Source organism: Carassius auratus, unplaced genomic scaffold (genome assembly GCF_003368295.1).
Source record: "Carassius auratus strain Wakin unplaced genomic scaffold, ASM336829v1 scaf_tig00017625, whole genome shotgun sequence".
In the NCBI taxonomy this organism is placed as follows: domain Eukaryota; kingdom Metazoa; phylum Chordata; class Actinopteri; order Cypriniformes; family Cyprinidae; genus Carassius; species Carassius auratus.
Window position 1 is genome coordinate 1 of NW_020524803.1, and position 52,486 is coordinate 52,486.

Below are 52,486 nucleotides of genomic sequence, written 5' to 3' on the forward strand. Positions count from 1 at the left end.
TCCTTTTGTAACTTGTACAGTTTGAGATATTTTGGTTTCTCGCTCTTGCTAGACAGCAGTCATTCCTGCTGTTAGGTTTCTGTTCCTCTGCTCTTGACAAAGATATCAACAACGTGCAATTAACATTTTTTCTGACACCCCAAAGTTTGCACTGTCCTTAATGGGTTTGACATTTTATTTGCCATTATTATTTTGATGCATAATAGCACCCCTACCAGTGGAAAAAAACAAACCAAAATCTTTGGATTGTCATAAAATTCAGTCAATGCCATGGAAAGGAGTTAATATAGAAACTGGATCTTTGAAAGAAATGAATGGGATTAAAATTCAGGGGGATTGATGGATTGCTCTAGTGTCTATATACTGTAAAATAAGTGTTACACAGTGCCCTATTCAGTGCATGTTAATCTGGAAACTTTCTGTATTGCACTTAGAGTGTCTGTTTGACTTGGAATTGGCAAATAGTTCTCATTTTTCAATCCCTTGATGAGTGTGATGTCACCTTTTTGAAGTTAATCTCTTTTGTGCCCTACAGGTATCTGTATGTTACTAACGCAGCTCAGTGCGGAGGCAATGGACTCTCTGTTTCATGGGACAGTTTAACATCCCGCTTTGCATACTCCGCACAATGGATGGGTTGAAAAATGGTATGTCATCATGAAACTTTTCATGATTTGATGAGATAACAATAGATTAAAAGTGGTCCACTTGTGTATTTCAGAGGATAACCCAGCTTCTGACCCATTCTGGCCAGCCCTCCACTGTTTTATGGTAATTCTGGACCGACTTGGTTCTAAGATCTGGGGTCAGGTTGACCCTAAATACAGCGTTCCAGACAATCACCGGAGCTGCCAGCTATGTTTGCAGAAATTAGAAACATCCGGCAAAAGACCATGGGGTAATTTTGAATTTATTGAAAAGATTTGATGCCATGCTGAATTGTAGCCATTGCATAGGAAATTGCAGTAATTCAACAATGCAGTACACTCAATGCAATGATTCTCGTTATGGATCTGCCTTAAACGTGAATAGTCAACAAAAGCCAGTCACTACTTGGTTTAAAATGCAGTGAGGTGCTTCGTTATTCTGTTATTATAGTTGTATATTCAACTGTGTGTGCTCATGTGATGAGCTGCCATTAAGAGAAAATGTGGTGATTTTGTGCCGACGTGATAAACTGAGGTCTCTTTTGTGCTGTTATCATGTGAGAACATATAGGTTGGGGCAAAAAGTGGACCAACAGTAGTAGCATATAGGCCTATGCAGTGTATTGCATTAAAACTCCAAGACATTGGGAGGGATTCTTCACAGGGATGGCAGAATCCATGCAAATGTAAACACATAATTAAAATGTATCACTATTTCCAGAGATCCTTAATTAAAAAAAAATAAAAAATGGAATGTAATGATTCCATTTCATATACATTGCTCCTGGATGTTAAAGATTACATCTATAATAGCACTTTAACAGTGAAGATCAGCACATATTATAAAAAACAGTTCTCTTTAATTTCTGATTCCGTGAACCTGGCCATTATTTGACAAGGAAAATGGTTCAAGTGGTGCCAGTTGGACCATTAATGGCTGCTTTGAAATGCCATGCTTGGCGGAACTTTTGTTAGCAGAAAATGTTTGGTAATGTAGGGTTTTCTGAGAAGTTATTTAATCAATTACATTTTTTTTATGCACAGCGGTATGTTTAAAGTGGAACCTGAATATGATGACAATATGGTGACCTGCAGTCAGATGGTGTACAACTGTTATGCCTCAGAAAAACCAAACCATGTAAGGCTTCTGTTTTGACACTGCATTCTCTTCATTCAACAAACATTTCCTGCACTCTTTATTAGAAAAAAGCTGAATACTATTTTTCCTTTTGTTCTTTATGTAGGCATCTGGTTTGTCGTCCAACAGTGGGGTTTCAAGCAACTATATGATCTATGAGGATATGCAGTCCCTGGTCACAGTGCTTGATTCTGAAATGGGCCAGAGCATGCGTGTATACGGAAGCACTTTTCTGTGGTTCATTCCTTTTGTTCGTTCCATAATGGAACTTTCAGAGCTCAATGCTTCCTATATTAGTGAAGTCATCCACTATCTTTGTGATAAGATACGAGAAAATCGGCACATGCTAACCGGACAGACGATTGTGTACGATAAAGTGTCAGAGTTATTCACTCGTATCCTTATTCAAATTGTTGAGCTACACTCTACTGAAGGACGGATGGGTATACTTTCTCGCTGTGCCCACAAGTGGGTTGGGGAGATTGTCTTGTGCATCATCCAATCAGATGAAACACATGGACCACCAGACAGGATGGGTGGGATTCACGGAGTCAGTTCAACCTCATACAACCTTGGGATAGTTCGAAAACTGCCTGCATCTGGAGGAGGCATTGGTGCTATAATTGCTGACTGCGTGACACTGATTCGACGGCTACTGAAAGACGGGAAAAGGAGATCTGTCCCAAGCGCGGCCCGCTTTTTGAGTTTGCTGAACAATCAGTTGCGTGGAGTTACAAACAAACGATGGGATTTAACATGTTCTGAATCTGATGAGCTTCAGAAGTGTTTGTTAAGAGTTGTCCGGTCAATGCCAGAAAGATCTACTTCTTCACCTTCTGTTGTTCCACCACCATGTGGACCATCAGTGGAGGCAACTACAAACACTGTTATTTCCAGAAATTCCGTGGCAACCCTAAATCAGCAACCATATGAGCACCAAGAGGCAGGTCCAAGCAGAGCAGGAGATGAATCTGGTTTTATCAAAAAGGAGTCAATTTGGAATTATAAAAATTGGGATTTGGATGAGGATTTCTGCAGCGGTCTTGAGGTTATCATAAAGGCTAAGAAGGAAACCCTTGACCCAGTGTCAATTTCACAGCTGAGTCCAGTTGTTCAGTTGGAACGCGTTAAACCAGATATAAACAAGTCCTTAAAATCAGCTAAAGAGGCATGTGGTTTTGGAGCTGATGAGGATGAGGAGGATGACGATGAACCCCTTGATATCAAACTGGTTCGTCTGACAAAATCAATCCACAATGTTGAATCTGGCGACTCCGAAGATAACAATAATGCTGTTGAAAAAATTGGTAACAGGTTCATGGGTGCTTCAAAGGAAAATGTGGAGTGTAGTACCATTGTTATCTCTGATGATGATTCTGATAATGATGAAAGGCCAAATGACATCCTGAGGTCTCCAAAAGTTTGTGTCCTGTCTGAGAGCCCCGGTCGTGATTATGATGATCTCAGTGAATCACAGGTCTTTGAGTTTGAGACCCAGCAATATGTGGCATCTGCCTGGGATGATTCTGCTTTTGATGCATCAGACTTGACGAAGAAGCCCAAATCAGACCAACTACTCAAACCACAGGTGGATGAAACTCCTCGTGAAGCATCTCCATCAAGTTCAGAGACCGAACTTATTCCAGATGAAGACATTGAGAGGGCTTGTCAGCAAGCAGAAGATAAGATCAGAGAACAGCAGCAGCCACAAGAGCCAGTGGATTCATTTGCAACTTCACTGTCCAAAGCATCCAGTACTGCAGAGAGCTGGGATAAATTTGCCAAACCAAAACCGGTTAAAAGCACAAAAACAACTCCATCTGAAAAGAAACAGCCTAAAAAGCCATTGATAATTGATGCCCTTGCTCAAAAAAGCAGACGCCACTCCTGGAAACGCAGCTCAACATCTCAGGATATAGAGGAACCATCCTCTTCAACTACTCTATGCTCACCTTCCTCTTCATCCTGCAGCTCTGTTTCCTCTCCTTATTTTTCTGCCCCCAGTTCAAGTAATACCCCTAAGATAGTTCCCCCAAAGAAGGTGCGTAAGGTTGCTGAGCCAGAATCCACAGCAGAGCGTTTGGGATTAAAAAAGAAGGAGAGGAAAGCATTTGATCTTTCTCAACGCTCGCTTGATGGTGTTGCTAAACTGAGGTGCCATGGTCAGAAAGTGCAGGTAGAACCACAACAGAAGAAAAGGCGAGTGAATCGAGCCAATAAGTCTTCTCCACAGAATCATATCGTAAAAAGCAACAAGAAACTTCTGGGATCACAAGATATTCAGTTTTTCAGGCTAAGTCGTGAGAAGCAGGCAAATCAGAGGCCAGCAACAGGAGTCATCACATCAACATTAGCTCCCAAACCAGCAGATATCAATCAGCCAGGTGAAATGCACTTACCGAAACCTACAGTTGCAAGCAGCGAGGCTGGTGATATCTTTCCTTGTCCTCAGCCAGATTCCAGCTTTCAGCGGGATAATGAAAATGCTGCATCAGGAACCAATTCTGCAGGAGATGGGGCTGGAAATAATAAGTGTGTAGAACCGGAGTACTTCCAAGCCAGTGAGACTGCTGATGCCAACATGGAAAACGAAAAACCTGCTCAGGAGGATGATGAAGAATGGATGTTCCTCACTCAGATGGAACCCACCGACATGGAACTGTGCTCTCAAATGGAGCAGTTTGAGGAAGAAAATGGTGAAGAACTCTTTCTTACCCAGAGAGACCCTATAGACATGGACATTGATACAGACAGTGAGTCAGATGCCCCAGGGCCAACCTTGACCCCTAAACCTATTCAGACTCCTATTGGTGGAAATGATGATCATTTGTTTGTGAAGCCTGGCATGTCACCTATATCTCAGAAAAAGGCCAAACCTTCTACCACAAAAATATACACCCCCAGCTCCCGCAGTGCCTCGCTTGTCCTTGAAATGGAAAAAGAAGCCAAGCCTCCTCCTGCTGCGAATGTTGCTAAAGCGAAGATTCCCGACTGCCCCCAGCAGTGCCACCTCCGAAAACATTTCAACCTCTCCATCCTCCACAACCCACAATGCAACTTCCTTCACGACACGCTCCATATGCTCCTGAGTTGGCCACTAGTTCTAGAAGAAGCTCCAACTCAGAGCCACCATCTTACAAGGTATACCAAAGACCCGAGGCTCCAGTTTACAATCCAGGACCCACAGTGGATCAAAGCCAGACGTTTGACCTTTCAATCTTGACCCAAGCAATCCTTAAATGGGAATATAGGATGCTTGACAATTACAAATCATTTGGGAGTCCACATGATCTGTGCCAACTACCGCTGCAGAAAGTGCCAGTTCAGTTTTCTAGCTACTTGGAGTACTTCAACACCTTGTACCCCCTGCTGCTAATTAATGCATTTGAAGAGGTGGGACTACATCTTATATCTGTAATTCCTAAATACTTGGGTGTAATTAGGACTGAATCTTATACAATTAAAGGGTTTGTTTTTCACCCAAAAATATAAATTCTGTCATTAAATTACTCACCTGCACGTTGTTCCAAACTAGTAAGACATTTGTTCATCTTCAGGACACAGATTAAGATATTTTTGATTAGATCCAAGAGCTTGTTCTATTATTAAGGGCTACTGGAAAGGAATACATATTGCCTTACAAGATATATTTGAATGTGTTATACCCTATAACAGTAAAGTATTATTTTTTTGGATACAGACTCCTGGAATGGTTAAAAAGAGATACATTTCTAATAAATATATTATTGGTAGCCATTAAAAAAAAGAGTTTTACCAAAAAAAATTTATCACAGGAGAGTCCTACCCTAAATGCATGGATGGAAATCACATTGGAGTGAATAACAGCATTTGTAAATCATAAAATGGAACAATTAGCTTTGTACTGGGAAAAATGGATCAAATATGCAATGTCTCATATACCTGATTTTATAAAAAAATTTATCACACATTTAGAGATGTACATATGTGCTAATGTGAGTGTAGACATAGGTGTGCTTATGTATGAGTGTATTCGGATGTGTAATGTGCATTTAACATAAGTGTAACGTTGTTTTAAAAAAAAAGGAAGAAAGAAAGAAATCCAAGAGCTTTTCTGACCCTATATAGACCGCAACGAAAACTGACATGTTCAAGGCCCAGAAAAGTAGTAAGGACATTGTTAAAATAGTCCATGTGGCATCAGTGGTTCAACATTTAATTTTTATAAAGAATGTGAAAATACATTTATGTGCCCAAAGAAAACAAAAATAATGGCTTTATTCAACATTTTCTTTCTCTTCTGTGTCTTCGATGTGCGTTCACGAGAGTACCACGACCAATGCTTTTGTGTTCTACATCAGATCGCTGGCTTCTGCATCAGTAGCACCACACGCATGTATTGTGATACTCCCGTGAACGCACATTGAAGACTGACATGAAAGAGATTATTTTCTTTTTTTCTTCATGTACAAACTATTCTGGCAGCTTCATAAAATTCATATTGAACTACTGATATTAAATTTGTTCTTATGACCTTTCTGGGTCTCGGACATGTCTGTTGAAGAGTCAGAAAGCTCTCGAATTTCATCAAAAATGTTAATATGTGTTCTGAAGATAAACGAATGACTTGCAGGTTTGGAATGACATGAGATTGAGAAATTAAAGACAGAATTTAAATTTCTGGGTGAACTATTTTTTAATTTGTTTGTTAACCTTTAATTTGTTTTTGTCCTGCTTCTACTACAAGGATAATAATTGGTCATTTAATACCAGTGTTAAGGTTAACCAATTACTTTTTGTACAGATGGCGAGTGAATGGCTCAAAGAGGGCAGAGTCAAGCTTAACCTAACATTCCAGGGAATAGAATACAGCAATCGCACAGCTAGTGCCAGCTTCACAGGTAAGTCCAGCCATGTTTGCCAGTTTACCTTCTGATGTTCAGTAAAGTTTATTCTGATACAGTTCAAATCTTTAATTGTTACTGTCGGGGAGCATCCATTTTAACCATTTCATTGAAGTTTTACTATTTTTTTTTTTTTTTTGTAGCAAACATTTCTCAGGAAACTGACATGAAACAACTGTACCCAAAAGAAGATGACCTGGTGCTACTTTGGTTGCCTGACAACACTGGGTCATATGCCCATGATGAACCAAATTTCCATGAAACGCATCCTCATTTTGGTTATGTGTCTCGGTCCAATGTGTCCAACAGAAGTTCAGGTGTGTGACTTGTGCGGTCATTTAATAAGGTTCGTGTATGTTTATGTCCACAGTCTCATTACTCTGTCCCTCCTCAGGTTCCAGGCCAATTCTCAACTTGACGATTCAGACACGTAGTAATATATCTTCAGGGAATTCCCAACCTGTGCTCTGTGAAGTTATCGGATCATTGATCAGCATATTCCGGGAGTTCCGTGCACTGTGTTTGCTGCGGAATGGACCAATGTTGCGACCTCTACTTGCTCCACATGCATCTTTTTTCATGCACACTGTGGACAGCCCACCGGACCTGGATTTACCAGTGAGTTTGGGTTTATCTGAAGCAGTGGTTCCTAATCTTGGTCCAAGGGACTTTACAGCATTGCACATTTTGTATGTCTCCTTTTTTAATACACCTGAATTAAATCATTACTACTTGAGCAGAGAGTTCCAGGAAACAAATCTGACAGATAAGGGGTGCGAACCAAATGTGCAGTGCATAGCTATAAGCATTTTTTCCATATTCACCTACAATCCTAGACAACTATTTTTGTGCATGTTTAAGTCCAATAAGTGAAACTGATTTTGATCCCACGTTATAATTTTGCCCCTTTCTTTCCTGCACTCTCTTTACCTTTTTCCTTCACTCTTTGGCTCTTCCTTCCTTCCTTGCTCCCTCCCTTGCTTCCTTGCTTTCTTTCTTCCTTCCTTCCTTCCTTGCTCCCTCCTTTGCTTCCTTCCTTGCTCCCTCCCTTCCTTCCTCCCTTCCTTCCTCCCTCACTTGCTTCCTTTCTTCCTTCCTTGCTCCCTCCCTTTCTTCCTTCCTTCCTTGCTCCCTCCTTTGCTTCCTTGCTTCCATCCTTCCTTTCTCCCTACCTTGCTTCCTTCCTTCCTCCATTGCTCCCTCCTTTGCTTCCTTCCTTCCTTCCTTGCCCCCCTTGCTTCCTTCCTTTCTTCCTTGCTCCTTCCCTTGCTTCCTTCCTTCCTTCCTCCCTTGCTTCCTTCCTTTATTCCTTGCTCCCTCCCTTGCTTCCTTGCTTTCTTCCTTCCTTCCTTGCTCCCTCCTTTGCTTCCTTGCTTCCTTCCTTTCTCCCTATCTTGCTTCATTGCTTCCATCCTTCCTTTCTCCCTACCTTGCTTCCTTCCTTCTTTCCTTCCTTGCTCCCTCCCTTAATTCCTTCCTTCCTTCCTTGCTCCCTCCCTTGCTTCCTTCCTTCCTTCCTTGCCCCCCTTGCTTCCTTCCTTCCTTCCTTCCTTGCTACCTCCCTTAATTCCCTCTCTTGCTTGCTTTCTTCCTTCCTTCCATTTGTCCTTGCTTGCTTGCTTTCTTCATTGCCTTCTTTCTTTTTTCTGTGCTTGCATTCCAGGAGTTCAACAGGGACCAAGCAAGAGCAATAGCTTGTGGTCTTGCCATGGTAAAGAGAACAGAGAAGACCCCAAAATTTCTCCTTATTCATGGTCCTCCAGGAACCGGGAAGAGTAAAACAATTGGTGGCCTGTTGTACAAACTACTATCTTTGGTATTTGTCTTGTTTTAGTTTTTTAGTCCGAATGTAACTTTATTCCTGCCTACTGTGAATGCTCTCAAGGACACCTTTATCTGCAACTGCAGCTGGGTTTATTTTGTGTGTGGTTATTTGGTCAGGGTATTAACAGTGCTGCTCCTTCGGGGAACATTCATGCCAAGTCTCGACGGACACGAGTTCTTCTCTGTGCTCCCTCTAATGCTGCCATTGACAGTCTGATGAAGAAGGTCATTTTGATATTTAAAGAGAAATGCCGAAACATCAACGCACCTCAAGGTTGTGAGCTTGTGCACACATTGACAACTTAAAAAAAAGCATGCATGCATGCCATATACTGTCACATTAAAGCATGTCTGACACCACTTTTTGTACAGGTAACTGCGGGGATATAAACCTGGTACGATTGGGAAGTGAAAGAACCATCTCGAAGTCATTAAAACCTTTCAGCCTCGACCACCAGACTAAAGCTAGAGCACGTGAGAGAGAAATTCATGCATTTACAGTTCACGAGTAAACACATGTGATGTTAATGTATCAGGTGTTTGTGTGTAGAGCGAGCTCAGCAAACTGCAGAAGCTGACATACACAAACGCAAGGAGCAACTGGAACAAATCATTGAAAATCTCTCCCAGCGATGTGCAAAAGCCAATAAGGATTCTTTCGAGGTAATGCATCTACTCACACAAGTTTCTAAAAGACAGAATATAGATATCATTGATTTAGTGCTTTGTCAATGTGTTGGTTGACAGTTCAAGACGTTGATGGAGGAGAAGATGCAGCGCCTGAAAGAGAGAGAAGGACTGGGTCGGCAGATTAAAGAGGTAAACGGTCACATTTGTGTTTCACAATACTTGTAAAACTCCCACAAACAAACATACCTCTCGTCTCTTTCTTAGTGTCGCATGAGGCGACAGGAGAGTCAAGCTGTTGTGCTGCAAAACGCTCATGTGATCTGCTGCACGCTCAGCACCAGTGGAAGTATTGTCCTCGAGAATGCCTTCCGTCGCCTCGGACATGAACCATTCAGCTGCGTCATCATTGATGAGGTCCCAAAATCTAATTCTGTGAAATGTGTTTTTATTTGGTTGAATACAAAAGAACTATAATTACAATTGCACTTCTCATTTTTCAATGAATTGAATTTCTTATTACTGCTAGTGCAAAATATAACACAATGAAAGCAAATTAATTGTTTATATTATCATTATATAAACGCACTAATACTCCTAACAACCATATTTAAAATCCTCTTTGTGTGTCTCTGCACTTTTGTAGGCTAGTCAGTCTAAAGAATCTGAGACTCTGATCCCCATGCTGTACCGAAGTCCTGCTGTAATCCTCGTCGGTGATCCCAACCAGCTTCCACCAACAGTTGTCTCTCAGGTAACCCACCATATTCGTCAATGAGTATTTGTATTACAAGCATGTAAATTTAAACACACAAATGGTTAGGATTTTCTGTGTATTTTTAGATTTGTGTTGTAAATTATCCCATTAACCCTATTAACCATAACCCTGGTCATTCAGTGTTTTAATTTTTCCCCCTTATAATGCTAGTTAATGGACAAAAATACTATTGTTATTCACACAGTTTTTTATACTTTATTTTAAGGTGTCCCTGTTACAGTGTAATTATACATTTTAAGGATTCCTGGTCAAATGACCAGCCTACTATTATTATTATTATTATTCATATTTTTTCAAATAATATATTCAATCTTTTTTTTTTTGGGACAGGTTTTGTATTTCTTTTTGGAACTGATTGGTTGTAGGCCTCATTGATCTGAACTGATATACATTTAAGTGAACATTTAAAACGATAACAATATATGTATGTGTGTGTTCACTCCAACTGATGTGCATAAGCTCAGATAATTGAGACCTTTGATCAGTCTATATATATATATAAATAATATATAAATAGAAATTAGATTTTTTTTTTAGAACAGCATAAGGGTTAAATATAAGTGACAGGAAAAAATGTATCATTCATTTTGTGCATGATTTGAATTACATTTTTTGTGTTTTAACAGAAAGCGAAGGAGTTTGGCTTCGACCAGTCTCTTATGGCAAGGTTATGCAAAAGTCTTTATATGTCAAACCCGCAACTCTCTCCAATCGTCCTGCTCGGCGTGCAGTACCGCATGCACCCGGACATCTGCGAATTCCCCTCCAAGTACATCTACAACAGCGCTCTCAAGGACGACTGGTACGCACCCAGCTGCTTGTTTGTTTGGAACGTTTACACTTGTGGCATGAGTAGAGAGGGAGAGAGAAGACCGTGTGCTGCAGTCAGACTCCTCATGTTTATGATGTGTAGGCAGGGGCAGTGCAGGCAGTATGATCAGGAGCAGACGACTATGACTAAGTCTGAATTGAGACTCCTCCGGTCACTGAGAGGACCGTGCGTGTGGTGAGTGCTCAACATAGCGAGCTGCTTACTGCAAACTAAACCATGGTCTGCAGATCTCAACAAACATGTTCCACTGACACTGATTGACTCCCATTTTGCTGTGAAGGTCTATTACTACCGAGAATTAAATGAAAATGCGACATAAATCACAGATGAAAGGTGTATTCAAGAAGCCATGGATAAAAGACTTCAGTTATTCGTGTGCTTTATGTAATGTAACGTGTGCTACAGGAAAGATTGAAAGGGATCTCTCGCACTTTTGATGCAGTTTCAGTCACAATCCACCTGTGATATTGTTATGCAACCTCTAAAGTCGTTGGCAGAACCCAGCTCTATTCGGTGATGGTGAGCTTTAGATGATTATTTCGTCTACTTTTTTGGTGTTAAAAAAATAAATAAATACTTGTATCTTGAAATAACATAAATTTTCTAGTTTTCACTTTCTGCAAGAACTGTTGTTTTAATTTAAGTTTAATTTTAAGTACCGTACTAAAATAATTAGTACTTTAAAATGTATATAAAAAATAAATCAACGAAAACATTATTTCAAATATAAACATCAAATGTTTTAACAAAATCTAAAATGGCATATAAATGATACTAAACTAACACTGGTCAGTTGAAAAGAGAAACAAATATTGTCTCTTGGTGTGACTAGGCCTTCAAATTTAACACTGTATTTTGTGAAATGGCTTCATGCTAATGCTGCTTGGTTTTTTGTTGTTGTTGTTGTTTTTATGTTTTGTCTGTGACTTCCGTGTTAATACGCTCTTGTTCTAACAGTCACAAAAGCACAATTTAATTGTGCAAAAAATGCCCCCATGCCATTCATCAGCAAGAATGCATATATTTAAGTATGCAATTTTTTTTAGTGTTTTTGTAGTGTCGTCTGCCGGTTCTCTGAAGAAGCACACTCAGTCTGGGGTTTTTCTCTCAGAAGAAAAGACTTTATTTCAAGGAGATCTCCTGAATGTTATTTATGATCTCCTTATATACACTATATGGGGCGGTTCCACATAGTCAATCTTTTCCTTATGATTACACTTTTAATACCTCCCTAGAGAGAAGAGGCGCCCTGCTTGATTTATTCTAAAGAAAGGCCATATATACATGCCTGACCATATGTTTCTCATCAGTTTTGTACATTCCAGCACGTAGGCAAATTCCTTTCTATACTTTACCTATAGGATTATAATGGAATAATAACTAGCAACAAAAATGGCTAGATTCACATTGATTATTTACTTGATTGATTAAAATCTTACTAAGAAAAATCTTCCACATATTTAGCTAGTAATTAATCTGCATTAGGAGGTGTGGCAAAAAAAAAAAGTATAAATATGCACTTCTGATTTGTATCCTGTTGTCCCTCAGTGAGACGGCTCAGAAGCGCTGTTCCCTCAGCTGGCCCTTCAAGCCCTACAAAGTGTTCGACGTGACGGATGGGATAGAGAAGAAGGAGAGAGAGTAAGAAATAGAGGAATGTGGGTGGGATGGTGGGCTTAACTTTTTTTTTTACCAGTGTCTGAACAGTTGATTTATTGTGTTTCTCGACTGGTCAGTTCATTTTCCAATCACAAAGAAGTCAAGCTGGTCTTGCTGCTGTTGAAGCTGCTGGGTGAGAAGCAGTCAGTGCGAGTGGGCGTCATCACACCCTACAACGCCCAGAAACAACGCATACTGGAAGCCATCAGGGGTTCAGGCATCGACAACAAGCATCTTCAGTGAGGGCCCCGTCTGCAACTTTACTTAAGATGTTTTTCATTGCAGATTGCCATAAGAAATAATAGTTAGAATTGAACTTTTGTATCTATGGTTCTATTTTTGAACTGTGAATTATTTTAATTATCTGATAACTACCTGTTTTTTTAAGAAATCCTTATGAAATATTGAGATATATATAAATATTACAATTTTAAAATAACTGTTTTTGTAAATTATTCCTGTCACGCAATTTGTTAGCTAGCTGCCATTAATCTGTTCTTCAGTGTCACAACTGCTTTTTTATAAAAATATGAAATTCAGTACTAACACAAATATTAACATTTTATTATCTTTGCAAAGTTTAAAGTAAGAGCTATTATTGATAAATGTGCAGCAAATCAGCCTATTAGAATGATTTTGAAGGATGAAGTGATGCGGAAAATGCAGCTTTGCATTGCTGGAATAAATTATATATAAATTAAATTGTAGCATGATTTCACAATATTATTGTTTTACTGTATTTTTCATCAAATAAATGCAACCTTGGTAAACATTAAGAGTTCTTAAGAAAACAAAAATCATTATACAATCATAATATTCCAAACTGTTTCGACCGGTAGAGTGTGTATGAATAATGTGTAATTGTGTTTTAGGGTTGAAGTCAATACAGTGGATGGCTTTCAGGGCAGAGAAATGGACTGCATCATTGTGTCTTGTGTGAGAGCCAGCAGTGAAACAGGCTCCATTGGGTAAGTGTACACAGCATATATATCAATCATCTACAATGTTCAAGTTTCTGGTTCATATATTACATTGCTTCTTACTTTTTAAGGTTTGTTGGAAATCGGCAAAGAATGAATGTAACCATCACCAGAGCCAAATTTAGTCTCTTTATTCTGGGACATTTACGCACACTCAGGGTAACATACACATTTATACATTTGTTTGTCTCGACCCAACATTAGAGGTGCTGTTGTTTATTTCTAAGTGCTTTTAATGATGCATTTCTGCAGGAACAAAGTGATTGGGGAGCATTGATTGAGGACGCTAGTATACGTAAAACGATCATCAAAACTATGCAAAAACAATTTGAAAGAGATGTCAGGCAGATTCTTAAACCAGAACGAGAGCCGCCGACCCGCAGTCTCTCTTATCCCCCAATTGGGATACCGAGCGCTGTGACCTCACCTGTGACATATGCACCTGTGGAAACAGACCCCGCCCCTGCGCCCCACCTTCAACATGATACGAGCAGTGCGCCAATGCCACGGCTAATACCCTTGGAATGCCCTAATAACCCACGGATGAGCGACAGGCCCACAGACCCACGTTTTGCAGAGCGCCGGCCAATCAGAGAACAGGGACCAGACAGAGATGGGCGGGGCTTACCAGAGTCCCGCCGTTCTACAAACAGGGCTAATTCGTATGAAGCCGATTCTAGAAGTACAGGCCAGTCTTCCAGATACTCTTCAAGACACAGCAGCTCTTCACCATCAAGACGACACAGGAGATAAATGAATTATCCCTGTTTTTATGTCATTAAAGCTTCACAGCAGTGCATTAAGGGAGAAATTTTTCCTTCGTGTCCTCTTCTCCATGTTTTGAGAACCCACTATGTACATGGGTCTTCGTTAAACGTCTTTTTCTCAGGCATTGGCTTTACAATTAGCTTGACAAATGAGTTTGATGGCAGTGCTTACTGCTTACCTTATCTCTTTCTAAGTGCGTTCTGCTGCTAAATGAACATTTAAAGAACAATTTTATGCATGAAGAGGGATGTTTTGTTCCGCACAACAGGTTTTGAGTTTTTGGACCTTGTGCTCATCTCCAAAAAACAATATATTGACTCAAAAACTGCACTTTCTAAAGCAGTTGGACGTGCTCAGAAATAACCATTTTTTTGGTGTATAGTTTGCTGTACAGTTTGTCACTTATTTGAATGTAACACTGATTGAAAGAGTTTTGCAGGGATGGATTTGGTGTGCATGAATGCATTGCCGTTTGTGTTTCACTGGTTGTTTTATGCTGTCTTTTAACATTCTGGATTTCTGGAAACATACTGGATTATTTTTGACTGAGCCGACTGTTAGAATAGTTTTTTCAGGTAACTTTGATTATAGTCACTATTAGTCTGGAGGAGGAGTTAAAGAAGGCCAAAAACAGAACCAAAGTTATTGCTTAACATTTTCATTTCAGGTATAAATTGTCATGTTGTGTTTGATTTGTGAATGAGAGTTAAGTTTGTACAGTTAAAGTATACAAGCTGTGAGACTGAGAGATCGACCCACTATTGTGGCTTTTGCCCTTGAGTTTTATCTTTTGGTGCCACCAGTTTTACAAAAGTGTATGAAGAGGACTTTATTTTGTACAGATGCACTTTTTGTAGACCGGAAATTAAAAGAAGTTCCTTTTTTTCTTTTTTTACATTTTGGATTGTTTTTTTTTTTGTTTTTTTTTTTTTTTCTGTAATGAGAATCAGTGCACAAATTGATTTTGCAGGTGAGCCACTATTATTCTTGTGATGTGAGTAGATCCACTGAATCATATCATGGTAGTCTGTTTTTACCCTCATTTAAAATGTATACAAATACTTGAAATTGGTGAATACTATGGCACATGGATGTTAATCAATCAGTGCCATTGCATATTTTGACCTACAACAGCGTCACCATCTGTACCATGGTACCACCACCCTTAAGGTTTGTTGTCTTTTTAATCAGTCAATTCTGATAGTCTTTCCTTAAAATACATAGGGGTCAACACCTCATCCCAATCTTTTAATATTTATTTGTAATGGGTGCAATAAGCCCCTCAAGACCATGGTTTTATTTTATTGGTGTAAAGTGACTTCTAAAATCTGTCATGGTCTCAAGTGGCTTATTGCTTTTTGTAAAATGACAACAACCATGTGATTAAGAGACACAAATGCATTATTAGTATTATTAATCTGAACGAACGGTTGTTTGGCCATGTGATATAGACAGGTAGTGGTCATTGCGTAAAATCTGAAGTCAAGGAGCTTCAATTTGCTTTTAGATTCTCAATACAGAGTATGTGTCTCAAAGTAAGAACTAACGTAACCTTAACTAAAATATTAAGTGTTCAATGGATTGTGCTGTTTTTCCAACATAAAGATTGCTGGGGAAAAAAAACTGTTGTGAACACTGTATTTTGTCTAATATGACATGATTTAAGACTTTTATAATGTGCGTGCCACATAAAAAAAAAACTATCCCTAAAACAACCTATAGTTTTCATCCATGTAAAATTCAATATGGCATCCTGATTAAGTCCCGCGTGAGCCTCTCCCGCACTTTCTCAGTGCCGCAGTTAACCCGCGCAAATCTCGCGCCATGAGGAGCTCCATCAACAACAGCTCGCCTCATTGGTGACAGCCAGGTAAGGATCAAGTTTCCTGTAAACTTTGGCACTTTTTTTTTAACTGCTGTAAAATTAAACCACTATTAAAAAATGTCGATACAGAAGCTCAACTTAGCCCTCACAGGCTAGATTTGAGTTGGCATAAAAAAAGAAAGGACCCTAAAAATCAAGATATTAATTGTCCATGGAGGAGTTTTTCTTTTTGTGTTATTGTGGGTGCTATTTTAACTAATATTAGCATAGAAGTTTGATATAAATTTTACCCAACAGTAAAAAATAAAATAAAAGTTAAATTCATTAAACTGTCAATACACACAGCTGTGTGCATTTTAACTCTTTTTGCTGGTTCACAAATGAAAATTTTAACATAGTCATGAACGATTTGCCAGTTTTCAGTGATTCAATAAATTATTAATTTCTTGATTTATTTATGAGTGAATCAAATTTCACTGATGAACCAATCACCAGTCACTCTGAGTCTATAATGATGACTCTCAAGATTTACTACTTTGGTGATTTGTTGGAATGGAGTGCTGATGTCCTCCATGCTCTCAACACTATTAATTTCGACTCCATCCAAACTCCAGATACACCTAACTATAGTGTTGATGATGAAGTCCCCCAAGCTACAGTGTCTGCCATGTCCAGCTGTAGGGATTTTGGACGACCTGTAGCTTGTTTATTGAAGAAACGGGACAACCACCTAGAAGTGCATTACAATAGTCCAGTCTAGAGGTCATGAATGCATGAACTAGCTTTTCTGCATCAGAAACAGATAACATGTTTTGTAGCTTGGCAATGTTTCTAAGATGGAAGAATGCAGTTTTTGTAACATGGGAAATATTATTTTCAAAAGAAATGTTGCTGTCTAATAAAACAACCCAGATTTAGACAGTATAGGAAGTAACAGTACATCCGTCTAATTGCAAACTAGTCTACGAGATTCTGTGTACTTTTTTTTGGTCCAATAATTAATATCTCTATCTTATGTGAATTAAATAAGAGAAAATTATTGGTCATCCAATCTTGTACATTTTTAACACACTCTGTTAGCTTAGATAATTTAGAAGTTTCATCTGGTCTCGTTGAGATACAGTTGAGTATCATCAGCATAACTGTGGAAACTAATCCTGTATTATGTAATCCGTATTTTGTAATAATGTTTATGATGTTTATGAGGGTCGTTCACACAGGATCCTGAGTGATTCAAGCTCTCACGATGCATCCAGAAATGGTATCCACTGTTGTGAATCAAATACTTTTATTTTACTTTGATGAATATCTAGTTAAAATTCCGTTAATGGGAACAAAATCTCTTTTCCAGGCTCGAGAGTACTGGCCTCCTAAATATATCTTATGACCGGCCAGCACCCCAGGGAACCAGCGACAGTGTGGTCACTCGGGCTCCTCTTGTTTGTATTGCTGTGTGGCGATTTCCCAAAAATACAAGACCTGGAAAAGATTAACAGTAACACCTCGGCCAAAGATGGCTTGTCAAAAGGTGAGATCTTCACTTCAGCCAAAGACAATTATAAATCTAAAGAATAGAGTAGAATTTAAAGAGACTTCTCTCTCTTCTTTCTGCATAGAATGCAAATTATTTGTCTCTGTCTTCAGTTTTACCTAAAGCAGCGGATTGAACTAGAGAAGCTCAGTCTCCATGATGTTTTACAGTATGATGACACCGATCCTTCTTCAAGCTCCCAGAAATTCACAGAAGTGGAGAAATGTTTCCTGATGGAAATATTCATAGTTGTTCCAGTCTTCAAACCAGAGCTGTTTAATAGAAACAATAAATAGACCTGCACAGATCTGAACCCTGTGTGTAACAATAAAGATAACTCTAGGAGAGGGAAGAAACACGTTTTTAAATTGAGGGTAATGGTGGTAAAATGTGCAGTGTCTGTTGCACCACTAGGGGTCGCAATGTTTCTAGGTTTACACCAGTCTGCCATGCCCCAGTTTCAGGGCCAAGCAACTGTATATTATATTCCCTAAACCAGAACTGTGCAGTCCACTCAATGTGTGGCCAAAAACCTCAGTAGAAACCTTTAGAGATGCACACAGAAAATTTTTTAAGACTCAAATCTCAGCAGTTCAATTCATTTCAATCTTATATCATCCTGTAAAATGCAGTTTTTATTTGTGTTGTTAAAGGAGTTTTTATGGTGGAACCATGATAGAGAGATGGTATTTTTTTGTAAGTTTATTTTAAATGTAGTATGCCATTATTTAAATGCTATTGTTTAAAATCATTATGTGTTAAGGTAATTTAGCCACTCTCTTCCCACGTTCACCTATTGTTTCCTGTTTGTATGATTCTAATCATGTTTCTATCTAAAGGTGGTGAGAATGAAGCTGTGCACTCATAAAGACCCATCTTGACGTGCACTATTGATATTCTGAGGAAGGTAATCAATGCCCGCTGATCCTCAGGTGCAGGACACTCTACTGTGACGTGACGCAGCATTTTTCTCTCATCAGGAAGATGCCAGGTCAGCAAGGGCCTGGAAACTGGCTTTTGTTGTAATTTTACGTTATTGGAGCAGCGTCCTGTTTGTTGTCTCACTGGCTCGGGTGTCATTTTCAGATATTTCATAAAGCCGGTGACCGTAAAGTAAATATAAAACTCTCTCTGGGTTCCTCTACGACTGTAAAATAAGAGCCAGTAGAAGATTTGATTGGGTCACTCATACCATGCTGTCTTAATATAGTGGATGAAATAACTTTTTAGAGATAGAAATCATTTTAGATAGCTCTGTAGACACAATACAATAATGAAATTAATTTGAAATCGTTTTGTCTGCTGGTTAAGTTCATGCAGCAATTTTCGTCATTGCTTGTTCTTTACTAACTTGTAAAATGATAAACAAAACAATTAATTAAGAAATAGCTATTTCATGTCTTTTTTTTTCTCCTTTTAAAATCAAGTTATTACAAACAAAATGCAATTTCTTGGAATCATTTCTTAGTTTTGTTTGTTATCAATTATACAGTATATTTGAATGATGAAAATCATATTAGTTGACATATTAGCTTTTGTAGTTGCAAAAATAAATTAAGTGAATTGTAAATAATTTGAGCTGTTGGTTTAAGTGCATGTTGCAATTTTTTTAATGTCCTTTGTGCTGCACTAGTTTGTAAAGTCCTTAACTAACAAATACTCCCCCCCCCCCAATTAATTGTTTAATTAGTAATTCATAATAGTTTTTACCTTTCTCCAATATCACTTTCTATACTCTTAATCTTTTGTAAAATGCTTTTAACTAACAAAAGCCATTTCCTTAATGACATCATCAGATAGGAAGTGACATCATCTTGGAGGGAAAACAACTGCGTAAACACCAATTAGTTTTTTGTGGTATTATTAGCCATTTGATGAAATATTTCATGTACAGTATTACATATTGTTATTGATGAAATTACTCTAATCTGTAGGACGATATCAAAACATAGCAAAATTAAAAAAGAACTCAGTTACACCCTCATGTACATAAACGCTCTTTATTCTCTTTCATGCCATGACTGTTAATAATTTTAAGTTTTTACTTTACTTTTATAGTGAAGAAAACCCTTTTTATTCCCTTTTACAGTAATATTTTTTATATTACAACACAAGCATATTTATTTCTTACAGTGCATGAATTATGTGTTTTTAAATGTATTATTACGAATTGTAATTTTATGTGGTGCTAAAGAAATGATCCACACAGAAACAACTCAAACGTGGCCAAGTAACAGTCACATTTACTGTAATGTTTACAGTGTCATCAAATTTCATTCAGTTCTTTTAGTTTTGTAAATCTGTTCACCATAAAGTGTAATAAACCCCATCCCATACATTTCAGTAGAGTTTGCCATCTAATAAATAAATTCTGTTTGGTACATTTAGTGCGTAAATCCATCCTCTGTAATACCTGACAGTGTAAACTCTACTTTATAGATTCTCGTACTATAGTGTGATGTAAACTTTACAGTGTAATAAAACCTTTTGCCTCTTATATAGATCCAAAACAAAAAAATATTCTCTACCAAAAATAGTCAAATAATGTGGGTTTATAATAATTCCATTTGATTAGATAGATATCTTCTCTTGCGAGTTGAATAGTGTGTTCATGTCCCAAATACTTCATAAATACCAATGACCTCTAACTGTGCCGACAGACATTCCTATAACCACCAGGAGTACAGTGCCTAAAATCTTAAATAGTCATGATATAACAAATATCGCGATAATATCATACTCTTTGCTTTTTAGCGAATAACAGTGAGCGCTCGTTACATGTTCGTCGAATGTTAAAAACTGCAGCGAGGGAGTGTTAAAAAAAAAACAAAAAAACGTGAAGCTGGACCTTTCCTGAAAATGGCGTATAATCTCTGATCACTGTGAGGACACGCCTCCTACATAGACCAATCAGAGTGAAGGAAGTGCAGTTTCTATTACATTTCGCAGCTATTGCACAAGAAGCTGAGTTCTTGTTGATATTGTGTGTTTGTAGTGTATGTGTTTTTGGTATTATTTGTCCTCAGTGTATATGTAAGGCGCACATTTTGAGTTCCATTGATTTCCAGCTCCTCCAGAGTCTTTGTTTCTGGTTCTTGTTGTCCTGCAGGGTGTTCTGCACCCTGTAGAGGGCGATGCTGAGCATCTGGCCCTCTCGGTGCCCGCGGGGGAAGCAGGAGTCTCTCAGGAGGCGGTGGAGCCCAGCAGGGTGGCGAGGAGCGGGCAGAGCAGAAGTGCCAGGCTCAGTGTGAGTGCACTGGCACCGTTGCACTTTTTGCCTCCGTCGCAGCGCGACTGTTGGCACAAAACACCCTTAAAGTCCGGCGTACAGCTACAGCGCTGATTCTGAACACACGTCCCCCCGTTCTGGCACAAGAGTAACTCATCGTCACACACGTTCACTGTGGAGAACATGAGGAAACATTTATATACATGTTATGTTATGTTCAAGCAAATACACCGTTTTTCTCTAAGACTAGTTTGGAAAATTATGATTTTTTTTTAATTCTCTGCATTTATTTGATAAAATACAGTAATATTGTAAGATACTATTACAATTTAAAAGATTTATAGAATTTATTTTTAGTCTTCAGCATTGATTGACCCTTCAGAAATCATTTGAATGAGCTAATTTGCAGATTTTTTTTTTTTTCAGGTTGTGAATTACCGGGATTTATAATTTGTAGATTATACTTTTTCACATCTCTTTTACATAGAGGGACAGTTTAAATTTCACTTAAGTTAAATGTCTGATATCAGTTCATATATCAATGCTCTGCTCTAGAATACTTGGAATGTAGTGCAGAATGTGGACTGTTTTTATTGTGCATTTCAATTGCTTGATAAGAGTTTTTATATACATACAGTACAGACCAAAAGTTTGGACACACCTTCTCATTCAAAGAGTTTTCTTTATTTTCATGACTATGAAAATTGTAGAGTCACACTGAAGGCATCGAGGGCTATTTGAGCAAGAAGGAGAGTGATGTGGTGCTGCGCCAGATGACCTGGCCTCCACAGTCACCGGACCTGAACCCAATCCAGATGGTTTAGGGGTGAGCTGGACCGCAGACAGAAGGCAAAAGAGACAACAAGTGCTAAGCATCTCTCGGGGAACTCCTTCAAGACTGTTGAAGACCATTTCAGGTGACTACCTCTTGAAGCTCATCAAGAGAAAGACAAGAGTGTGCAAAGCAGTAATCAAAGCAAAAGAAGAACCTACAATATGACATATTTCAGTTGTTTCACACTTTTTTGTTATGTATATAATTCCACATGTGCTAATTCGTAGTTTTGATGCCTTCAGTGTGAATCTACAATTCTCATAGTCATGAAAATAAAGAAAACTCTTTGAATGAGAAGGTGTGTCCAAACTTTTGGTCTGTACTGTATGTACAATTTGATATTTTTATTTTTATGACCAAAAGAGACTTCTTACAAAAATGTTTCAAAATCTAAATTATTCCAAACTTTTGGTCGGTAGTGTAGTGCAGCGCCTCTCTCTCTCACACACAGAGTCACGATCATTCACTTAGTGGCTTGTATCTGTGTCATATTTAACATGGGCGTATGGTGTCATTAAAAGCCACAATGGGTCGCAGAAGTCTGGGTACTAATGGACCAGGTGCTGCACACCTGACCCCAAACTGTCTCAGCAGTGAACAATGAGTGTGTGTGTGTGTGTGCGTGTGTGAGAGAGAGAAAGGCCAGAAAATGAGAAAGAGGAGGATGACTATGGCTATGTCCAGAATAGCATACTACACTATGCACTATGCATATAATATTATAATAGCAGTGCATTGTGTATAATATAGATAATTAAGCTTGAAGTGTGCCGTTCTGAACATAACCCAGAAAAAGAGTGTTTGTGAAGACTTAATGGTCTTTTTTTTTTTTTTTTTTTTTTTGCAAAATTGAAAAGGTTATGAGATTGTAATAAAAAAAAAAGCTCTGAAAGACTTGCCTAAACTATGTAAAAACTTACTTTATTAACCAAACGGTCTGTATTTACTAGAGCCAGTGAAAACTCACTGCATGCAGATCCACTTAACCCAAGAACAAAACAAATCTTTTTTAAGAAAGTGACTAATCCAGCTCCCGACGTCTGTCCCTAATGGATTCTCCTCTGTTTTCTCTTCTCACTGTGCTAGCGGTTCTGGCCATGGGCCTGTTTCATCTTAAAGATGGATCACGGGGAAAACGCTGTGCGCAGGGTTTCTAAAACACCATGGGAATCCAGGTACAAATGTGATCATTACCCCACAAACCAGTTTCCAATGAACAAGGGCTGCTTAGAATCTGCATGGCAGCTCATCATTTAAATGCACGGACAGCCAGACCATTAGACACTAGTAATATGCTGTTTTGATGTGCAGTATATATCTAATGCGCCGTGATAAGGAGTCAGACTCTTGTCAAATCAATTGAATCCCGCCCCTTTTCATTATGAGACCACACCCCTTTTTTGTGCTACACGACCTGGAACAAATTCCAATATTTGAATCAGAAACACGCAAATTATTTTAAACAGAAAGTGAACTGGTCACTAGTAGTCTGGTGTCAAAATGTGACATTGCTGGTAAATGGTAACCAGAGCTTGATCTGTGCATATTTCTCTTCTGATTCAGACAAGATGACTGTTTCACTGGAGAAAGCAATATTATGGATTATAGGCTTGTTTGCAGTGAAAAACATCTTGATGGATTTGTTTCTTACAAACATGCAGCTCTTGGCTTCACAAGACATGAATTGATGGACTGGAGTGATGTGGATCCTTGTGATGTTTTTATCAGCTGTTTTGACTCTCATTCTCACGGCACCCATTCACTGCAGTGGATCCATTTCTGAGCAAGTGGTGCAATGCTCAAGTTCTCTAAATTCCCATGAAGAAACAAACTCATCTCTATCTTGTATGGCGTAAAGGTGAGCAAATGTTAATTTTGGTTGAACTATTCCTTTAAGCATCTTTCTCCTTTCTCTGTCATTCAAAAGTGACTGCAAGCTAAATATATTATTTACAAGGCAACTTTTATTTCAAACTGCTTTTGGAAACAAAAGCCTTGTAAATGACTGAGCCAATTAATATCTGATTTAAACTTGAAATGGAGAATGGAGAGGCAATTGCACACTTTGACATTGATTGGAGAGTTGAATGAAGTCTGATTAGGAAGTGGTTAATGAATCTGGGAGGTACTTACCGAAACAGCCCTGTTTCCAATAATAACCGGGGAGACAGTCATCACATTTGACTCCGGTAGTGCCTTCTTTACACTGACAGAAGCCGGTACCGTTACAGCGGTCGTGCAACGAGCCCATCGTATTACAGTTACACTCTGAAAAGAAAGAGCGAGAAATAGTTGGGGGGAAAAAGGTTGAACTTTTAAAACATTACATGTGCCAAAAAGGCTCAGTGGTTTCCTTTTTATTCAATTGTTTTTTGTTTTTCTGTTGTCAGTTCTGCATGCATTAATGTTGCTATACACATATGACTCCGTTTTCTTGCATGCACCTTTTTTATTTATTATATTTATTCATAAAAATGTCACTTTAGTGCATATTATGTAGTTGCTTTTTTGTGGTTCAAAAGAATAAGGTATGCTATTTATTTTCTTCTGTGTTTAAAAAGGTCTTAATATGCCCTTCCACGACTTAAGGCCTTAAAAAGTCTTAATAGGTTTTAAGTTTTGAATACGCTGCACAGAAAAAAAAAAATAAGAATACAATTCTAAACATCCTTAAATCAAGATTTGTGTTTTCTTCAATGCATTCTTTAAATATTCTTTACTTGGTCTTATAAAGATTTTGATATATGTACTTTGTCTTCATAAACCTGCAGAAACCCTGAAGATTATCATGATGAACACATACAAATTTTCTGCAATAAATAAAAGGCGATGGACAAATCCTATTGGTTTGTGTCGAGGGAACCAGGATGATGCTAACCTTTGTAATCTCACAAGTATTTTATATTGCTTGAAGATCTAACGTATTGCATCACTTTTATAGTGTAAGGTAGTGGCAAATGAATCATTTTGATGTTTTCTTATTTTTAGAAACTATCTACTGATATTTTTATACACATCCGTTTTTTGCATTGGGCTGCAGCCAACTGCATTAGAATGAATTACTGCACTTCGGTGAGAACTCCTGAAAATAGACAGTGTAGACTCAGTGCTGTTGTGAGCTCAGGATGAGGTAAATGTTCTCCTCGTGGAGATCTTGGTGTTGACCCTGTGCCATGTTGGCACCTGGCACACACCCGATGAGGGCGAGTTCATTTGTGCTGACTTCACAGCACGCTTTCGTTTACCCCGCGCCCTGCCTCCTCGTGCAGCAGATGGACTTCCTTCTCCATCCTGGTACTCTCAGCATCGTGCTGATATAAGAGCTGTCACATCCGGGTTTATTTCTGGAAGTTTATTTGAGGACCGCTGGGAATCTCTAATGTGATGCTCTCAGTTTAACTTTGCTGACCGTGGCGTCCAGCGCAGTTTTGTTTCATCTAGCATTTTTTCTTTCTTTCTTCCTTTATTCAGTTGTCTGTGTATTTCTATTTACTGATTACACCCTTAGTATTTTTTCCAAGTGTCTCTCTTTTTGTTTCAATTAGAGGGATTTCCTGTCTGGGACAGGCGCTCTTTAAAGGTTAATGCTCAAAATCTGAGGCATTTTTTTGCTGAATTGCTTTTAGTGTCTAAAACTGACAAAATGAATCAGCAACCAAAGTCATTTTTTGTGTTGTAATTGTAATTATTTCAATTTCATCAAGTATGGTTAACTCTGCAGTTATTTTCAATAAATAACTGTGACACTGCAATTATAAGGTCATGTATGAAAATATGCAATAAAAGTTTTATTTTTCTGTTTTATATTTTCACAAATTCTATTTTATTTGCTAATTATTATTATTATTATTATTATTATTATTATTATTATTATTATTTTACATTTTCAGGATTAATTTTATCCCTGTTAAAAAATTTCTGGATTTAATTTAAGGGTTACATTAAATTTTAAAAGGTTTCAAAATGTATGTCTATTTAATTAAAATTATGAAACTTATACAATACAAAAACAACTTATTAAAAGTAAAAAAAAAAAAACTTCAATAAAATTAATTAAATAAAATTAATAATTTAATTTTTGGGCCATATAAAATATATATATTTTTTAAAGTATCCGCAATTCAGTGTTTTTTATGTTTTAATGGTTTAATCAAATTGTATTAATTAAAAAGCATGTCTAATTAATTAATTAAAAAAATAATTAATTAGTTTTAATTTTACCTGATTTTGTACACATTTGTTATCAGAAATGGTGGTAATCATATCAAATCTTAAAAAAAACTATTTAATTAATCTTTTAAAATGTGATCAAATAAATGTTTTTGTTCTTTTACATTGTTTTTAAAAACAAACCTACACAAAAGAGGTTTAAAAAGATGACTTTGAGAAGTACATTGTAATGTAAAATGGTTCTGTATTTCTGTCATAATTTCTTAAAGTGAAATTCAACTTTTATTTTGACGGGTTGTATTGAAGACCTTTCTTATTAGTTCTAGCATCTGGGAATTGAACCTGTGCCATTCTTATTATTTAAGATATTGCTCGAGCCAGTGATTTAATTTATTTTGCACAACATTTGTGCACATTTCAGATATAAAACGTACACCTTTACTCACCGATGCACACATTCTCATCATCAGGCTCTGCAGAGGTGTTTTTGTAGAAGCCCATGCGACAGTGTTCACAGTTCTGACCACGCGTGTTGTGTTTGCAGCTCACACACGTGACTATGTTCAGGAAGTCGATGTAACTGCAGCGATTCGAGTGTCCATTACATTCACAGTCTGACAATGAGAGAGAGAGACGTTAACTCTTTACACTTTAAAGTAAAGAAGGGTTAAAAGAGAGAAAAGATTTCCTGGGTTTTGAGATAATGAGATGAAATGGGATGTAAAATGTCAGTCAAGCTGCTGAATACAGTAATTAGTTAATGTGGGCGGGGTATGTTAATGAGCTTATGACGTCATAATCATGATGATTTGAAAAATTCCATTCCATTTTTTGCGGTTTAGTTTAAATGCTCCGGGTGGACTAGGAAGTGTTGTGATGTGAATGTTAAGAGTATGACATTCAGACTAAATCAATCTCAATGCTGAATCAATTCAATGCTATTTTGCTTCACTTTGTGTCTTTCCTGCTGCGCCCAAAGTATCGACGGCTGGAGTGAAGATGTGTGTGTGGGTGTTTGTGTGTGTTGCTGACAGGGCGATATTTCACACACTCTTACGGGAGTCTTTCCCACACCTCGTGCACGTGTGTATGTGTGCTCCAGGGATGTTGGGAAATCTGATGACAGATGTGTTTCTAAAACAGCTGTTTCTCCGTCTTCTGAAGCAGATCAAACTGCTGGGGTTCTCCCAGTTCCCATTCACACCTGTCCTGTTTCTTACTGTCACTCACAGCCAATCAGTGTCTAGTGCATCAATGAACCACATTCAGTGTCGCTCCTTTTTGAGAATCTGACCCAGTCCTTGCCAAGCGTTACACAGCATCTTTGACCTCAACGCGACAGATACGAGGTTCTAGAATGTGGAGGTGTAGGCTACATACTAAGATGTATTTTTTTAAAGAAATTATTACTTTTGTTGAACAAGGATGCATGTAATTGATCAAAATGGACAGTAAAGCCATTTAGAAAATTACAAAATATTTCTATTTCAAATAAATACAGTTCTTTAAAAAAAAAAAAAATGAACCATTTAAACATAGTTAAGATTGTATAGCTACATCTAATGTTCCTGATGTGGCAATTGCTGTATGTGTCAGTTTGAGTACAATTAAAGGCACAACATAATCTAATGGTATTTAATATACAGGTAAACTTTTACAAATGCATATTAAGCAGACCATTTAATCAGCTTAAGGAATTCTTAGCTATTTCAGATTTTTTTTTTTTTTTTTTTTTATCAGTTTAGACGTGTCTTTCAAATATTTATGTACACTTTAAAAGCTAGAGAACAAGAACTCAGTACAGAGCCTGTCTCAGCACATAGGAACATGCAAATCAATGAAATATAAATGAGAGTTACACACAATAAAGAGAAGCAGGGATGAAGGGATTAATGAAAGTTTGAACACTAGAATGCTGAGAAACATCAAACTCAGCGAGTCTAGTTTCTGAACTCTAAACATCACTTGTTCTAGATCTTTCTAAAGTACTAACCATTCATTCACATCTCCACTGAAACATGTTCTAGGACTCTTCACAGTTACCTGTTCCTCTATTGAGCTTTTGTAGACCTTAAAACTACCAAGGCTGTGAGAGCATGTGCTGTATGAAGATCTAGATCACAAATAATTTTTTGTCTACTGAAAGTCTTTTCGAAAGATGTTTGGTCAGTTGACAATTGTTTGGTCACTTCTATTCCTCACAGACTTCTTTTTGAATTTATTCCTGTCAAAATGTAAATATGACTGCGCTGATAGCCTGTTACACCATGGGCGTCCCGTGTGCGAATCACAACTCAAGGAAATTTTCCAATCCCGCCCCCTCTCTCTCCCATTTCAGTAAGGCAAAAATACCACAAAAAAAACAACAACAACAAAAATTCTACAATGTCATGGTACCCTGACAAAGGTCTATTGGAAAATTCTATAGTATGCTGTGTTCTATAACTCTCCTTGATTCATTAAAAAAAATGTGGCACCATGACATTTCTACGGTGCATCAATAAAAGTGTCTGCTAAACATAAAATTTAAATTAATTCAGAAACACTATAACTTTCGGAGTAGATCTATTTAGTTACTTAGTGCTTCTAAACAACTCATGTTTCCACACAACACATTAACTATAGTTCTAGAGACTAAAAAACCTACGGTGAGCTCTAGAACCCATTTGAGTCAAAGGTTCTAGAATATTAAAGTCTTTTATCTAGTATGTTCCCTCATTCTTTTAAATACTGTGACATTGTACTTTGAAATCTCTTTCTACCTTTTCTCAGCTCATATTAATTTCCTTCTCACCTTTGAAGTCGTCATATATGATGCCTTTTAGCTGTACGGTCTGTTGCCCTCCAGACAGTAAGAACTTCAGAAGAGCTTCGGAGAATGAAAAGACTTATTTTTTACAATATGTTCTAAATCTAGGTCTAGGTTCCTACTATGACAAGCAAAGCAAATCGAGTCTATGACAAGCAAATCTCCAGCTATCTAACCATAAATTGCTACCAACCATATTATACACTATATGTGTGTATATATACACACACACACACACACAGTCTAAGGTAGGCTACAGAAGCTAATGAAGCTCCATGCTAATATGGATTCTAATGACTGCTATGCATACACAGATTTAACTAGCCACACAATGTGCTCTAAATTGACCTCACACAATGGATACCTTTTTTATTCTCTTCATCTTCTCTCTCCCACTTATGAATGTGTTTTACTTCACCATCTCCTTTATCATTCTCTTCTGAGTGTTTGTGTGGGTCTAGACGAGCAAAGAAAAGAACTGAGCAATCCACAGGTTTATACTATATTCTGTACTACAGGCCGTTTGAAACCATCAGCTGAGCCATACCTCCAACAGCTGTGTGTGTATGAGATCCTTCATCCTCTCCATTTGTCTTTCCTTCCGACTCCTTTGGTTTCTGTAGTACTGACTTTATATCCTCATGTTTTGGTCCTGATTCATGTGGCATGTGTACTGATGAAACGGTCTCTACTTTTGGCAGCACAGATCCATGCATTGTCTCTGACTGTGGTACTGGTTTATGAGATTCACTTTTTGGCTTTGTTGGTATGTGTCCATGAGATTCTAATATCGATTCAAAAGGTTTCACTATTGGCTGATGAGGTTTATGCATTGCCTCATGATGATGTACTATTAGTTCATGAGGTTTGTGCATTGGCTCATGAAGTTCCACCATTGGCTCATGAGGTTTCTGCATTGGCTCATGGTGATGTACTATTGGCTCATGAGGTTTATGCATTGGTTCATAGGGTTCCAACATTGGCTCATGAGGTTTATGCATTGGCTCATGATGATGTAATATTGACTCATGAGGTTTATGCATTGGCTCATGGGGTTCCACCATTGGCTCATGAGGTTTCTGTATTGGCTCATGGTGATGTACTATTGACTCATGAGGTTTATGCATTGGTTCATGGGGTTCCACCATTGGCTCATGAGGTTTATGCATTGGCTCATGATGATGTACTATTGGCTCATGAGGTTTATGCATAGGCTCATGATGATGTACGATTGACTCATGAGGCTTATGCATTGGCTCATGAGGTTTATGCATAGGCTCATGATGATGTACAGTTGACTCATGAGGTTTATGCATTGGCTCATGATGATGTACTATTGGCTCATGAGGTTTATGCATTGGCTCATGATGATGTACTATTGGCTCATGAGGTTTATGCATTGGCTCATGATGATGTACTATTGGCTCATGAGGTTTATGCATTGGCTCATGATGATGTACCATTGACTCATGAGGTATATGCATTGGCTCATGGGGTTCCACCATTGGCTGATGAGGTTTATGCATTGACTCATGATGATGTACTATTGGCTCATGAGGCATTGGCTCCAGAGGTTTTTGCATTGGTGCATGATGATGTACTATTGGCTCATGAGGCACTAGCTCATGAGGTTTATGCATTGGCTCATGATGATGTACTATTGGCTCATGAGGTTTATGCATTGGCTCATGATGATGTACTATTGACTCATGAAGTTTATGCATTGGCTCATGGGGTTCCACCATTGGCTCATGAGGTTTATGCATTGGCTCATGATAATGTACTATTGGCTCATGAGGTTTCTCTGGCTCATGAGGTTTATGCATTGGCTCATGATGATGCACTATTGTTTCATGAGGTTTCTCTGGCTCATGAGGTTTATGCATTGGCTCATGATGATGGACTATTGGCTCATGAGGTTTATGCATTGGCTCATGGGGTTCCACAAATGGCTCATGAGGTTTATGCATTGGCTCGTGATGATGTACTATTGACTCATGAGGTTTATGCATTGGCTCATGGAGTTCCACCATTGGCTCATGAGATTTATGCATTGGCTCATGATGATGTACTATTGACTCATGAGGTTTATGCATTGGCTCATGGGGTTCCACCATTGGCTCATGATGATGTACTATTGGCTCATGAGGTTTCTCTGGCTCATGAGCTTTATGCATTGGCTCATGATTATGTACTATTGGCTCATGAGGTTTATGCATAGGCTCATGATTATGTACTATTGACTCATGAGGTTTATGCATTGGCTCATGGGGTTTCACCATTGGCTCATGAGGTTTATGCATTGGCTCATGATTATGTACTATTGGCTCATGAGGTTTATGCATAGGCTCATGATTATGTACTATTGACTCATGAGGTTTATGCATTGGCTCATGGGGTTTCACCATTGGCTCATGAGGTTTATGCATTGGCTCATGATGATGTACTATTGGCTCATGAGGTTTCTCTGGCTCATGAGCTTTATGCATTGGCTCATGATGATGTACTATTGGCTCATGATGTTTATGCATAGGCTCATGATGATGTACTATTGGCTCATGATGTTTATGCATAGGCTCATGATGATGTACTACTGGCTCATGAGGTTTCTCTGGCTCATGAGCTTTATGCATAGGCTCATGATGATGTACTGTTGGCCCATGAGGTTTCTCTGGCTCGTGGGCTGTATGCATTGGCTCATGAGTTTTCACTATTGGATCATGAGGTTTATACATTGTCTCATGAGGATTCACTGTTGGTGAGTGAGTATTTACTATTGCGTCATGAGAATTCACTATCGCATCATGAGGTTTATGCGTTAACCCATGATGATGTACTATTGGTTCCAGAGGTTTATGCATTGGCTCATGAGTTTTCTCTATTGGATCATTAGGTTTATGCATTGCCTCATGATGATGTACTATTGGCCCATGAGGTTTCTCTGGCTCATGAGCTTTATGCATTGGCTCATGATGATGTACTATTGGCCCATGAGGTTTCTCTGGCTTGTGGGCTGTATGCATTGGCTCATGAGTTTTCACTATTGGATCATGAGGTTTATACATTGTCTCATGAGGATTCACTCTTGGTGAGTGAGTATTTACTATTGCGTCATGAGAATTCACTATCGGATCATGAGGTTTATGCGTTAACCCATGATGAGGTACTATTGGTTCCTGAGGTTTATGCATTGGCTCATGAGTTTTCTCTATTGGATCATTAGGTTTATGCATTGCCTCATGATGATGTACTACTGGTCCATGAGAATTTATTATTGGCTCATGATGATTAACAATTGGATCATGAGTTTTCACTACTGGAACATGAGGTTTATGCACTGGCTCATATGAATTCACTAATAGCTCATGAGGTTTAAACATTGGCTCATGAGGATTCGCCAGAGGCTTGTGGGGATTCTTTATTAGATCATGAGGTTTATGCACTGCCTCATGAGGAGTTACTATTGGCTCATGAGTTTTATGCACTGGCTCATGAAGTTTCAGTATTGGTTCTTGTAGATTCATTGTTGACTGATGAGGTTTCATTATTGGGTCGTGATGTTTTACTATTGCTTCATGAGATTCTGGTCCTGGCTTGTGAAGTTTTACTATTGGATCGTGAGATTTCTGTACTGGTTCATGATATTCTGTTATTGAGGTATGAACATAATATTTATGCACATCTACAACAATAATAGAATTCTACCAAACTCTTGATGGCCTAACAATACCTTTGATGGGCTGTTTGTTAATTTCTCCGTGGTGTGTCCTCTCTTTTTCAACAGGAAACAAGTTTTGTCCTGAGTGCTTGGGTTGGTGATTATGTCTGTGAGGAACTGTAGTTTATCAAAAAGAAGGAAATGTCACTTAGGCATTACAGGGCCTTAAATTAATATAAATTACATATTAACTTATTTTGTGTGTTCATTTTAATTGTCTACTTTCTTTTAGTTATCTCTACTACTTTTTTGTAGAAAATTCTGCCCTGTGCAGCACTTACACTCATTTGTTTTCTTTGCATTTAATGTAAACAGCTGTGTAAAGGATACATCTAAAGAGAAATTATTGATTGCATTTATGTCTGCACTCTATTGATGTGATTCTTAATTTGAATGTAGTTTCAAACTAAAGTGACTGCCCTTCTGAGTGAGCTTCTATTTGGTTGCAAGGGTGTATATAGTACCTTAACACATTAAAAGTATAGACAAACCAAACAGCAATTAATCTCAAATGACAGATTGGTGTTGTTTGAGGTACACAGACACTTCTGCGTGTAAACAACGACCATGCTGTAATTTCATCAACACACGTACGCCGTATCCTGGGAATCTCAAAGATCTCCACCTTTATTAAATCCATCCAAGGAGCTGCTCTGTCTCGCATCTCAGCTGAGTGCTTTATACCCCCCTCCGTTTTTTCATGCCAGCTTGACGTTTTCAGATCTGAGCTCGAGCTGGAGTTCTCGTTCACTTGTTAAACGTCATGCAGTATTCATTCCTCGGGTGTGTATGCGCGCTTCGATCACTGAGCATGTGTGTGTGTGTGGTGGTTCTTTGTTTTATATATATTCGCAGGCTGCCCTAATCCGCTTTGCACTGAAAGATGCAAAGTCACTCTATATTTTGACAGGGGAAAACACTGTCTAATTGAGCATTGATTTCCCACTGCGCACACTGCTTTGGAGCCGTTACCCACAATCCTCTAGGGGTACGTTTGAGTAGATGACTTACTGGCAGCAGAGTCGCTGAGCTCTTGGCTTGGCTATAGTGCTTTGACTGCCAAAACAAGTGTTTGAAGGATGTTTCTATAGAATACTAACAACACTAGCACACACAAACTAGTGCTTGTAACTTACCTTTGCTTTCTATATGTGCATGAACAGACCACTCCTCCATGGGTGTGGCTTTGTGGGGCGTGTCCTCACTGAGAATATGAGAAGGGGGTGTGGCAGGGGGCAGGGCTTCCATGGTTGTATAAAGTGCCTTAGGCTCTATTTCAGCTGGTGGGACGTGATGTTTAGGAGGGGCATCTAATAGGATTTGCGGGGTGAGTGTAATAGAAACGGGTTAGAGAAACCAGAGTCAGCATGGAATACACAAAGTGCTGAGCTTTACAAAACAGCTTGCATTTTAAATATTTTAGTTTGCACATGAGGGGCGCTAGTGTCAACTGGAATCCCATTCTGCACTGCAGAGGCGGTTATGAATTCAATTCATGTTCAATCTGTGTATTAAAATATTCAGAATGGGGTACTACCATACTGCATGACATACAGGGATGTGCAAAATTCAGAATAATTTTGTCCCTATCTATCTATCTATCTATCTATCTATCTATCTATCTATCTATCTATCTATCTATCTATCTATCTATCTATCTATCTATCTATCTATCTATCTATCTATATACTGTAACTGCATGCTTCAAACTTAAAGTCTTTTAGAACCTTTTAAACTAAAAACATTCAGTTTGTTTTGATAAACTTTGAGATTTCAAATCTGAATTGCAGGTCATCCTGTTTGCCACATTAAATACAACAACTGAATTGAAATTAAATTTTAAACTCAATTTTGAATGATGCACACCTGATATTGCCCACTGTTGTTGTTTTTTTTAAATATGACGCAGTATCTAGAACCAACACATTTCTAAATTACTTTTGTTATTGCCTTAAATCACTGCATGCAGTTTTATTATATCTATATTGTTTTATTTCAGATAAAAATGTCTTCACGTTTTCCAGTTCAGTGCAACAAGTCAAGAACGAGAAAAACACGTTTGGCTGAAATAGCCTGAGCATATTGCAGAAAGGATGCCAGTCTTTTCAGTCATCGCCAGTGCGTCATCAGTTTATCTAACCGGAGCACATTTGTAATATCAGAGGTCTCAAGTGAGATGCTGTTAGATTATGAAGCTGCAGTTTAATGCAGATTGTCAGTATGCGTGTGTTCGTGCATGTGTGTGTGCTCATATAGTTGCAGATGGCGCTCTGTTGGATTAAGGCACATTACATCATCATTAAGCTCTGCTAGTGCATTAATGCAGCAAACTTGCATAGTACCTCATATCACCTAGTATATTACTCTACACATTATATTCTAGTTACTACTTATCGCTACAACTACAGGAGCCTTTAAGGGTCACACTGTCCCACCTGTGATCAAAGCTAGCGCTTCTGTTATAGCCGTAGTGAATTCTTCATCTGAAGTGTCAGTCACTGTTGGCATTAAAGACGGACAATAAGCAATAAACAACACCTGGAGCAGAAACTACAGCAACACAAGGGTTAAAGACAGAGTCTAATTTTATACTGCAGTCCATTCATAGTCAAATGTGAATTATTCTTCCTATCATATAATGTCCTGTTATTTGTTGCTCATAAGATAACAATATAAAGACACAAAGTCATTATGCATGTGTAGGATTGTCAAGAGGAAAGATCATGTATGATTGTGTGTGTGTGTGTGTGTGTTTCATATATATCATATTAATCATTCACTTATCTGAATCATGATCATTTTTCTAAATGAAAGCCAATTGAATCATTCACTGACTGTTTTGCTGTGATGTCATTTCCTGTAGTGTTTGTGTGTACTGGTTTGTTCTACATCTTGTGGCTATTTGCCCAACTGACCAACCAGCAGCCAGAGGATCAGACTCGCCGCCCTGACCTCGTAATCCCTGTCTGAACGTATAATCCCTGCGTGTGTGTGTGAAGAACGACATTCATCCAGCACACATTAATAGGAACACACACACTGGCCTACATATCATCTCCCTCTCTTGTACGTTTGAGCGTGTGTGTGTTTGTGTAAGTGTGACGTGTGTATGTTATGTGCTTGTGTGTGTGTGTTGTTCCCCCTGTGTGGGAGACCCTTGAACCCTTAGACTACAGGGGAGAGAAAACATGGACATGATCTATGAGTTTGATTTCTCTGGGCCATATGCCACACACACACACACACACACACACACACACACACATTCACACGGCCCAAAAAGAGCCATGTGTGGTGCCTTAAAGGAATAGTTCACTGAAAAAAGAACATTTGCTGTAAATGTATTCACCCTCAGGCCATCCGAAATCAGTTTGTTTCTACAAGGGAACAGATTTGGAGAAATGTAGCATTGCATCACTTGCTCACCAATAGATCCTCTGCAGTGAATGGGTGCCGTCAGAATGAGATACTAAACAGCTGATAAGAACATAACAATAATCCACTCCAATCCATAAATTAACATCTTGAGAAGCAAAAAGCTGCATGTTTGTAAGAAAGAAATCCATCATTAGGATATTTTTTAAACTTCAAACAACTGTTTCTGGCTAAAATACTGGTCCACAATCCATAAAAAGTCCTCCTCCAGAAAATAAAAAAAAATCTTGCATTAAAATCCTGTTTTGGCTAGTAAACAGTGCTTGATCATTGCAGATTTCTCTCCTGATTCAGAGAAGACATCTTTTCACTGGAGAGAGATTATGGATCGAGTACTCTGTTTAAAGTTAAAAACACCTTAATAGTGGATGTTAACTGATGGACTGGAGTGCTGTGGATTATTGTGATGTTTTTATCAGCTGTTTGGACTCTCATTTTGACGGCACCCATTGGTGAGCAAGTGATGGAATGCTACATTTCTCCAAAGAAATCTTGGATGGCCTGAGAGTGAGTGCATTTTTGGGTGAACTATTCCTTTAACACACACTCTGTCTGTTATGCTTGCCTTTTCATTTAATTCTAATGTGGCTCCTGTTGACTCCCATCCTGAATCATGCTAATTTTCCTGAATGCACCAGATGCATCAGCATCATGTCACTGGAAGGCCGTTTAAAGCTTTACGACGTTACACAAATGCTCTTAAAGTCCTGACATCGCAGCGTCCCGGGCTTCACTTCCACTAAGTGCTTTTCCTCAGGAACACAGACAGTTTTAAAATTAGACGATGACTACGGGGCGACAGGACGGGCAGGGATCTACTCAGCATTTCTGGAAACATGCTCCGCCACAACGCATAAAGTCAAGCGAGTTGGAGAAAACTTTCTGGCAGAGTTAAACCGCATGTGTTTTGTAAACCGTTCTGCAGTTCTAAGTGCTTTGAGATCCTTCAGGTCTGTGTTTGAAATACTTTCACATGCATACAAACACGTCCTCGATCTACCTCCACCTTCACAGAGTTACACCCAGGCTCTGAAATGAACACTCAACAAGCGTCAAATGCAACTGTAGTGAGTCATTGGCCAGTTAATCACTGATTTAAGATTTGAAAAGTGAATTTTGGATCCTCTGCTCGTGTCCTACTGATAATAACATCCATAATGAGCATCTAGTCTTAAAGACAGCTGAAACTACAAGTGGCAAAATGACACTCACCCATCGTCTTGAAGATGTACCCTTTAAAAACATTTACCATGGTAAACATAGTTCCTCTGAGAATGTAGATATTACTACTGTAAAATGACTATAAACATTAGGTAACCAGCTCGCTATAAATTTTTCACTCTCTCTTAGTATATTAATATGAAAAATAATAGAAATAATAAATTTCCATTAATAAATAAAATGCATTTAAATATTTGAATTAAAATTAAAATATCACATTTAAATATTGATTTAAATGTTCATATTGATAATTATTTAAAAAAAATATTAAGAACTATATATACAAACACTGACACACAATAGAAAATCATTCATATTTAGTAAAAACATTTAAAAGTTGATGATGAGATATGAAGGATAGGTCTCGGTATTAATTAATATTTTAAAATAGCTTTTATTTTATATTTTCAGTAGCTTTTTTAAGTGGTAGAAATTTTGTTATATGCTTTTTTATTTTATTTTTTACTTTTATTATTTAGTGTTTGTTCTTTCAAATATTGATTTTTTTTTTACATTACTCTTTAACTTTTATTTCAATTTTAGTGCATTTTAAAGTTATTTGCCAAGGCAACATTTCTAATTTTCATTCAAGTTTTTATATAATATTTCTATTTTTATTTCAGTTAACAAAAATCCTTTTGAATGGTTCTCGTCAACAATAACAACACTACGGTTTTATTGTTTTATTGTAGTAACAATACCGCCCATAACTAGTTTTTTGGGTGTATTTCTGTAGGGCTGTGCCGCCAGCTGTACTGATGTTTTCTGGGAAATCCCTTCTTAGATGTGGGCTGATATTGTGTGTGTTTCGTGCATGTGATGCTGTAGGCGTGTCTTCAGAGTGAATCTCTAATATTTCTTATTCATTTTGAACCCTCAAGGAATCACGTCATCTTTCCTGCTTCTCTCTGTTCCTTCCTCTGCATCTCCCTTTATCTTTCTTCCTCCTGCTCTCTGATGTTAGACTGAATTGCGGCTAGTTTCAGCGGTTAGCCGATGATGAAAGCCACAGGACGGGCGGCCCCATGAAAAATGAAGAAGACATAACGAGGGATGGAGCACAGAGACAATGAAGAAAGAGAGAGCGAGGGATGACTGACATATCAGAGAGAGGATGAAAGACCCATCCTCTCGTTTGTTGAGGGTTTCGTTACTTACTGGAACCAGAAGAAGAACCAGCCAACGCCTGAGAACCTGAAAGAGAGAGAGAGAGAGAGAGTGTGAGTCAGGGCTTGGTTCCAAAACCTAGTGAGTGCTTTCTACATAGACAGCTGCCTTTTAAGGGAGCATCCTAACTGAAATGGAACATCAACAGTGACTGATTTGGAACATTCTATATCAAAAACATTACTGGTGGACGTAAAAAAAACAACAAAAAAAAAACATCCAAGATTAACATATTAATATCAAAGTGCAAACACACAGTGTAGATATTGTTTTTTAAATTGAAATATTTTAAATATTATACACTAAATAGTTAATTATGAAATATTTTAGGTTATAAAAACAAAAATAGAACAATTTTAATCAGATTTTTTTTTTTTCATTGTGCTTGTTCTAATGCATTTTGCCAAAAATTTGGTAGGCAGCATAATAGTGTCATACACATGAGATGCATTAATTGTAATTCAGATTTAATGTAATGCTGACTCTAAGCATATATTATATTACTATATATTAAATACATGCATATATTTAGAGAATAATAAAATAATCAAACAGTTGTTTTTGCAAAATAAAGCCAGCATAATCAAGAAATATCAAAACATTTATTTACAATAAATACAGCAATATTCCATGCGAATAATAAAAACAGCATTTTTAATCAGATTCTTCACTGTGCTCGCTGCAATGCTTTTTTGGTATTCTGGCCAAAATAATCTGGCCAAATGAAGGCAGTAAATTTAAGAATCAGTGAAACACACTGATTTATAATAAACACAGCAATATTCCATGAAAAATAAGGACAGTCCGTTTTAATTTCACGTTGACTTGAATCAGCATATAGTAAATAAATATATGCATATATTAAAAAGAAAATAATCTTGCTGTGCTAGTTGAAATGCATCGAGGCATCCTAGTGTCTCTGACCAAAGGAAGCAGAGGAATGAAGTCTAGGTAGGCAGCTCACTAGGTTTCAGAACAGATCTGGTGTTTCCTGTTCAGACAGTGATTAGTGCAGATTTGGGCCGTTTTCTCCACAGAGGAACCTGTGCGTGTGTGTGTGTGTGTGTTTGGGAACATTTTGTAGGCTGGAACGGCGGTGTGCGTCTGCGCTGCTCTCCTCTCTGTTCTCTGGGAATTGGGCCGCCACACCAGCAGTCTTGATCTTACTGTGAGCTGACAGGTCTGTGAAGTCTAAAAGGCTCTGCAGCGCTCGGGTGTGTAAGTGAAGAGAGTTGAGATCTGCAGTCTGCTGGATTCACCCGTGTGTGTGTGTGTGTGTGTGTGTGTGTGTGCGCTGCCCTAGATTATTATTTTATCATGAGTGCTGCTGGTAAAATGGAGGGATGTTGTGTTCCAAAAAATCTCCCTTTGGATACTGTACAGAAGGGAAGAAAAATTACATTTGTGTTCATTTTCATCTCTGTTTCTCCTTCTGTCTCTCTGCCCTCATCTACCTTTTTTCCCCTCCTGATCGTTTTGTCCAGATTTTCAGGGATAAATCAGATCCAGGCTGCTGGATAACCGCCCTTCTGCTTTCTCTCTGTGTGTGTGTGTGTGTGTGTGTGTGTGTGTGTGTGTCGGAGTGTAAAGATCTCCGAAGCTCAGAGGAATTCCGGTCGAGGAATTCTGAACCCAGAAAATAATGAGGAGATTTCAGTGTGACGGGGCTTAGATGTGAGACTCCTGTAGTGCGGGATGTTTTTAGAGATAATTAATTCTGTTTCATTGTGGAGTAGAATATGATTAAATGGATTGATCTGATTCATGAGGAGCTGATATTTGCTCACTGGAGACCTGGTGCGATTGATTTTAGAATGATGTTCCATTCATAATAGCAACCATTTTATACCTACAATTAGGGTTATTTTCTATTCTTGAAGAGTGTGTGTGTGGTTTATGTGTATTTCTGTTGTGTTTGGCACGTGTATTTGACTCACATGTGTTGGGGGATCCGTTGGGAGTTGGTAAATATGATCCTGATTTCCAGGTCTTGGCTTTGAATCCTTTCTTGCAGCGCTGGCAGTCCTGTCCGGTCGTGTTGTGTTCACATTGACACTGTAAGTTGCCGTCCACATACAAACACTGAGACGCATGGAGATTGCATTTACACCTGAAAGACAGAAAGAGAAGAAACGTTTAGCAGGACTGTAACACAGACCTGATGATCTCATGTGTTTCTGATAGAGAACTGAAATTTTGATCAATTTGAATGTTAATATTAACGTCAGTGTTATTTTAGTATCATTGATATAATATGATAGTGTTTATTAATATTTAGAATTAGCGTTTATTTTTTACATGTTCAGTTTTATTTTAAATTTTAGATGATTTTTTTTGTAATTATGTTTAAGAGCTTTTGTCATCTTTTTCATCTTTTAAAGTTTATTTTTAGCTTTATTATTATAATTTAGCAATTTTAATACTTCAGCTATTTTTATTTAAGTTAGTTGCCCTGGCAACATTTCTAAGTTCCACTGTAATTAAAACTATTTCAAGTTTTGGTAATTTTATGCGATTAAATTTTTTAAATAAATATACTTAAATTTTTATATATATATATATATATAATATATATAAATACATAAAATAATTTAGTTTACAATTTTAGTCATTTTACGTGCTATTATTTATTATTTTTTTATATTTCAATTAATTTTTATCAAATCTTTTTCAAATGTAGTCATTTTTGTACTTCAATTTTTCATTTGATTTAACTTCAATAAGTTGGCAAGGCAACTTCAATTATTTAAATTAACTAAAACCATTTTTTTATATTTCATATTTTATTTTTAATGCACTATAACAACACTGATCAATGTTAAAATGAATGTGATTGTTAATGTGCATGTGAATTTGAATCTTAATTACTTTCCAAAATATTGTTACTTCTGAGGACAAAGGGCAGACCAGAAATATTTTGGACATTAATGACAATTTGCTTTTTTATGATTTAAAGTGGCAAAGTCATCAGGAAATGAATGAACAAGGTATGAAGAGCAGTAAAGCTTGATGTCTTCAGAGATATAAATTACAGGTGTGTGAGAGTGTGTGTTGGCAGGTGGAAATGCATCAAGAGCAATGAACACAGGTGTGCTGCTGTAGATTGGGCCCAGTAAAGCAGAAATGAGCGTTTATGTAAGACCAAATGGCCCTGATCCTAAATGAGACTCTTCCACCTGAGCAGCACAGTGTGTGTGTGTGTGTGTGTGTGTGTGTGTGTGTGTGTGTGTGTGTTACTGTCGAGCTTCAATCCAGTTAGTTCCGCTGGAGTGAACATGGATCCATCAGCATCAAATATTCACACCATCGTCCTGTACTTTGAGCCAACCCACATCTATCTCTCTCACACACTCTTTTTTTTCTCGCTTTATCTTTTCCACAGCCTGTGAACATCCCCCCCCTCTCTTTCTCCTTCCTTCCATCTCCTTTAACCTCGTTCTCTGACACCATCGCTCTTCTAAGATGGGGTTTAGTGTGTACTAAAGTGGTCTAGGTTGAGCTGTCTGGCAGTCTGGAGTGTGAAGCGGTCTATGATTTATCATTTATACCTTGTGTGTCAATGTGCAATATGAATATCTGCAACTTAGTCTACTGCGATACATTTGAACCTTTTAAAAGCTTTACAGGGAACATTTTTATTCTCTAGTTGTTTAGAAAAACATCTAAGATCTATAGAAAAATTTTTGAATTTTTATCTGACAATTGTGACTTTATAAGTTTGTAAGTCTTAGCAATTTAGAGTTGTTTAATGAATTCCCATTACTTTTCCATGTTTTTGGCTCTTTGTGATTACTGGATAAGGATTTGTAAAAATCATTACAGACTGAACTCACAAATTGCACTTTCTAGCTGACTGTATATTTTATAACAGAGTGTAACTGAATTTTTTTTAATTCACTACAGAAATTCCCATGCCTTTTGAATATTTGATTATTTTTCATGATTGTTTTTTTTTTTTTCAGGTCTGGAAATCACAATGTTAAAATTCCATTGCATTTGTTTTCCATGACCATAGGAGTCCTGTTAAATAATTTTGGCCTGATTCCCAGAACAACATTTTGATCCCGTCTCCGACTCGAGACCGCATTCAGATCTGACTCGATTCTGGTATGTGATGTTCACTTTTCACAGTCAATTCCTGATAAATAAATGTAAGCCCATGTCTAATTAACATTTGGTAAACGAGTTGTTGACTTTAAAAATAAAGGTTCTCAGTCCTTAGGTCATAGATACAAAGGGTTATGGTTCTTGAGCTGCTCTATGGTTCATGGAATTATTAATTTGTGATGTTTCACTATAGGTTCTTTTTTTGTTGTTTAGATTTTAGATAAAAGTTCTTTGTAGAATTTAAAAGGCTCTGCGATGACATCACACAGTTTTTGAATCGATTTGGAAGCATCGCTGTCGTTCTGATTGTCTTTCTCTCAGTCTCTCTGAGAGTTATGGATTATGTGAGTGGTTTTATGATGAGCAAATCAAACAAACAAACAAACATGAATCCACAGTGAGACTGGGAATGCTCTCTCATTCTCTGATGTGTCTGGTTCTGTCTCTTCTTTTTCTTTTCTGTTCATTAGATGATAGAGAGACGTTTCACACTCACACACAACTCATTCCGAGTCATTAATTTTTTTAATTCCCTCTGATAGCAGAGAGAGATGGAGGTATATAAAGAGCAGTTAGAGCAATCTAATGAAGTAAACTGACCCTTTTGTTGTTGTCTGTTCTGACAGAAAATAAATCACTCTACAGTACACCTGTTTATGTCTTGGAGGGTTTTTTTTTTTTTTTTGGAAACAAGCTACTGTAAATCTCTATTAGATTCAATTGCCCTTTGCTAAGCTCCGCCTGATTGGTTTAAATCCTACTCTGAAGATTCATAGCTTCATAGATCATATAAATGTCCTTAACTTAAAGGGTTTGACTTCAGATTCGTCTACAGTACATATGATTTTTAATTAGCTTCAGAATAATATTTTGTGATATGCCATTCAGCGTGAGTGTCTGTTTCTGTATTTGTCTGAAGGATGAGATCAATGCACATGCTGTGATCAGCTCAAACTGACTAAATACAAAGACTCTGTGGCTTTCTCAGCTTTAATGTATAAGTAATCTTTTTTTTTTCAGTTGTTCAGTTTTCAGTTGTATTATTATTATTTATTTTAGTATTATGTATATACTGTTATATTATGTGTTCCTGTAGCTCAAGTGGTAGAGCATTGCTCTGGGGGTTGGGGAAGGTTGGGGGGTTCGATTCCCTGGGAACACATGATAGGTAAAAATTGATAGCCTGAATGCACTGTAAGTTGCTTTGGATAAAAGCGTCTGCTAAATGCATACATTTAATTTAATTTAATTTAATTTAATTTAATTTAATTTAATTTAATTTAATTTAATTTAATTTAATTTAATTTAATATTTTTAATTAGCTTTAATTATGTTTCCATTTAAATTTTAGTTTAAGTTTTATTAGGTTGTTGTGTTTTTATGAAATCTTAATCATCACAGTCACAGTGTTTTGATTCAGCCGTTACTTTTTGTTTCGTTCCACTTTCAAAAATCCACAAAATAAAATCGATCTATCATTTTTAGTGTTGCTGCTGCTTTTCACACTCTACTCTCTCTCTCTTCTTCTCGGTCTGGTTTGCTCTTCAGTCACGCTTCGGTGAGAGTGGTATTCCCTCCGCGATTCCTTCAACTCCCACTCATCCAAACTCCAGCCACACTCATTCCCATCCTTTCTTCTGTCATTCCACACATTTTTCCCATTCAGGCCAGTTGCTCACTCGCTTAACTGCATTTTCCAGTAGTGTCTACTGTTCATATGACGTGTGATGTTGTGTTAGTGTGCCGGTGACACATAGAGGTTCCTGTTATTAAGCTTTTGTTATTCAGGTTACTGCTTTGAACACGTTGACTGTAACTAATTGTGGATTCTGCTCGAATTGTTGCTCCGCAGTGTCAGTAGTTGAAGTGAAAGGGAAACTGAATGCCGAAGACAGTTTATGCAAATGCTTATGCAGTGCTTTTGTTGTGTTTCAGAAAGCAACAACGTAAAAAATTGAGCATGTGTAGCATCTGCATTCAGATACTTGCAAAGCGTTTCAGGAATAACAAAATACTGCATATACTGTATACACAACTGTTAATGAAAGAAGTCTTTTCTGCTCACCAAGGCTGCATTTATTAAATCAAGAAATACGGTAAAAATTGTAGTATTGTGAAATATTATTACAGTTTCAAAATAAGTGTTTCTATTGTAATGTATTTTTATTTATTCCTGTCATCAAAGCTGTATTTTCAGCATCATTCCTCAAGTCTTCAGTGTTACGAGATCCTTCAGAAATCATTCTGATTTACTGATTTGTGGCTCAAAAAAAACTTTGTTTTATTATTACGAGTGTTGAAAACAGTTGTGCTTTTTCATATTTTTCTACAAATAGAAATCTTGTGTAACATTATACATGTATTTTCTGTCCCTTTTCATGCATTTAATGCATCCGAGCTAAATAAAATGATTAATTTCCTTCAAAAAATCAAAAATTAAAATCTTGGCCTGACCCCAAACTTTTGAACAGTGTATTTAAAAATAAAAACAAAATAAATTCTATACTTCTCAAATCTTTTTGGTTCATTGTGAAAAAGTCATTGGTCTGCATTATTGGAAAAAGAAAAAATGTTGCTTTAACCTTTTATCAAAAATGTATTTTCCTACTCTCCATTTACTATTTAACCTGCTGCACCATCTGAAATAAAATTTTGCAATATTTTTTTAAATCTAGTATCTCCTAACTTTTACTCTCAAAATATCTGTTTTTACTCCTAGATATGTTATGTTATAAAATAAAAAAGTAGTCTGTAAACAGCATTTGATTATTACTTTATAGCTTTTTGTGTAGCTAACTTTATAAAGGCTACATTGTCCGTAATTTAACTACTGCTATGGCTACAAGTGAGTAGAGTTTCCGCTTGACTACATTTTGTATGTATGTGTGTTAGACTTACTTACACCCAAGACCCAGTCAATACCCATAATGCAGTGGTAAAAGCATAAGGTCTCAAGGTCATTTGTCATGCACAGACCCCAGAGGAGTTCAGACAGAGCTTTTAGAGATGACCTTCAACCCAACACAACTGTATGTGTGTGTGTTAAAGGTCAAGAATGTTCTTCTTTTTTATCGTTTTACGTGTAACAGGTAATGCTATATTTGCTGCATGTGTGTTTGTGCATACTATAGCAGGTAGCATTTTTCTGTGTGTGTTCTGCATGTCGCAGCGTGTGGTTTCAGTGGGGCGTCTCACTGCACAGCAGAAAGTGAATAATTTACATAGACTGCTGCAGAAAAAGTGAACTCGTGTGTGTGTGTGTGTGTGTGTGTGTGTGTGTGTACACCAGCGATCCAAGCTAGATTCAGAACAGAAACTAGGTTTTTAAGTGCGTGTAGGGGAAAATAGATTACAAACAGAGAATGCACGGCCTTTTACACACACAAAGAGAGTCTCCTCAAAACTTCTTCAATACGCAAAGACTGCGAGCGAGATGGAGGGAGGTGAAGCGGAGAAATGCAGAAGGTTTAGTTGGTGAGGTTTTCTTCTGTATTTTTGGCCATCCGCTGCTTAAGAAGTGTTTGTTTCAATGAAAATCTGATCATTTTAGTCAAAAATGTCACTATTTCCTTTCTTCAATGTAACAATGTAACAAATGCCACCCTAAAAGAAACCCTTGCCACCCCAGTTGGCAGCAACGAATTAAAGGTTATGGCCAATTTGAAAATTTAAGAGCGCGAATCTTTCGTGATTCGTGATCCTGCTCCGAACTCCCAAATTGATTCAAATGATTTGCGATCCCCAAACTGACTCAAATGATTCACGAACCCGCTTTGAACTCCCGAACTGACTCAAATGATTCGCGAACCCGCTCCGAACTCACGAATTGATTCAAATGATTCGCGATGCCGCTTTGAACTCCCAAACTGACTCAAATGATTCGCGATCCCCATAACTGACTCAAATGATTCGCGATCCCGCTACGAACTCCCGAACTGACTCAGATGATCCTGGAAGCCGCTACGAACTCCCGAACTGATTCAAATGATTCGCGATCCCGCGAAACTGACTCAGATGATCCTGGAAGCCGCTACGAACTCCCGAACTGACTCAAATGATTCGCGATCCCCATAACTGACTCAAATGATTCGCGATCCCGCTCCGAACTCCCAAACTGACTCAAATGATTCGCGATCCCCATAACTGACTCAAATGATTCGCGATCCCGCTCCGAACTCCCAAACTGACTCAAATGATTCGCGATCCCCATAACTGACTCAAATGATTCGCGATCCCGCTACGAACTCCCGAACTGATTCAAATGATTCGCGATCCCCAAACTGACTCAAATGATTCGCGAACCCGCTTTGAACTCCCGAACTGACTCAAATGATTCGCTATCCCCAAACTGACTCAAATGATTCGCGAACCCGCTTTGAACTCCCGAACTGCCTCAAATGATTCGCGAACCTGCTCCGATATAGGTTCAAAACCGAATTGAGAATTTAATTCTGTAAGCATGATGTGGAATTGCAATATACATTTCAATGTAGAATTAAGAATGCATTAAAATCCAGTGAAATGTATGTAACTAATTGTTTTCATAAAAAGCTGGTTTGTCTTAACAAACTTTGAATGTTAGTTTGATAGAGCTTTTAAAAGTCCTTAAAAAGGCCTCATGGATGGTCGGGTAAAACAATGGATAAAGAGATACATCGAATGATAATAGTATGAATTTGTTTTTTATATATATATTTTGCATTTATATTTAATTTTGATCAAATGTAATCTTTTTGTTTTGTTACATAGAACGATGGATGGATGAAATGATGGATTAACAATGAATAAAGTTAAGGATGGGTGGATGAATGAATGAAATGATGGATAAAATGGGGCACAGAATGAAGGATGGGTGGGTGGATGGATGGATGAATGGAAAAAATGAAATGATGGAGAAAAAAAGAATGCACATAGCAATGGATGGATGGTGAAACAATGGATAAAAGGATGCATAGAACAATGATGGATGGATGGATGGTGAAACAATGGATAAAAGGATGAATAGAACAATAATGGATGGATGGATGGTGAAACAATGGATAAAAGGATGCATAGAACAATGATGGATGGATGGATGGTGAAACAATGGATAAAAGGATGAACAGAACAATGATGGATGGATGGATGGTGAAACAATGGATAAATGGATAAATAGAACAATGATGGATGGATGGATGGATGGTGAAACAATGGATAAAAGGATGCATAGAACAATGATGGATGGATGGATGGTGAAACAATGGATAAAAGGATGCATAGAACAATGATGGATGGATGGATGGTGAAACAATGGATAAATGGATGAATATAACAATTATGGATGGATGGATGGTGAAACAATGGATAAAAGGATGAATAGAACAATAATGGATGGATGGATGGTGAAACAATGGATAAAAGGATGCATAGAACAATGATGGATGGATGGATGGATGGATGGTGAAACAATGGATAAAAGGATACTTAGAACAATGATGGATGGATGGATGGATGGTGAAACAATGGATAAAAGGATACTTAGAACAATGATGGATGGATGGATGGATGGTGAAACAATGGATAAAAGGATGCATAGAACAATGATGGATGGATGGATGGTGAAACAATGGATAAAAGGATGCATAGAACAATGATGGATGGATGGATGGTGAAACAATGGATAAATGGATGAATATAACAATTATGGGATGGATGGATGGTGAAACAATGGATAAAAGGATGAATAGAACAATAATGGATGGATGGATGGTGAAACAATGGATAAAAGGATGCATAGAACAATGATGGATGGATGGATGGATGGATGGTGAAACAATGGATAAAAGGATGCTTAGAACAATGATGGATGGATGGATGGTGAAACAATGGATAAAAGGATGAATAGAACAATAATGGATGGATGGATGGTGAAACAGTGGATAAAAGGATGAATAGAACAATAATGGATGGATGGATGTGAAACAATGGATAAAAGGATGCATAGAACAATGATGGATGGATGGATGGATGGATGGTGAAACAATGGATAAAGGATGCTTAGAACAATGATGGATGGATGGATGGATGGTGAAACAATGGATAAAAGGATGAATAGAACAATAATGGATGGATGGATGGTGAAACAATGGATAAAAGGATGAATAGAACAATAATGGATGGATGGATGGTGAAACAATGGATAAAAGGATGCTTAGAACAATGATGGATGGATGGATGGTGAAACAGTGGATAAAAGGATGAATAGAACAATAATGGATGGATGGATGGTGAAACAGTGGATAAAAGGATGAATAGAACAATAATGGATGGATGGATGGTGAAATAATGGATAAAAGGATGCATAGAACAATGATGGATGGATGGATGGATGGATGGTGAAACAATGGATAAAAGGATGCTTAGAACAATGATGGATGGATGGATGGATGGTGAAACAATGGATAAAAGGATGAATAGAACAATAATGGATGGATGGATGGTGAAACAATGGATAAAAGGATGAATAGAACAATAATGGATGGATGGATGGTGAAACAATGGATAAAAGGATGCTTAGAACAATGATGGATGGATGGATGGATGGTGAAACAATGGATAAAAGGATGCTTAGAACAATGATGGATGGATGGATGGTGAAACAATGGATAAAAGGATGAATAGAACAATAATGGATGGATGGATGGTGAAACAATGGATAAAAGGATGAATAGAACAATAATGGATGGATGGATGGTGAAACAATGGATAAAAGGATGCTTAGAACAATGATGGATGGATGGATGGTGAAACAATGGATAAAAGGATGAATAGAACAATAATGGATGGATGGATGGTGAAACAATGGATAAAAGGATGAATAGAACAATAATGGATGGATGGATGGTGAAACAATGGATAAAAGGATGAATAGAACAATAATGGATGGATGGATGGTGAAACAATGGGTAAAAGGATGCATAGAACAATGATGGATGGATGGTGAAATAATGGATAAAAGGATGCATAGATAATGATGAATAGATAAAAGTATGCCTAAAATGGATGGGTGGATGGATAGATGAATGGATAGCACAAAGGATAGAAAGAAACATCGAACAATGGATCGATAGATATCATTTTGAAACATTATCAATATAATTTTGAATTTAGTGCATATATTGTATGCTTTTATATTTAGTTTATTTATCATTGTATTTAATGCATCCAGGAAACATTACCTATGGTGATTTTTATTAGTTTAGTCAGTTCAAATTCTATTTCAGCTTCACGTGTAGCATTGCCAGTTCAGTTCAAATTCACACACGTAAACTGAATGTGATCCAGGTGTATTATTGTGAATTTTGCACGTTTGCGATATATAGATTGAGTGTTTATAGTAACAGTGTGTGTAGTGCAGCACTTCAGAAATATGCTGCTGAAGAGTGTGAAAGCTCAGAGTATGCCAATGTTTCAGCATCTGTGAAAACAGACTCTTTCCAAGGACATCCTCACACCTCCCTCTCTCTCTCTCTCTCTCTCTCTCTCTCTCTCTCTAAGTGGTTCTCTTGAGAAATAAAGAGAGTAAATACGGGGATTGCTAAAGAGAAGGAGGCATACGGTGATGTAGAGATGGAAAATGAGAGACATGGGACTTAAAACTTGTTTGTTTGTTTTACTTTGTTTGTTCATTTAAAAATTGAAATTCTCCTCAGGAAAATAACTGCATTAAAAAAGACACAGGAGGAGAAGCGATGGATGAGGAAAAGATTTGAGAAAAGTGCTGACAGTGAGTTGGGAGGCGGTGGAGGAAGAACACACTGATTATCAAATCAGCCGTCGATGTGGGAGCATAAATCACTGCACTGACGCCTCTCTCCTGCATCGTCTTTCCCTCTCCGCTCGCACTTCTTTTCTCCTTTGATGCAGCTTTGAAGACCTCAGGAAGTGCTGCTCTCTCTCTCTCTCTCTCTCTCTGAACTATTACTGATTTAAACATACTACAAGCTCTCTGAAGTTAGGAGACACTAACTAGTGTAGTCCAGTGATGGGCTGGGAATATAACAGTAGTGCAAGGATTTCAGCGTATGCATCTGTGTTACTTTAGTATCATTCAGACACTTTTAATAGTTTTAATAATATTTGAATTAGGTATATATATATATAATATATATATATAATATATATATATATATATATATATATATATATATATATATATATATATATATATATAATTTTTTTATTTATAATCATTATTTTGTCTGTATTTTTAGTTTTAGTTCTAGTTCTGTTTTTATTTATAGTTTTAGTTTTATTATTCATTTTATTTTATTTTTTATATTTTAGTTAAATACTTAGTAATTTAATACATTTTTGTAACTTATTTATTTTTGTTATAACTTTTTTCTTTTTTTAAATTTACTTTTATCTATTTTTATTAATTTTTGTACTTTCAATTGGATTTTATTTTATTTTTATTTTTGTCTATATATTTTTATTTCATTTTATTAGTTTTAGTTTGTGCTATTTCAGTAAATTACATTTTATTTTAGTAAAAAAAATCTAATGTATTGTTTTTCCTTTTTTGTATATATTTTTAGATACATTTTTATTACAGTTTTAGTTTTTGATATTCTATTACACTACGTCAAATTAAATGAAAATGAGAAATGTTTCCATATAATATTATTTCAGTTAGTGTTTTATTTCAGTTAACTTTGTTTTTAATAACCTGGTATGCATGATATTCAAATTGTGCCTGCTTTATATTCCATATAATTCTGAATGTGCTTATGTAATTTTTGCATTGCAAATGCTGCACAATTAAATAAACGCAATCAACAAAAAAAAAATCTTCCCAGTTTGCTAAATGTTAAGAAAATTAGGAGGCATACAATAAAATCAGGTAGACCCAGGGGAGTCGCAGCTCAGCTGTTTCACTACCTGAAGTAGACTTGACCTGCGCTGAATGATGCTGTATGACTGACACAGTTTTGGGGGAAATGTTTAATGTTGTAATTGTAATGTTATTAAAAATACACTTCATTTTTTTATGCAAAATATATTTTCTATAGTGATTTTGGGTTCTGATTTCTGAGTTCCTTCTCAACTCTTATCAATCCCTGTCCGGTGGAATCTGCTGCGGTCTCGCTCTTTTAGCCGCCACACTTCCTGTGAGAATTCTTTAATGCAGTCTCTCTAGGGGTCGACCACACACAGTTAACACTATCTCCACACACCTCTCTCTTCTTACGCCCTTCAGGGGGAGGACGGCACCCAGCTATAGGTTATAACTCACAGAGACAGACATCCTGGCTTTTCACAAAGTCACACCGTGTTATGCCTGTAGCAGCTGCGACGTGAGTGTGTGTGTGTGTGTGTGATCTCTCATGTACTGACACCAGTCAGCCCTCCAGAGCTTTTAGAGCACAGATTATTCATTGGCGACCTGTAGCTGTCACAGCCGCTCTTACACGTATGTATAGATATATATATATATATCTGCATCAGGTGTTGACTCTTGAAATATTTAGGTGCTCTTGATTCAACAGTGTTAATTAATGTAAAAAGAACTACAGCAATTGAATAATTCTGCTTGATCTTGATCCTATTACATCATTTTTAGCAATCCACACGAAAAGCCACAAATATTCAGCTATAAAAATACATTTTCAGATTTGACAGAATGGTTTTTTGTACTAAAACATTTGTACTTAATTATTGCTTCTCTGATGGTGCGTTGCAACTGCAGAAAATCGTCAATAAAACAGCTTTTAAACAATGTCACGCAATATTATCCATAACATTCAATTACTATAATATTGTTAATTAGCTGTAAACTATTTTTTTCCCTAGATGCATGCACTATATAATATATTTATTATTATTTTTTAAACATAGTGTTATTTATTACATACAGTATTGCCATTCAATGAGAATTTTTGCTAATTATATTCAATAAATTACTTTTTACATTTTTACTTAACCGTAACGTAGCTGTGGTAGTTTGTCTCATATCGTTCCACATGTTTGTTGGTCTTCCATAAAATAATAATTACAACTCAAATCAATATTTCATGTGCATTCATCTATGTGTTTGGTAAGCATCCGTGTAACAAGCAGAATAAAGTAGAGTCAGCTGCTCATTAGTGCAGAAGAATTCCCTTCAGGCTGATACTAGATACCTGATCTGGTTAAATGTGTGATAACCAGCTGACTGTACTTTTAGCTTTTGTGTATTAAACATCTGCAGGTATAGTGAGGTACAGAACCTGGTGATTTTATAGGTCATAAAACAGTGTAAATTTAGGATCACTGATACTGT

The 52,486-nt window shown here is 37.4% G+C and overlaps 2 protein-coding genes across 2 annotated transcripts; one reads left to right on the plus strand and one right to left on the minus strand.

Moving 5' to 3' along the window:
* Window positions 1-535: 535 nt before the first annotated feature.
* On the plus strand, window positions 536-15,031 carry LOC113075750 (probable helicase senataxin; the record flags this gene model as incomplete). The annotated part of the gene is given in 24 exon segments (XM_026248444.1): window positions 536-585; window positions 587-647; window positions 722-819; window positions 821-865; window positions 867-898; window positions 1,692-1,785; window positions 1,892-4,775; window positions 4,778-5,178; window positions 6,569-6,665; window positions 6,812-6,985; window positions 7,063-7,286; window positions 8,332-8,484; window positions 8,610-8,766; window positions 8,865-8,966; window positions 9,043-9,155; window positions 9,240-9,311; window positions 9,387-9,536; window positions 9,766-9,873; window positions 10,524-10,699; window positions 12,278-12,370; window positions 12,466-12,627; window positions 13,261-13,356; window positions 13,440-13,527; window positions 13,621-15,031. Coding segments are annotated over 24 exon segments (6,131 nt in total), but the record flags the coding sequence as incomplete, so codon positions are not given.
* A 4,687-nt stretch (window positions 15,032-19,718) lies between these two features.
* On the minus strand, window positions 19,719-29,829 carry LOC113075749 (RNA-binding protein 33-like). The gene is made up of 6 exons (XM_026248443.1): window positions 29,083-29,829; window positions 28,900-28,992; window positions 28,521-28,595; window positions 26,173-26,340; window positions 23,690-23,824; window positions 19,719-20,893 (listed from the first exon to the last, which is right to left on the minus strand). The coding sequence occupies exons 1-6, from the start codon at window positions 29,807-29,809 to the stop codon at window positions 20,676-20,678; spliced, it is 1,416 nt and encodes a 471-aa protein (XP_026104228.1). The 5' UTR covers window positions 29,810-29,829; the 3' UTR covers window positions 19,719-20,675.
* Between the last annotated feature and the right edge of the window lie 22,657 nt (window positions 29,830-52,486).

Bases quoted from the DNA above. Each gene is read 5' to 3' on its own strand.
- LOC113075749 (XM_026248443.1), bottom strand. From the start codon at position 29,809: ATGCATAAACCTCATGAGCCAATGCATAAGCCTCATGAGTCAATCGTA. The intron at 28,596-28,899 runs GTATCCATTGTG...CATTCTCCGAAG, and splicing joins AGATGAAGAGAATAAAAAAG to CTCTTCTGAAGTTCTTACTG. The intron at 20,894-23,689 runs GTAAGTACCTCC...TGTTCTCCACAG, and splicing joins TTGGAAACAGGGCTGTTTCG to TGAACGTGTGTGACGATGAG.